The sequence below is a fragment of the Anopheles arabiensis genome, chromosome 3 (assembly GCF_016920715.1).
Source record: "Anopheles arabiensis isolate DONGOLA chromosome 3, AaraD3, whole genome shotgun sequence".
Taxonomy (NCBI): Eukaryota; Metazoa; Arthropoda; class Insecta; order Diptera; family Culicidae; genus Anopheles; species Anopheles arabiensis.
The window spans coordinates 45,225,947-45,296,853 of NC_053518.1; the positions used below are offsets into that span (position 1 = coordinate 45,225,947).

At 39.6% G+C, this 70,907-nt stretch overlaps 2 protein-coding genes across 4 annotated transcripts in view; one reads left to right on the forward strand and one right to left on the reverse strand.

The window, feature by feature from the left end:
- LOC120905117 overlaps positions 1–3,624 on the reverse strand; it is a 5,014-nt gene extending 1,390 nt beyond the window's left edge. The window contains exons 1-6 of one of the 2 annotated variants that reach the window (XM_040315852.1): positions 3,543–3,624; positions 2,827–3,263; positions 2,686–2,722; positions 2,449–2,532; positions 2,212–2,354; positions 1,956–2,129 (exon numbers count right to left, since the gene is read on the reverse strand). In XM_040315852.1, the coding sequence (XP_040171786.1) occupies positions 1,956–2,129; positions 2,212–2,354; positions 2,449–2,532; positions 2,686–2,722; positions 2,827–2,879 (491 nt within the window). In that variant the 5' untranslated portion in view covers positions 2,880–3,263; positions 3,543–3,624. Of the gene's footprint in view, positions 1–1,955; positions 2,130–2,211; positions 2,355–2,448; positions 2,533–2,685; positions 2,723–2,801; positions 3,444–3,542 lie in introns of those variants that run through there. The other variant, XM_040315853.1, reaches the window with a different exon arrangement.
- An 8,978-nt stretch (positions 3,625–12,602) lies between these two features.
- LOC120903063 (lachesin-like) lies at positions 12,603–57,349 on the forward strand. Of its 2 annotated transcripts, none has more exons than XM_040312273.1 (10): positions 12,603–13,461; positions 42,608–42,714; positions 46,496–46,712; positions 50,596–50,754; positions 50,895–51,023; positions 51,162–51,312; positions 51,415–51,557; positions 54,536–54,661; positions 54,742–54,849; positions 54,961–57,349. In XM_040312273.1, exons 1-10 carry the CDS (start codon positions 13,323–13,325, stop codon positions 55,035–55,037), a joined length of 1,356 nt encoding a protein of 451 aa, XP_040168207.1. In that variant the 5' UTR covers positions 12,603–13,322; the 3' UTR covers positions 55,038–57,349. The 2 variants fall into 2 exon arrangements, with proteins under 2 accessions (XP_040168207.1, XP_040168206.1); XM_040312272.1 differs by having other exon boundaries at positions 12,605–13,461; positions 50,892–51,023.
- The last annotated feature ends 13,558 nt before the right edge of the window (positions 57,350–70,907 follow it).

Here is a 70,907-nt window from a genome sequence, read left to right on the forward strand (position 1 = left end):
CGATTGAAAAGAGCTTTATATATTGGTGTTTCTAATAGATTATGTAGCTCATCGCTCAAGCAATCATAAATGCTGATTTTCTAAGACTCATTTTTTTGATCGTAATAACGACTGGTAGGGCTTATGTTTTATTATTCAATATCTGAAATTAAGTAACTTTTTTATTACTATACACAAGTAAACTCTTCTTTTATTTGGCGTAAGTCCTACGCGAACTTGCCGGGCCTATTACAGGCTTTCGAGACTTAATTCATTACCACGCAGCCGGATTTAGTCAGTTCTTGCTACGGGGGAATGGTTTATTCTAGGCTTGAACCCATGACGGGCATTTTATTGAATCGTTGGAATTGACGACGACTGTACCACGAGGACCGCCCCTGATATCAACTAATCTTCTTCTTTGGCACATCAACCGTTGTTGGTCAAAGCCTGCCTGTACCCACTAGTAAATTGAGCTTTGGGCTTTCAGTGACTTAATTGTTACCACCACAGCAGGAGTTAGTCCTAAATATGGGGGCACGGTCTATTCAGGGTTTGAACCCATGACGGGTATGTTGTAAAGTCGTACGAGTTAACGACTGTACCACCAGACCGGCCCCGGGAACCATGGGGATATCGCTAATATAATCGATAAATCTCAATGTTTTAAATCTATGATCGATACTAATGTTATTTTCTGTTTTGTTCTGTTCTGTTCATTGTCTTATGCGATGAATTTTTTCAGCACTGACTGCCCGGAGTTTACGTTATATGTATAAATAGCGTTAATGATAAGATCAAAAGAGAGTTGGGAGAAAGAAGAAGTAGAATGAAAGATAGGATGATAAAATATAGCAGGATTAAGCGGTGTGTTCTTTTTCTTACTACCCGTGACAGAAGACAGAAGACAGAAGAATATTCTAGCATCGTTGGATTAATTTAATCTATGAAAATGAAAATGTTTACCATTATGCGTGAGTAGCAAAGACAAAAAATCGTTGGTTTTCTTTTTCCATTCGAATAACATTAGAGCAATTGATGCAAAAAAGTATCAGAAATGAGTATATATTACTGTATAACTTTACACCTCCAATAATTTAGCACTTTAGCAATAACTGAAGGTTTTTTTTTACATTGCTCCTTTTAACTGAGTGTGTTTGTAAACCACTTATTGCCCTATTTCCAAACTTGTTTGTTCGCGATCCTCATTTCTTGGTAAATAACGATGTTGAGGGTCATTTTGACGTTCCCCTTAACTTATGGGTGAACTTTATATATCGTTTTTATATTTAAAAAAAACATATATCAAACTTGTAAAGCTTTGTATTCTTAAAGCTTAATTTTCGTCTAAAAGAAGGAAACAATAGAAATTTGATAATAGTAGTCAAAATATTAAATTAATTATATTAACCATTACAAATGCATCGTGGGTCACATTGTAAGCCATCAAGAGCCGTAGTTTGGAGAGCCCTGGCCCTGATCATCTACATTACATCAAACATTTACCAATTCACGATTTACCACTTCAAATCAATATCTAAAAGCAAATCCGCCACTGCCAATAGGACATATGAATTAAATACAGCCGGTGGATTGAGCATGCAATTTAACCTATTATTTTAAATTTTAAAATCTCTTACCGGTGAATGAGAACAATCGGTAAACAAACGAAATTAACATATATGGCAATGTATGCTAAAATGTAGGAGGTGCGGTCCCGTGGTATTGTCGGCAACTCGCATTACTAAAACAACATGCCCGTCGCGGTTTGGAGCCTTGTATGGACCGTACACTCGTAGCAAGATAAACAACTGTTTTAACACAATAATTCACAATAAACTCATTGTTTTCGCCCATTGTTTGATCGTAACCATAAGATTTAAAACAATTATTCAAAAAAAAAAAAAACAATCAAACGATGAAGCATCGGGCGTCTCCATCGTTAGATTTTTTCAAAGCAAACATCAATCACATACCACTGACTGTGCTGATAGCCGTAATCGTTTTCCCACTCCAAATCGAGCGAACTGCCAGGAGTGGAGGTTTGGTCCGTTTGCAGATCGTTGTAACCGTTGTTCGTTTTCCGATGACCATCCTTCGACACGAGCAGCAAAGAATGTGCATCGAGGCACTGCAGTTGTATGTCCAATCTGAAATTTTAGGTAAATCGGCGCAAGATATCAGTGGGCTTTCAATTATCAATACGTTTCCGTGCCCGGCACTTTCACTTACCCCGATTTTGGATGCTGATTATGTTTGCTTGTGCTGCCAGCGGTGGCAATGCGCTTGGAAAAATTATTGTTTTTTGCTTTGTTCAGTCTTGCATAGTCTACATTCGTTTTCGTACAGAATTTCTTGAAAAAGTTTGATTTTCTCTACAAAAAAAGAGCGTCGTAAGAGAGGGATATATGAGTAGAAACGATGAAACCACGCAGTGAACGGCAACCCTTGCGGTGCAGGGACACTTACATTTGATTTGATTTTTATTGCTTCTTGCAACTCACCACCCTCATCCGGGTGCCCGTCCGTGGGCTGCATTCCCTCGATCAGGATCTGTTGCAAATGGATTTTTAATTAAATTGTGTTGCTCTTGCTTCATTCGTTCACAGGGTAGTGGGTGGGTGTATTGGGACAAGGGTGGATGCAAGATGTGGCTGTGGAATGTGGTGACGATATTGCGTTCAGCTAGCAATCCATCCACCTTACCTCGTACTGACTATCACTTGCATTCATCCGTGTGCGGCTAGAAAGGGAAAGAAAGGCAGAAAGGATGTTCGGCGTAAATGAAGAGGATAGCATGCTTTTCTTGTAGAGTGACACACATTCAGGTTTGTTGTTTTTTCTCACCTCATCCCCCCGTTGGTGTCGTCGGAAAGGCATCCTTTGAGGCAGTTGCCCATTTCGCATCGGGTGCAAAAAATTCGCACGGGAAAAACGGAACGGATTTGCCCTCCTCCCGTCGCCTGTGCGCCTTGGGTTGCAGCCTGCAATCATGTGACGTGCACTCGCGAACGACGAAATGCTCCACTGGCGGAAGTGATGTTGCGGAAAAACGGGATCCCGTACACTTGACGCTCACAGCATAGAGCAAGAGATATGGTGCGTTTATCTATGCGGAAGCGAACGCAGGTACGGACACTCCTTCAGACTTGTTTCCGCCATTGGTCAAACACCAGTGAGTCATTATGTTTGTTGATACATGGGTGTGTGATATGTGATGTATTGTTTTGCCAGCCTAACTTGACCGTCGTTTTCGTACGCTATCTCCCACAATTGCCTATTCACTATGAAAACAGACGAAAGCCACACTCAATCAATTGGATTCTGATGCTTTCTAATTCTTGCACTTTAATCTGCTGCACAAGGAAATCATTTAACTAAAACAAAGAAAACAATCGTTGCTAAACAGTGCTGGGTAAACGTCAAACAAACTGAATGCGAATGCGGCGGGGACTGCTACGACGATGATCAATAAATTCAACAACTTGTCCTTTCGCATGCTCTGTCTCGCTTGCACTACCGCTGTGGACGATGCAGCACGCAGTAACCCAGACAATATTTACCTCGATTCCGTTCTAGCGTAGCACAAGCGTCTTAGTAATCTGTTTCTTACCCTTTAAATAAGGCCAATGGAAGATTCAAACACAGGTGCTGTGTTAATATAAAAGGCACAGAAAGACAATGAAAATATCACTACCAAATAGCAGAGAAAAAAAAAAACGACAAATTGTGTAGCTTTGAGCGGTGCATGTGTGTGTGTGTTGAGGCACATAAAACCCGCATGACAGTAAACAGCTGATTCTAGTTTACCCCTCGAAACAACAAGGGTGAAATTGGACGAACGCGCACGCGCCCTCGCTTTGTTTACGCTTATGGCGGTAACCGCCGGCCGGTTGAAATATACTATGGTTTCTTTGTTGCTTGCCGGGATTGTCTTGTAAGAAAAGTGGGAAAACGTATTTTCTTGAAATGCGGGAAACTCTGTCAATGGAAATGCAACCAACAGTGGAGCAGGACGATTTTAGAAATGGACAAAATGGTGAGGAAACTTCATTCAAATAACCATTGTGAACAAGTGTTTTTGATGCATTTTTCAGATCCGACGCGTGCTCCAATCCGGAAAACCGATTATCTATCAGATGTTAAATTTAAATAATAAATCTTTGGATATCTTAGTCGCTGGATAAAGTACACAAATACACAAAAAGTGAAATTTTGTGAACTATCCTGAAATGTATCTACCAATCAATGCAAAACATCCATCTTCTAAATGCGTGTGTGTCTTTTTGTCAATGTTACATACAACCCAACTATTTAGGTGCCATGTAATGAGCGACATAATACTGACGAGATACTAAAAGCCGCGAGGTCATGGAGGCCCTGAAATGTTCTCATCGCTCAATTTCTCAGGCATTCACGAGTGATTTTGAGAAAATTTCGGATACCTGAAATATAAGCAATTGTGATTTTAGCTCACCGGTAATTACTTTGGAAAGAGTTTTCAATGTTTTGATTGGAGAGGGTTCTAAAAAATACGATCAAATATGGGGTTCTCGTTCTCGCTCTCTTTTATTGGCCTGCTCACGATGAGGTACGTCAGCGTGACATGACCCGGTCAACAATAATTCTTCAGGATGCCTGGTACCTGACTGCAGCCTCCCATCTATGTAGACTCTCGATCTCCAACTGGTCTTGCTTTACCTGATCGATTTTGCTGTGCTTCTAATGGTGGGCATAACCCCGGCTTTTTTTATAATATGGCATCGTATCCTGGCAGCCTTTGCCAACGTCAGGATACTTAGTTCGCCATACAGCTCAGCAAGCTCGTTGTTCATCTTTCTCCTCCATACTCCATGCTCAAACACACCGCCAATGATGATCCTTAGCTTTTGCATCCTCCGCTCAAATAAACCCATAGGTTTTGCATCCTACGTTCGAATGCTCAAAGTCTCATGTCCATAGAGGTTCATGCGGTCTCGAAGTCCTCTGGATCTCAGCAGATGGTGAAGACCATAGTACGCACGATCCCCATGCACAATCCATCTCCGGATTTGGCTACTGATGTCCTTGTCCAAAGCAACGACCTTTACACGATAGCAGTCGCCCTCAACTAATACACAATCAGTGCTATAAAATGTCACTATCAATGTCATACAAAATTCTGACTGAAACAAAATCCATGTCAGCGTCACGTACTCAATTGTGATAACCAGAGGTGATATTCAAAACGATTGGTGTGATCAATTCATGCTTCGTGACATTTTTGCGATCATCGCTTTATCAGTCACTATGTCATGACTTTTTTTACTGTGATCAGTTCTGCAACATGTCACTGACATAGTCATGACAAATTCTGGCTGAAACAAAATCATGTCAGCGTCAGCACGGTCTCTACTGTGATGATCAGAGGTCGGAGAGACTCAAACAGTTGGTGCGATCATCACATGTTTGGTGAGAATTTGTGCAACCAACTCTTGGTCAGTCACTAGCATCAAAGCAGACAGAGCGAGAAAGCATGCTCATTTTGTTGCTTTAGACTAGGGGTCTCCAAACTTTTTAGTTTGGCTGTTAGATTAGGCCAGTTAGACTGCGACTCCGGCCAGCAGGTACTTCGTATTCGTCGCATTGATTCTCAATCCAATTTTTATTCTAATACAATCAAATTCCAATGCAATCAATTCCCAAAGTCGGTTGTACGCCTCATGGTGGCCTCTAACAGCCGGATCAACTTCCCAGGGAAATGGTACTGCTGCATGATGTTCCCGTGCTCATTCCTGTCTATGGTGCCGTAGGCCCCTTTGAAGTTGATCTGGTGCTCTCGACACTTTTGAAGGATCTATCTAACAAATCCAGATTGGTAAATTTTTTTCTATTATTATTATTATTATTATTTATTAATCTTCAACGGGCCGTATGGCCTAATTAAGATGTAACAGTTCAATAAAAAAAAAATACATAGCAAAAACAAGATTTGCATCGCAATTCACTGCGGCCACGGCAAAAGCCGGAGACGTTCCTTGAAGCACTGAGTTGAGATGTCGAAGTCGAAGCAATCCGAGACAGTGTTGAAGACAGCCGACATGCGGAACATAGGGTCTGACCGACCAGCACTGGAACGGGGTTGAGCGAGCCGTAGAGTTTCTCTAGACCTAAGTGTTCGGGATGGTGCATAGATATCGACTCGATGCAACAATGGCGATGAGTCGATAGAGCCATTTAGCAATCCAGCGATGAAAGAACACTGTGCATTGCGTCTTCTAACCGAAAGAGGTTCAAGGCCTAGAAGACGGCACCGCGCAGCATACGGAGGAAGATTATTGCGATCCTGCCAGGGAAGTAGGCGTAGGGCATATCTCGTGAGCTTACGTTGAATCGCCTCAATTCGAGCAATTGAAGAAGCGGTAGTTGGGCTCCAGACTACGCACGAATATTCCAGAACCGAACGAACGATACAGTTGTACACAGCTTTGATGCACATGGGGTTGCGGAATTCATTAGTTGTCCGGATAACCACGCCAAGTAATTGATTTCCTCTGGCTACAACGTCATCGATATGCTGTTTAAAGTTCAAACTAGAGTCAAGCAGAACGCCCCCCCAGCAGATTGAAAATAAAGCTTAATAAAGCTTGAGTGTGAACTATATCAATAATAAAGGTCTTTATACAAGAACTTGTTTTGAGTTCCTGAGAAGCTTTAGTAAGAGATTGAGTTTTTTTCTCAACTTTCACAAGTTCCGTGGCCTCGTGACTAAACCAATCAAAACAGATTACACAACGTTTCTATAGCTAGTAGATAGTAGCTCAATTAAGCGATACGGCCTTTTTGGACCGTTACATGATCAAGCGAAGAGGATAGGTAGTTTGAATGAAAAGAGTATAAAAAGATTAATGAAGCGGGATAGTTAAGATTGTAACTTGAATTATCACTCATCGAAGAATTGCTTATCGCCGAACCTACTCGTTCTAGCCAATAGCAAATCTCGTGGAATCTCAAAACTTGACGTCGTCTAAGATATTCTTAATAATCTATATAAAAGTTGTATCTCAACTTGCTTTGATGTGATTTGCCTTTAATAGGCCACTGTATTGAAATAAGCAGGCTACCAATCGTTATCAATTCACATGATCAATTGTTACTGTAGACAAATGTGGTTGTATTTTCTTATGCATAACAACCCAATTCAACGACCCTCCGGAAGAATTGTTGAATATTTCGGAATGTTTGTTAGTTTTGTTTTTTTTTTTAATTTGATGTAATGTGACCAATGCTGTTGAATCAATTCATAATTAAAAGTAAATTTCATAATATTATTCTATTTCATGTTCTATGGGGACACACATTTCAAACACAATATCAATGCATTGCTGTAGATGTCATCATCCTCGTCATCAATGTCTGCATACATTAAATAATACTCAGTGATGTACCACCATTCGTGATTTTGAAGTTCTTCTTGATGCAAAACTGTCATTCAATCAACATATTGAGCCTTCCATTAATCGTGCCAATAATGTGTTAGGAAGGATCTATGCTATGGCAAATGATGTGCGTGATCCTATTTGCCTCAAAGTCCTTTTATTGTAGCTTAGTCCGCCCTATTTTAAAATACGCGAGCATTGTATGGTTCTCAGTTAGCTAGTAGCTACAAATTGAGAAGGTTGAAAGCGCTCAACGCAGATCCACCCGAATTGCTGTTAGATGCCTCTTGGGGCAGTCGGGTGCTGCTCTTCCCCCATATGAAGTTCAGTGTCGTAGGCTTGGTTTAATGACACTCAACGATCGTCGCTTTGCTTCGGAAGCTTTACTCATTAGTGGTTTGCTTTGGAAAGAGATTGATTGTCCTTCTTTACTTAACAGAATTCCACTGTACGCGCCCACTTGCTGTCTTCGACGTCGTGAAGAACTACTAATTCCGTCAAGAAGGACGCCATACGGTTCCAACGATCCGTTTATTCAATCCCTCCATCGCTTCAACTGTGCCTCTGGCGTAGTGATGTGCTGTATGGAGCGCACCCACGACTCCGATCCGACTCCGACTATTGTTAGTTCGATTCCGACTTCGGCAAAATGGAACCACTAGATCCGCCCGGAGTCGGAGTCGTTCGAAGTCGTCCGGAGTCGACTCCGGACGACTCCGAACGACTCCGAACGACTCCGAATGACTCCGAACGACTCCGAACGACTCCGAACGACTCCGACTCCGGGCGACTCTGACTACTCCGAACGACTCCGAACGACTCCGAACGACTCCGAACGACTCCGGACGACTCCGACTCCGGGCGACTCCGGACGACTCCGAACGACTCCGAACAACTCCGGATGACTCCGACTCCGGGCAACTCCAGGCGACTCCGGGCGACTCCAGGCGACTCCGGGCTACTCTGTACGGCTCCGGACGATTCCGAACGACTCCGAATATTGCAGCGCGGAGTCGGAGTGGACCTTCCGGAGTCGATTCCGAATTTATCGGAGTCGGATCGGAGTCGACTCCGGATTTTTGCCAACTTTACCCATCACTACTCTGGCGTGTTAGACGTTCATGTCCTCCCTCAATCTCTTATCTTTCTCTTCCTACAGTTCTTTGATTCCCTTTTCGTTAGGTGAGGTTAGATTTAAGACTTTGGTTTGCTGATACTAATTTTAAGTCTTAATTTACAAGTTACACTTTTTGCCGTCTGTGACAGATATATAATCAGCCTCAAATAAAATAAAATAATATAAATAAATAAATAAATAAATAATTGTTACTGATTCCACCCATTCATAAAAATTGAAGTAAATAATTGAAATCTCTTTAATTTGAAGTTGATCAATTTTGAACGAACATGGGATGTTATTAACGCTAAAGTGTGATAGTTCATTTTTCAGGTTGCACTTCATTATCGGTTAATTACCACTTTACTCCTTGTAAACGTGCATCATCCTCGATCATTAACTCAATCAGTACGAGAATAACTTATGAGCTTCATGAATGCGTATGTTTTATTAGTAAAATATTTTTTTTCTATACAATTTACATCGAAAGTGTAGTTATTCACTTTATTCCATAATCTTGTTTTTTTCTTCATGGTAAAAATAGTTAAAATAGTACGTTTACAATAAAAAAAAGTATGTTGAGAGCATTTTGATTTATTCGTAACGTTAAAATTTATGATTCTATTCGTCATGATGAAATATAGTTAGCAAGTTAGTATTATTTTCATTTATCGATTGTATTTGTAATCTTTCCTAAATATAGTCTGTATTGAATAAAAATTTGGTAAAATTTAACATGCCATTGATGCTGATACCATGTAAGTTTGTATCATGAAGAAATTTTCGTGAATTAATAGTGAAATCGGATTCGTTGGTTAATCAAACAGTCATATCAAACTCCACTGATCAAAATTACAATTTATCAAATTACAATCACCATTATTATGTAATTTGAAAGTGGTGCTTGTAGTGAGGTTGGTGGTGCAATGATATATCAAAACATTATAACACTTTTTGCAAATCATCAAATATGCTACAACTTTAATTTATGCATTTCTGGCAGATGGTATTAATCATCAAACACTTCTGTTGATCCTAGAAACAAATAAAAAGATCAATTGTAAAAGTGTATGATTGTAACGTGATACCAGGCTCACACATTTCCTCAATTGATTAACAATCCTTACAGTATCGATTGTTAGATTCTATTGGATCCCCGATTTGTGCTATCTGGTGCATTAATTTGTACTTCCTGTTTGTTTGGCCATCGAGAATGACAGCTTAGTAGGTAGTTTTCCACTGATTTGGAGACACAGAAGCGGTCAAACAGTGATTGGACTATGGAATGGGTTTTGCCATATATCTAGCGATTTTTACAATATTTTTTTTACGTATTACAGGTTATACCCATGTTGATGAATGCTGTCCCATGTAGAGAAATCGTCCTCGTCTTGCTATCATGTACGAAGATTTGTATTTATGGGCGAAAGGCAAATTAGCTCTCTTTACGATTTTTTTTTTGCTATTCCGGGCTTTAATGACTCTCTGCTCATTTTCAAGTCCTTTTGAAAACAACAACATTTGCAGTATTTTACAATGAACTAATTAACAATCGCAAATATGGTTTGACCCGCAAACATGTTATCAATCACGTGAGAAAATGAAGCTTTTAGTGTTGGTACTATTATTTCAGTTCGTAAACTATCATCAAAACTTGATTGACATACAACCTCAATATGTAGTACTGAGTTTTCTACGGAATATAGGGCCCAATTGTAAAAAAATAATTGCTATAAGATTCATTAGCATTATGGACTGGAAATTTTCGACTGTAATCAGCCTAATAATGTTTTTTTTTTTAATTCAGTAGGAAAGGCTTCGGCCGTATTACTAGCTCAATAATGGTTAATAAATAATAAAATTACAATAATAATCCCTGTGATAATGATATGTATATGAATGATGCCCACGATGATAAGCAAGTCGTCTATTTTTCGTTTATAATTTATTTGATTCAATGAGAAAAGAATGATTTAAACATCACCAAATAACTATGACGAATTAAACCAGATAAAGTAAAACACGTTGAAACGAGCTTTCATATGAGAATGTATTTCGACTACGGGAAGTACATTTAAGTAAGAAAAGAAGAAAAACAGACACTCAAAAGGCTTTAAAATTCACTGCCACCTCGTTTGCTACCAAATTAAATAAATAATGCTCTTTTGATTGCGTCCAAAAAGTACAGAAATGCTTGCTTGCAGTCGATTCTAGTCAAGCTGTTGGAAACCCATTCTCCTGTTCAACCAGCAGACAACGGTATACGGTCGTCTGGTGAAACAGCTGTTTCGCATGTAGAATTAAAGTTGATCTCAGCTGTCTCGACCGTTCCCAGCTCATCCGATTGCCGACGTAGATTAACCGGCCCGGAGGGGCATTCATGTGACTCCCAGCCGTGTCCGTTCGATGACGTGCCCGGGAAAGTGCATGCCGTCGAGCACGTCGGCCCTGGGGTCAATGTTACCTTGTGTATCCGCCCCTCAAGCATTACGATAGGATAAAGTGTAATCGGAACGAGGAGGATGGCACTGCACCAGGGCTACATCCATTCCATCTTGTCTTCATAGTCTGGTCGGCAAAATTGACGACACCTTGAACGCTCCACAGAATGGCTGCTTTCTGAAGGAACCGAACAGGATGCTTATTTTTGCGAGGTAAAAGTAAAAAAAAGCATTTTTCCCCAACCAAAGCCGAAGGATGCCCGAACTCATATCGGAATGATCGGAAGCATGTGGTCCCAGGAAAATGAAAAGATAACCAAACGTGGCAGAGCTCTACAGACAGACAGACGTGATGGCATCGCTAGGAGCGGCCAACGATTGGAACAAATCTTGGTCTACAAAATGCGCAGCTTCTTGGGCCAGACATCTTGGTAAAAGGAAAGAAATGTACGAAAGCTTCCATACGAATTCAAACAGTGCTAGAAAAATGAGGAGAAACGGTATTGAATAACAGAAAAATATTTAGAAAGTAAAAGAAGAATGCAATCTATTTGCAAAAAAACGGCCGAAGACAAAAGGTTACGCGGTCTCCAAGCTTGAAAGGGTGTTGGCAGCGAGACAGAGACCAAAGCAGTAAAATTTTCCCAATTTCTCGATAGCGAGACAGAGGGAGACAGAAGGTAAGTTGTACACTGCCAAAGAACTGCGTGAAGACACACAGCTATGGGAAGGATTCCTCCTTCGCTGGTTTCCGGCGCGTGAGAAGATTGGAAGACGACGACGGATTAACGAGTCGCACAGTTAGTGCGATACAAGAGCCACCGGCAGGACGCTAGGGGAAACTCTGGCCCAGCGTGAATCGAATGAATTTGATTGGTTTACGGATGGTGCCGTACGGGTGGGAAAGAAAAGGACGTTTAACGATTGCTATCCTCTTTCTGGGTCGTGTGCTCGAACGCGAGAGCATCAAAACAACCGACAAATGTTTGTACCATCCTGTAAAGGACGAAGCGAGAAGGTATGGATACAGTGTGAAAAACAGGAGAAACTTACTTGCTTTGCGCCGGAAATAGGATACTACCGGCCATCCATCGTCCTCCTCATCTGCCGAAGCCATAGAAAGCGGAGAAAAACTGTATCGAAACATGTTGGTCGGTTTGTTTTTCCCATTTTTATTACTGCACGTGCGCAATAAAACACAATCCACCCGAGAACAACTCCCTCGTTTTCCCCTCGTTAACAACCCGAAGGGTACGTCCTTTGACAGAGAAGGGGAAATCGCGACCGATACGCGTACCATGGGGACTGCTTTGATCGTTCCGGTGAAATGTAAACAAACGATTCTCTATGGGAGAGAGCGAAACTTGACTCGCTTGTCGTGGATGCTGTGGCAGATCTGTCTCTCTTTCTTTCCCTCTCTCTCTCGCTCTCTCTCTGTACATCGGTCTCTCGGGTGAGTTTGACATTTCGAAAAGTAAACACGGAGAGCATCATTAGCCGCGTGTCAAACCACGTTGCCATTGAGATCTTTGATGATGATGATGATGCTGATGATGATGATACTCATGATGTTGGCGATGGGTGGTGATGCCGCTCCGGATACACATGTGCGGTTGTTCAGCGCAGTGCGCTCGGATGGATGCGGCACACGGAATGCGTTTTCAGTGTTGTCTCGGATGCAGCGTCGTGCGGAAGCAAGTTTTCCCGGTGAGCAGTAACGGTGTGTTGTGCTATGGCAGTTGGTGAGCACCGAACCCTGGTAGGGACCGCTGCTTGTACGTAACGCCCGATAGCGATCAAGCAATTGGGAGCAAATCAAATTATCGATAGCATCGGAAAAAACGGAAAACGGAACACGGGTCTGTTCCTGTTTGTGAAGGTTGGTCCTATAAAAAATGGATAAAATAATGATTTAGTGGAAAGGAACGTGAATCATATCCGATATACGGAATGTGTTTTTTTTGTTGTGGCCAATAAAGTCAACGAAACAGTGCAAGAAACGAGACATATTTGAGTGATCGTGCTTTTTGGTGTGTAGTTTGTGATTAAATGGTACAACGGTTAGGATAATTTGACAAATAATTTTAAAACAATCAATACGAGGTTATAATACATCTAATCGCTGTGAGAGTGTAAAATAAATGCTTACCTATTCGTAAAGTTGTAAAAATTGTTCAGTAAAATATATTAATATCCAAAAAAGTTAAAAGCATAATTATTTGCATAACAGTAACCTATCAACAAACGCGATCGTGATCGTGTTAACAGTGATCCTTAGTGGGGATTCACGAGTGTGAGTGATTCAAGAGCCGATTATTTGACAAACCAGTGAATAAGGTTAGCGGGCATTGGTCCAGTCGCACAAGGATGGCCCCCTTTGATAGTGCGGGGGCCTTCCTGATGATGGCCACCTTGTTGCCGGTGAAGTTGCTGCTGGTTGGCCTGTTGGCTCACGGTGTTGTAGGCAGTCCTGGTCCTTCGTCCAATACGGGAATGGTAGCGAATGGTAAGTGACATATTTCGTGCCAAGCGAGATTGATAAGATAAGTGTTAATCTAATACGCTCAGAGAACTTGAAGCAAAAAACCTTAGTTGATGTTTACAAAAAAATGCCCCACACAAGTATAATAAATGTCGACATTTATTACCACCGTAACGTTTGCTATTGAGTCTTCAACCAATTCAACCGTAACAACGAACATCAGAACATCGTTTCTTCTCAGATTTGCGCATTTATACTTGTTTGTTGATACAATTAAACTTATGCTTTAAGGGACGCTCATCCAATAACTGCCAGGCTTGTGCACCGGTGTCTGTGCTTCCGTCGAAAGGCGGCAAAGACACCCTCGAGGGTGTATGCTCTATTGACGACGACCCACAGAGACTGCTGCCAACAAAGCAAAAGCGTCTCCAGAAGAGGCGACTTTAGAAGATCCTTTTATCCTTACGGCGTACATCACCCCGATATAACAATTTACGCGAAGCTGCTGCTGAAGTGGCACCGGAGCGGATACCGAAGGATAAGCTATTTTGTTTGACTTTTTCCCTTCTTGAGCGAGTGAGTGAGTGCTTGTTGGCGCGCCGCTTGTATCCTTTCTTTCCTCTCCGATTTCTCACCGATCCGTATCGTTGTGTGGGCGGAAATTGTACCATTGATAAATGCCCCAGCAGTACCAGAATAGAGCAAAACGGTGGTAGACGCATTACACCTGCCACGCGATTCATAGCCAAAAGATAGGCGGGTGAGAGGCGACCACGCCACATTGTTTTCCCGTGACTTCGTTAGCATTGATGAAATGTTTACTTTTGGGCGGGTACTATTTGAAGAGCCTTTTTCTTACCTGTACCAGGAGATTTTTAGCCTGTAGCCGGCGAGTTGAGTATCTCTTGAGCATAAATTGTGAGATGAAGTAGCAAGATGGATTGGACCGATTTGATAGCGTAGCAAAACTGGATCTGATGGACCGTTTTTACACTCCGGCCGATGCCAAAGGGGCAATAATAAATGATTAGTGTTTAAAAGACGATTAAGGTTGCTTCGGATAGCAACGTTGCCATAGTAGCTGCAGCAACTGCACCGACATCATTTTGGCTGTGACAGTGCAAATTGAATAATGCACAACAACGTCCTGACCTGATTTCGTCCCAAACAAAAGGCCCTCGGTCTCGTTGACCGTAAGAAGTTGCACAAGTGATTGGTGCCAAAATCCCCTACTGTATCCCGTACACTGGGCAGTTTGTTTAGAAGACGTGAGAAATTTTCTTTCTCCTCTAATCAACCAAGTGCCCGAGAGGGTGTGCGTGTTCGTCCCGGCAGTCAGCTTTGAGATAGCTTCCTACCCAGGCATTGAAACGAGAAAGAAAGAGAGAGACATTTTGTATAGCTTATTTCGGGCAGGCCTTTTCTGGGCAGTAGCCATTATCAATAAATTGAAATTCATTAGACTTCAATGACGCCAATTAATTGGCTCGGATTATTTCTTCACCCACAGGGGGTGAAGACCGTGTTTCTACTGGACACAATGACACGGCATACATTTGAAAGGATTGCTCAGAGGACCGGAGGGGCAAGAAGTACCGAGGGCGTAGGGGAATGTTTGTTTGTATCCTTCAGTGTTTGTCGTGTGCGAAGCGCTTCGAGTGAATGCCAAGTAGGGCATTCAAAATCCCATCCAGCCATAACAATCTCCTTGCGTGTGGTACCGTAATCACTGACGTTCACAGTATCTCGTCTTGGGATCGTTATCGTCATCGGCATCATCGTCGTTGTCGTATGTTGCTGCACCGAGGTGCGATCAACATCGTAATCAGCATTAACCTATCACACGGCTACATGGCTCCCTAGCTTCTCTTATCGCTCCGTTCCCTTTCCCCACAGTGGGTGGGTGAATCTTGCAATTGATTTGAGTTTCAATGAGCCTCTTTCGGCACGTACCTGGCGCGTTTGCCTTCGCTAACTTCTCGCTTTCTCGTTTCGCTTCCCCCCGAGGGTTCTCTTCCAAGCGCAAGAAGCAACTTGGCCCACGAGTTTATGTTGATCTTGTTTCGCGTCGTGAAGAATTTAATCGAATCCAACGCTTAACGCAATTGCCAGCAGCTTCGTTCCAGTGCCCGGCCAAGTCACATTAGCCCCCCTTCCAGAGCGGTAGAATGTATTCGGTCATTTAGCATTCATCAGACTCCGTCTCGGCTCGGCGTTTTTCGTGCTCGCAGCAAAGCAAACCAAACGGCACAACAGGAGGGGACAGGGATGGAATCCTACTAAAGTAAATAGAAAGTACAGCCACGGGAAGGAAAAAATTCAGTACAGTGTGTAATAGACAAAACAAAAAGAAATCCCACAGATAACTTCGGGTACACTCGCGTCTCCACCCGCGGGTTGTTACGATAGTAGCGCGATGGCACCGTGCGGCCGACCGGCCGACCGGTAAAACGTACGAAATCCTCAACCCAACAACCAAACCTTACCCACCACACTTTACATAACGACTTTCAGTACATTCTGCAGTACGATAAAAAGCTGATCTGTATGCATTCGCTGGTGCGGCCACCGGCCCGTTGCTGTCCACGTACCACCGGTCCGTAGTACCGGGACGAATGTTTATTTTGCAAATTTAACGTGAAAAGTTAAAGCGTTAATCGCCGAAGGCCAGCAAACGCTGCTTCCACGCGAGAAGCGAGAAAGGTTGAGGTAGCCGGGGCAGCTCGCTTTTTCTTCTCGTGCCCTGCCGGTCTAAGAAAGGCGCCTCACCCGCACACAGGTGGCAGATGCTTGCAGAAAGCAAGTCTTGCACCTTCGGGGCATCGGTCGGCGGGACCGATGGTGGTGATAGTGAAGAACGAGGGAAGGTGCGCGGCGCTTCGACAGACCGGAGACTGACCGGCTGACTGGAATGACCATTAGGGAGTGCCCAGTGCGCCCTGCAGACATCTCGTTTGTGGCCTGTGCAAGTTGTGCCCGGTACACGAGCAATGTTTTAAAATGTACTCTTGCTCGTGCATAACAACAAGGGCATGTTGAAAGGTTTTTTCCACCCTCTTCTATTTACTACACATTTATCGCTCCAAAAAACCTGGAGCTGGAGCTTCGTCCCGTTTCTCGACAGTAATCTCTCATGCTTTTTTCTCGAGAAACGGATGCCAAAGGAATGTCTTTGACTCGTCCTCGTTTCAGTGTTCTTGGAATATTCCACACCTTGCTCTCTGCCTCGTAAAACACTGGTCACCTGCGCCCCTCGGTAGGGAAATTCTTCCCACCCGATGGATACAGGTCGTTGAGTCTCGAACGAAGTGGATAATCTGTAGAGTTCATTAATTCAGATTTCTTCTGGCGAAAGATGTGACAAGAATCGATGTACCACGTACCTTAGGCAGGTGTTGCCCAGGTTGGGAACATGTCCGCATGCTGTGCAGCCTCTAGTTTGGGGGCGAATGTTTGGCTTGGTTTGAAAGGAGATTAATATGTTGCTCACCAATTGCACGTAGTAGGAGCTGTTATGATTTGATTACCTTGGAAAGAACAAAAGGTGTGTTTTGAAGTATGAGTCTATAGATAGACTTTAGACCGATGTTTTGTAAGCTCCATGTTATTGTAAGCCTAGACACTAATACCGTTTTGTTGATTTTCTTATTAAGTTACATGCACATTTTTCCTCAATTTTGCCGATAATTCAGGTCGTTTCTCATGCACTGATTTGCTTGCTTTACTGTACAAGCAGGTACTCCATATTTTATATTTTTTCTACACTAATTCAAATATTTACATGCGCACATTTCACAGGATCCTTTTTATTATCCTTGGATGCAATGGACTATAAGCTATAAAATCCTAAAAAAATGAGGGTTAAAGATTGATTTGTGCCCTTTTTTGCACAAGTCAATGCTGGGCAAAGGGCCATTAACTTTACCATTTAATAGATGTTTTCAAATCGAATGTTTATCTCCAGAGGGACTCTTTTGTAATTCCTTTTCTCTGTCAAAACATCGATGATCGACGTAGTCACGTAAGATTTTGACAGTACCGTGAAGGGTGTGATGATAGCGAAACGACAACAAATTTCTTGGAGCCACTGGAATTAGAAAAGGGAAAAGTCAACATTCTTAAGGGATCGACTATTTTTGCCACCACAAAAAAAAGAAAGGATGGTGCAACATAAAGCACTCGCAACGCGCACCGTACGCGGCAACACCACATTGTGACATCGTGTGTATGCGCCATTAACCAGCCCATGGAATGTGGTTCCCCGGCGGGCCCTCCCGCCGGTTTGCCGATTTCCATCGTTCTATTAACCATTATTAGGTGTGAAGTGAAAAGATTGGAAAATTAAATTGAAATTCGTGAAATTTTCTGCATAATTTAATCGAACGAATAGCCTTTCCTCGCAAGCACTGTCACGCCATCCGATTCCAACGGGCTTCTACGTGTTGCTCTTAAAGCCCTTCTCCCCGGTGGTGACGGTTGGTTGCTGACGGTTCGCCTCCGCCTTCGCTCGTTGCCAACGCAATCCTTTTCCGGTACCCGAGTTAAGTTTATGCATCGCCGGAAAGTCAACCGTTCGTTTGTTTACCGGCGCTGAGAGGCGCACTCGGTTGGCTCAGTTTATTATTCCTTTCATTCCTTCCAACCGGTTCTGTGGCCGGTGTCCCTACTGTGAAAGATTGGTGAAAAATGATATTGCACGAAGTTTGGTGCTGGGCTTTGTGGCGGAATTTTACTGCGTACCGGTGCTCCAATTTTAAGTCTTTAAACACACAAATAAATAGGACACAGCGAGGATGTGTTGGAAAGATCTGCAGAAATTCTCGGGCGGAGTGCGTCCCATGGTTTGGTAAGGTTACAAGTGACTGTTTGTTGTTGTTGTTTTATTCATACAATGGAGTGAAAGTGTGTATGTATGTCTCGGGCGTTGAATTGTTTAATCGTCAAGTTCATCTGAATCTTTTAAATAATTCGGTTGTAGCATTCTTGCTTAAAGGAGTGTCTGCACCTTTTTTGCCTTTCACACGAAATGACAATGTTACGTTGGAATTCTTTCGGAAAAAGTCCTTTATGAATGACATAACATAATGAGCCTTTATCAGTGTCTTAGCTAAATATTGCAAAACAGTTTTCAATTATTCAGATTAATTTTAAGAGTAATAAAATGAGTACCAATTAAATTTTTTATACTAACAAAACAAAATCTAATAATCGCTAGTGATCATCTCCTTACGCAGCAGGTTTATTCATAAACGAAGGAAATAGAAATGAATGAAATGAATTTTTCTTGATAAAAATTACAAACCGAAATTTTGGTCATTTTGTACAAAACTTGCAGTAACTTGCAATTTTAGTTGCGCATTTTATATGTTTCAAAGTAAAAAAAACTAATTAGCACTAAATGTTTACCAAAAACGGATGTTTTTTAGTTGCTAAGCAAATATATGTAATTATTTATAACTGTAAAAAAATCCCGAAACCCCTAATTTGTCTCACTCTTTTCATAGTCTTCAATGATTGTTTATTTCAAGACTTCTATGAAGTAGAAGATATAAAATAATCTGCGTAGAGAATCTTTTATAGTTGATTTTTGTCTTACATATAATTCTCAAAATATTTAGAGTTCTTGGTATATCTTAGTTAGATGTTTTTCTATTGTTGCCTTGCGGAATGATTCCCCGTTAGGTTCTACCGGTGAGATTTTGTAAATAAATTCTTCCAGATTTTTATTACTGGTCTTCAATAATCAATCCTTACAGACTTTTGAATGACTCAAACATTAGAACATCAGAACCTAATTTATTTTTTACATTACTGTGTAAAACTCATCCGAAGATAACCACCATTTGTATCAATATATTTTTCATGCAAAATGATCAAACGCCCGTTACTTAAATCATTATCGCCAGCGGTCACGATGATCACCCATCAGTTAACCGGCAACCATGTAAACTGTCAGCATATTACGTATTGCGATCGAAGGTCGACACGGTATCCACCCACCATCCAGACGGCACCATCTGGGATCGTTTAACACCACCGAAAATTAATAGCTACAAGCCAACATTAAAAACTGCCACCAGCGTGTCGCAGCCGTGAAATGGAAACATTTGCCGCCCATCCACTCATTCCGCTTCCCGGACCACTAATTGTGACTCGGAACAACGATTGAGATGCGAGCGATGTCGTTGTGGTTGTGGTTTTATTAGATGGTTTCACTTCGAGCGCGTAGAAAATGCAACGGACGGAATAAATAATGATCGTTTCAAAAATAGCGTCCACTGGGTGAGAAGTACAGTTCAGCCAACCCGAAACAGTTGGCGTGCAGATACTGGAGATATCATTTTGCCGAACCGGTCCTGCCACCCGCACGTATCCTATCGTATTGCATTATCTCCCGAAATACGCGGACAACGGAGAGATGACCCAAGCAAAAATTCTTACGACTCGTGGTCAGAATTCAGATTTTTCACAATTTCGATTCGTGCGATGTGCGAAAGGCGTACCAAAACGGCGCCTCATTTCCTGTGCACTGTGTCTTCTGTGGTGTGCTATTCCGATTTCGGCAGCATTCCACCAAGATTGTGTGGTGGTTGGGTCGATACCCTGCACACAGCCTTCCCCGGGCAGCACACACATACACGTGCACAGAAGTTATACAAATAAATGTCAATAGTTTTCCAATTTTCAGGAGTGGGAAAAGTCGAAAACCTGTCCTGTCCGGGTGGTGGAATCGTAACGGGCCGTGTCGTGCCGTGCTACTTTTGTTTCGTAAGTGCAGCTTGCATTTTAATTTTGCCTTCCAAATGCATCCGGAGGTTGGCCGTCGTTCTTGATCGAAGTTTTGTCCGCGGTTCGATATGGCAAACAGCGGGTTTGTCCTTTCCCTTGCACCGACAGAAGGCGATTATATTTTGCTTTTGATTGCTACAAAAGTCGAACGGGAGTGACACACAAAAAAAAAGAAAGTAGATTTCCGTTTACGGACATTTTTGGTTCCAACGGAGGGGTTTTAGTACCTTCAAGATGTTGGATCATGTTGGGTAAAAAAGGAAGCACTAGAATTCATCAATAGCCAGTTATTGGATAAATTTTTAATGCCATTCCATTCACGACGCTACGAAACGAGCACGATTTGGCTCCACTTCCTGCTTCTGTCGATGGTTGCATTTGTCGTCGGTTATGTTATTAAAACAGTGATAACATATTGGGCGCCCCAAATGGTTATAGTGCTATGATTGGATCTTTTAGTATTTTTTTATTAAATTTAGCTTCGTTTAAGGTAACAAATAATATTTTTACTGTACGAAGCACTTAAATATGAAACGGGTTGTTTAATTTCTTCGCTGAAGGAATAGATTTTCAAACATCCATGTTAGCTATTAGTGAATGCTTGCAGTATATTAGCATATAAGATTCCACATTACATCGTTTCGTCAAAATACCACTACTGGGTCAGTCCTACGTATGGGGGCACGGTCCATTCGGGACTTAGACCCATGAAGGGCATGTTTTATACATATACGATATGCGAATAGCCGGATACAATATTTTTTAAAAATAAAAATCATTTACTACAGTTTTTATTCCATCATTCACTAAAATACAACCTACTTTATCTTTTAGACTAATTTTAGTATCTGCTTCAAACCATGTTTATCTATATGTGGGTGGATTTCATTTTAAATTATTCCTATCATGTAACTGCTGAATAGCTGTTTAGTTGTTAGTTGTTTTCCCTTGTTGTTATTTATTCTAAAGTCTTGTTTTATCAATCAATCAAACGGCAATACTCTAATTTTGAGCTCTTGAGCTGTTTCACTGAATAGTTCCCAGTTCCTCTTTCTCTCTCGACATTCTTTTAGTTTGTGTTCAATGTTTTCAACACAGCCACATTTTTCACAATTAGGACTGTTAGCTAAATTATATTTACATTTTAATTCCTGAGTGTATACTCTTTCATTGCCCAACAAGTACATATAGCTTTTTTGTTCCGAGTTCAGTTGTTTACCATTTATATTGAGCCATACGTTATCCCATGATAAGGTTTCCCATGGTAAGAAAATTATTTTTTAAGTTTTTTTTATATACATTTTTGGCTATTTGTTTAATGACGAATGAGAATCTTTCAAACTAATAATTTAATCTAATTTTAAAATCTATCATTCATCTTTGCAAACCATTTGTGGCAACCGATAGCATTAAGTTTACTGTGACTACCTCGGACCGGCTTGTCTCAGTAAACTTAACGCTTTTCGTTTATTTTATATATGCTTTATAAAGGCTAGTAACACGGAGAAGATATGACAGTCTTGGGAAAGCATATCCGCTAGTTCTTCATGAAAAACAAAACTTGAAATGATGCAGTAAGCTGAACATTACTATTTTTTTTAAATATCTTAGTGAAGTAAGTTTGATTATGGATACGGTCGTAATGCAGTATCTTTGAACTTGCGCTGGCCATGGTGACTTTCAAACATCTTTAAGGATGATAATCGTTATGGCGAAATAGGCAGAACTGAGTTGGATCATAAAAACCTTTAAGAGGTTTTCCCTTACCCTTACTGGAAACGTTAGAGTTTAGAGGTCTTTCCTTGGATAGGAGAACAAAATTAAAATCTTTGAACGAGAAGTCAAAAGATTTATCAAGGGTATAGTCCTATCTTGACAGTCCGAACAAATCTGACCTGCCCTAGTGGGGTTGGTATTATTTATACTCAAAAGATGTTTTTGTCCTAATTATATGTTACTAGTTAATTTCGCCCGGTTACAGGGTTATGTTATGCAAGATAATTTCTGCGATATGTAATAACCTGTGCGCAACGGATTTCTTAAAAGACAACACAAATTCCATGTGGTTTTTAATTCCAAGTTTATGGCAATTTAAGTTTTATGTTAAATTTCATTAAGAGCCAAATGATTTATAATTAATGCTTATTCATACTGAAATTTTATATAACTTATTCTTGTGCTGGAACTGATTTCATTCCCGCATAGATGTTATAATTAGTTATGAACCTGATCCTGGAACTGATCCTAACCCCTTACTGGTCCTTTAATATATCCTGATACCATACCGGTTGTGAAGTTGATCCCATTCCCATACCGGATCTGAAATATATCTTGACCCTATAGGGTAAACGTACTTATAGCGGTGATAGTACCTACAGTGGTGGTATTGCACTAAAATACGCTCCATACAATAATTTAAGAGCAATTAAGTTATTTATGATTAAGTTATTTTGTTTTTAAATGTTCTCTGGTCTTTTAAAAATGCTATAAAAGTTAAAATGGGCCATTCCATTACAGTGACAGAAAAATTCCATATTTTGTGAAATGTGTCAACATTCACCCAAAATCATTAGGATTTCATAACGAAAGTCATATTTTTGTTAACGCATTAATTGACAACATAATAACGCAAATATTATTGTTTTGACATAGCTTTCATGAAATGTTATTGATTTACAAAAAATCATTGCCTTTGACCATTTTTCTCATTTTTATGTATTTTTTTACAATATTGCCATTACAGGTACACAAAACAGGCATGTTACTATAGTGGTCATAGTTATAAAATTAGTAAAAATAGGACATTTTAGATTTTTTTCGGGATATTGTTAACATTTCGTATTGTTTTAAAAACAAAAAAGCAACAGAAATGAGTTTCCTGTAAGTAATTTACTCAAAAAGGCCAAAATTTGCATATCCAACTGAGTGAAAAATCGACTTCGAATCAAGCACGCTTTTCCCAGCTTGGGTACTACAGTCGTTATACTGTTTTTAGTTAATATTTTTATCGCTCAAATTTATACAGCTTTTACGGTCAAATTATGTAAGAAATCAATATTATGGATGTATTTTTTCATATTGAAAACAACACCATTCATATAAAAACAGCTTGAAAACTAAGTTCCATGTATATTATACACAGTTTTTCAGATATATTTATTTACCAACACTATAGTAACACAATACGACGACTATATGAACCATACCACCATTAGAGGTACAACGAAGTCGTCATAAAAATATACTTTTTTTCGTAAATTTGTTGTGTTTGATGGTAAAAATGGTTGTGATTGCGAAGATAAAACATATTCCAATTGCTATGTGGCTAAATATTCATAAATTTACCTTCCTGACAATTTAAATCTACTAAATCACATCTGTACACCTACAAATTGCACCGCTATTGGTACATTTTCGCTACCGGTACTGAAATTGTATATATACCGGTATAACGGCTCCAAAACCCGTACCGCCCTTGGAATGGATCCCGAATCCACACACTGAACCCATATCGGTCCTGGTACTGATTCTGACCCCATGCAGATCCTGTAACATATACCTTTCGGTACTGGAACTGAACCCCATACTGATCCTTGAATTGCTTAAGATTCCATATCAATCCAGTTTTTCTATTTTTTTTTTCTTGTTGCATCGAGGAGTCCCGCGGTACTATCATCAACTCGGACGTCTTAACAACATGGCCATTACATGGACCGTCGCCCTAAGCAAGGATTAACTATCCGGCTAAGTGGTACTAACTATCGGAAGCCTGTATATGCCGACATGACCCGTTACTCCTAAAAGAAGGTTATTTGTTTCAGTTATTTTTTCGTAGGAATGTTTTCTCTACCTTTTCTTACATTCGCATTTATAGTGACGGCCACCTAAAGTAAGCCACCAATCTTCAGATTTTGAGGCTTGCTGAACAGTTATTTGGGCTACTTATTGGAAAACTTTAGTTACACGTCGTAGAAGACCACGGCAAAACGTTCAATTATTAAATTCTGACTGTAATTTGTATCATTCTTCTCCATACCTTTCAAAAGACTAAAAACTAAGTCGGCGTTGCGTTTTCTATAGTCGATGTGGTTGCCATTGTATGGATGCAAAAAACATCCAAGCTACCGCTGGAAAGTAATGCTGATCAGCCTTTACTAGAATTTTATAATAGAGATTGTTATCAGCTTGTTATAAGCTGTTAATTTATAAACTGAATTGATGTGAAGTGTCTGTTGATATGTACCTACACTGCTTATTTAATGTTTTGGGAAAGAAGGTTTCAACTGTTGTTGCGAAAGAACGCATGTTTTCGTCGATCTTTATATAAGTTGCGCTTTTAAGGTAATGCGTTCTCGGTTTGCTGCAGGAACGCCTGATTTGCTTATTTGCCTTGTTTCGGGTGTTTTCAATAAGTGTGTTTTTACAATTGTTTTTGTATGAACGGTGTGGCCCGAACACTTTCAGGTGTGTTACTATGGTATGATCTGATTTGCTGAGTGTGTTATAATGAATGTGTTGCATTGGTGTGATTTGGATTTCCGAAGTGTGTTACAATGTGTCTATAGTTGACCGCGTGTATTATAATAAATTCGGTATTATTCGGTATTAAGCAGATATGCTACATTAGGTCAGCTATTTGAGATGAATGAATATTTGCTTGAAGTTTTTAAAAAAATAGTGTGCCTTTGAGTTTGCCTAGAAGAATGATAACGTTCAGATCAGATAATGTTTCTCATTTTTCTTACATTATTGGCTAACATAAGTTTACATGCTTGTTTTGCTGGTGCTGATGATATAGAGTATAACAATGATTTATAAAATTAGATCAAATTGATTCTAAAAACATGATTCATAAAGTCAGCAAAGATACATTGCTAGTCCGTTTCTTTCGAAATGTTTACACTATTCAACATTCAGATGCACAAACAGCAAATCAACAAAGTTAGGCAGCCAATCAGCGTCATATCAAATGGAACAAACAGGATCACCTACTGCAGCAACAACAGCAGCAACAACAGCAGCAGCAAGCAGTTGTATTGGTAATTGGTTAGGGGCAAAACGTCATCTTACTGTGCGGCCCACCCGCACCGCAGGAAGTGAAGCCCTGCAAGGCGTTCAAAAAGCGCGATTTTGGCACAACGTCCCTCCGATACATAATACATTAGGGTAACAATGGCGTAATTTCGTTTTGCCAAAAACCATCTGCTTTATTTTGACTTTTTTTCATTGCTCTCCTCGTGCCGTTGTCGTTGTTATCGTCGTGCTGCTGCTGCTGTTGTAGTCGTCGCCGTTTCATGTGTACAAATTCAGCTCACAGTTGGTAGCAACCCCGTACAGTTTTGCTTGCGGCATGTTTCATCTTTTCCGGCCGAGAATAAGGGTTCCCTGGGGCAGGACACTCATGTACGTATAGGTGCGAATGTTAAATACGAGGGTGCAAATGTAGGCAAGATGAAAGTGCAGATTTCGAACGAGGTCTCGCTTTGTTTTGTTTGTCCACTAATAATGTATGTGGGTGTAAAGTGGATTGGCCGCATTATGCCATTTGTACGGTGCGGTGTAAACATGCAAAAAGGAAGGGCGTTGGGTGTGTGGGAATAAATTACATAAAATACATAAGAAAAAACATGTATTAGGTGCTTTGTAATAATCTAAATTTGTTTGTTTGAAAAACGTAATCAAATTTGCTACCTATTTTACTAATTATAATAATAAAATAATAATAATATAAATAATATGATAATAATACGCGTGACAAATGTTTCAATATGGATGATTCTTAAGAAAAGTTTGAAGCAGTTCGAATCTTAGTTCTTATAGTTAACTAAAGAGAGATTCATTTATGGATTAAAATCGTTATCGTCCTTAAACTGTTTTTCTGTATGGTTTACTCTAACTCTCTATCTCTAACTCGAGTTCAACATTGCCATTCGAGAGAAAATAATTTCTAAAGCCGTTAGTTGTTTTTTTACAATATATAAGAAACATTCAATATTTAATATTGTACATGAAATATTTTCATTTGTACGAGTCTTCCTATCTAACCGTGATAAAATCGTTACGAACAACTTCAAAGACGTATTTCACATTCTTGTACGACGGGTTCTGAATTATCTGGCATCGTCACGGCTCTAAAAGCACAAGGAATTATCACTCTTTACGCTCCCCAGAATTTATCAAAAACAATACGATGCAATTTAGATAATGATCAACACGCGAGCTCACCATACACCACACGACGAAAACAACTATTCCTACCTCACACTCTCCAACCAGTGCAAGAAGAAACCCCGCGGCTGTGATCGAATTTAAATTTAGCTAATTTACAAATCTTCCCTCCTATACCAGCGCGGTGCGGTCGGTTAGTGGCATCACATAACCACGATCCCATGTTTAGGTGATCAGCGCTCACGTCGTGTCGCCGTCACCGTTGCCTTACACAATGTCTCGTGGCAGCAACGTACACGCCTGTGTGTACGATCCCGACAGATAGATGACAAACCACCGCTAAAAGGTTCAACCAACTGGTCGGGGACGGATCGCATCACTTCACGATCCAGATGCATGCGGCGTGCCATCCAACATTGCAACGATTCCGAGGGTGACAAAGCGGATGATGCCTAACGATGAGGCCGAAAGTGAAGCGGCCCTCAGGGTTAGTTCCGTATGAGCGGGACCGTGACCGGAGCCTTGGTGGGTATACCGGAGTTCATTAAAATCATAATGTTTGAACGCATAAAGCTGGCATCGTATTCCCTGTATCGTCGCGTTTTTACGTTTGCGGCTTTTCAGTTGGGCTTGCATCGGGGTAAGAGATTCCATACTTGAGTTTTCGGTGGTTCCGCACACAAACACCACACATACGGCAGAGAATGTTGTTCGAGTAGAACCCTCGAGCAGACGGGAAAATGAGAAATAAAACACGATACTCGTTTGGCTAAACGGTGGTAAAAATAGCGCACTGTTATTTATGCATTAAAAAGCCAACATGGGATGACATTAGCTAAGCGTGGAGAATGAAGGGAGCTACAGATTGGAACGAAACCCCTCGATGGATGCCCTCGAATGTTGCCAGACATCATGGCAACGGCAGCGACTGGCCCGGTTTGTGGTTGGATTTTTCATACTGCATTGCACTTTTCACCACGCTCTGGGGTGCAGAGCTGCAGCATGGGCCGAGTGTATGCGTGTCACTTAGTGCCCAACTTGCTAACACGTTTCATACTTATTTAGTTGCACTTCTGTTTGACCGGTTCAATGCGTATTTTATCACTCTGAAGGTGTTACATCGTAGGGTTTATGCGGAAATTGGGTTGTTGATGTAAAGGTTGCGTTATTGATGATATTTATTCCTTACTGGCTGTCAGTAGGTCGCGTTGTGTACGTGAGCAGGCTTTGCTGGAAATTATGTGGATTTAGGTGAATTTCATCTTGCATTTTCTTGCCCCCTCCTCTAAGCCCCCACTGCAGGCAGCCAAAAGCAATCGATAAAATATGCCACACGACTTGATACTGACGATGAATTTGAATCTCAAGCTTCAAGGCTTCTCCGCGTTGGGTCTGCTCTTCGTAGTAAAGTGAGATTTTTCTTATGCTGCAAACCAACATACCATAAACACATAGAAAAACACACGCAAACAATGCGGCCACGTGCCGGTTCTAAAGAAATCCGCTAGAGCAATGGGAAAGGATTACGTTTACAAAACTCTCCAGATGTTTCCAAACCCCAAGCGATTCTGGTGACTTTCGGAGAAGGTTGAAAAATGACTGCAGTGATAACATGGTGAGCTCGGACTGTAGCCGGCGCTATACTTCCTGCTTGAGTTTAACACAGCTTGAATGCTTTTTTTTTGTTGCTTCGGGCCAACGGTATGGATATATGTGGAAATACAGCAGACAGATACCGGCCCAAATGGTACATAGGTGTGAATATGCGTGGGAAGGATGTAGACAAGATTTGCTGTGATAAGTTGTTCTTTCGTGCTCTGGTTAAGACGCGTCAGTCACGGGAATTTTTCGTTACAGATTGTAAAACTTTTTCTTTGAGGTCACCACTGAGGGGAAAAATACGAAAGAAAATGTGCAATACTCGAAGGCGGCATGTTTACAAAAAAAAACTATTCAAATTTATACAGTGTTGCAGATTTGTTTGAGAAATTTGTTTGTCTAATCATGGTACAATGTATTTTGTTTTGTTATCTAAAATATAAACTTTTCTGAGTAATTTTAGTATTTTCTTTTACAAGTTTTTATTGCTTTTTTCAGACAAAGTTTTTGCCTTATGCATTTTTGACTATTATTGAAACAATTTTACAGATGTCGTTTGTTTTCTTTTCTTTTGATTATTATTGGTTTTAATTAATATATTTTCCTTTTAATGACGTTAGCTCCTTTTCTTTTTTGTCATAACTACCTATTTACATTTTGTGTGTTTTTTTAAATTAAATATTAATCTACTCCTCTTAGGTACTTTTTTACTTGATTTCCTATAAAATTATGACATAATTAAATAATTCCAATTGTTCTTTCGTTTAAACAAATCATTGATTAGAATTTCATCATATTCGCGCTTATGTTTTGTTACACTAACAGATATAATGCTGACTTTATTTTGAAGGGTTGTTTTTGTTGTCGTTGTAGTTGTCGTTACATACGCTATAATGTCTTTCAACACATAAGTTGTTAATCGTATTTGTTGTTGCGCATCAAAGAGGCATTTTATTGAAGATCACTTGCATTGCACCTTTAAATGATTGATGGTAGCTATATGAACACTCAGTTCTAGGAAATACAAAAGGATCAACATGGAGCAAAGCCATAGGAAGTGTGTTTCTGCAGTGAAATAGTTTCCTCAGGTCAAATGAGGCCCCGTCGACGGACGGATGATTGAAACTTCTCCGGTTACCACAACGCCTTACGTCTTCAGTATTTCAATTTTCTTGCTCTCAATAGAGAACTTGACTTTGCCCTAGTTTGATTGCTCTTACCTGCCTCGTTGTAATGGTAATGCTTCATGCAAATCAAAAGTCTGATGAATAAACTACCAGCTCCAGCCGGGCACGTATGGCGATTAGTAGCAAGACGTACGCTTCTTTGCTGAAGTACGGCACCAGCAGGCATACTGCCAGAAAAAAACTGGCATAGGTCGAATAGAGAGGTAAACAATTGTAGTGAGTGTGGTATAGGTAGCTCGTATTTACAGCACTATGGGAGATTTTTTTCCTCTTCCATTGTATAAATGCTGATCGATTACAGACAAATGAACACTAGCGAACTATTGTTCGGTACTACCATTCGAATGCTATAGAAAGATATTGTATACTACACACAGAAAAATGGCAGAAAAGTACAAAAAAACAGTCACGTTTGCATATTTGTATAACATTTCATTCCCTTCTCGAGAATCACAAACATAATTGCCCCCAGTAAATTGCACGTTCAATGTGAAAAATAGCTGATTACGCGAAACCTTCAAAAAGGGGCTAGCTAAATGTTCCAGAACATTGTGTACGCGCTTGTCATATGCACTGGTCACTTTTTCACGTTTTGCTTAACATTTTTGGCAACCTGCTCATTTTCCACGACATTTCCTTTCGTTCAATCTAACCCATTCATTGGCAAGGCGGAAGAGCATCGGTCCGGCGATATTGACATTTAAAAAGTTATTTTCATGCGCTTATTAATAAAATCCAGACGCCTGTGCTATATTCCGCAGCCTGCTGCGCTGATCACAGCCACTAAATGCACACGTTAACTTTGACATTCTTGCACCAACTGTCAAGCATTCGTCATATATTAATTTACACCCCAGCACGACGACGACATTCACCGGTTGATAGCAAATTAAATGAGAAATGAAGAAATGAATGCTGTTCCATTCGTATTGCACCCATCAGGCACAAACAGGTTTCATTCGATGTTTAATAGAGCTACGAAGAAAAAAAAGTTGTCAAAAGCACTTTAAATTATTATGTGTTGTTTTTTTTCCTTCACTGCCCCGAAATGACGCATTTGCCCGAACGTGAAAGGGCGAATAAAAACGAACCTCAGTAGAGGAGAGAGAAAAACATGCTCGTGGCGACGTGCATGGTTGCTTACGAAATTCGATGCAATCAGATCCAATCTACCGGTCATAAATCTGAAAAGCAAGGGTTGTGCGCTATATTCGTGAGCATATTAATGTCTGGCAGTAGCTATGACGGGAGAAAGGACGGTCAGGGTCAAATGTGCGGAAACATTCCGGAGGAGAAGCGGATATTGGAGTCGATCCGATGACAAACATAATGTAGCAACAAGTTCTCCACATCCCGTTCAACTGGGGTCGGTACTGTGTTGCCTATCGTTATGGCCGCACCTACGCACACACACACGTGTCACGTGGATACAAATATCAGGATATCATTTAACAATTTTCATAATTTCCATAAATTACCCCTTGCGTCTCAAACGTTGCCTCTCGCTCCACTTGCGAAAGGGTTTTTCGTCGGTAACGATTAGCACACCGTTTTCGGTTAAAGGTTGCCGTGTGAAAAGTGTTTCCCACTTCAACAACGAAGTGGCGAAGCACGCAAAGTGTGGAGCGTGGAAAAACAAGCACAACAACACAATAAGCGTGCTCCCCTCTACAAAAAAAAAACACGGAGGCTCCCGTTTGTTCGAGGTTAAAAAGGGGAAAACTCTTTTATGCTCCATCCCCACCATCGCATTGGCTACAAACTGTATCTTTCTCGTTCCCGTTGGTGTACCGCCCCGGGTGGGTTCAAAGGAAGTGGGCGACAGCGTGAGCCTCGGGGTCGAAAGGGGTTTTCGTCTAAATGGTCGGAAAATACCGCTGGAAGCGGAAAACCCGAAACGCCCGATTGGAGGAGGTGGATCAGAATGTTTACACATTCATGAGTACGTCTCGTCTGTGACTGTGCGTACGAAGTGTGGACGGGATTCTGACGCGCCGCGTCCGTTGTGAGTGTTTCGGTGCTTCGGTATGCGATCTACCCACACGCTTTTGGCCCGTCAGCGTCAGTTCCGGCAGGGGAAGAAGGCATAATAAATAATAGAAACATCGCCATCAGCGTCGAACAAATACGACAACGCGGCTCGATTCATTTCGATTGGAACGATCCATGGGTGGAAAAGGAATTTTCCTTCTTGTTTTGTTTCTGTGCGTAAGCATGTGTGTGTGTGTTGGGGTAGGGGGGTAGGATTGCGTTTAATTCAATCGTCTTGTCGTATTGATGCCGGGGAACAGGCGTTGGTAAACAAGAGATGTTGGCCATTCGGAAAGGTACGGAAGAATGCTGCGTTGATGTAAGCGTGTTGCCCAATGTTTGTTCTATCAATTATAGGTATTCATTCTTAAAGGGTATTATGCGCCGTGTTGAAAGAATTTGACGGCCAAATTTGTGGGCGAAAAAAATGAAAATTTAACCCATTATGGGGGTTATCACATATCACTACATTTGGACCATTATAATTGACTTTAAATACTATAAATCGTCTTAATGATTATTGGTTCTGGTTATAAGAACAATTAGAAGTATTGAATTCGCGTCTACAACAAAAAATCGAATTATTTGCTATATTCTCTATACCGCTCGAGTTGAGAACGGGACAAACGATCTCAGAAATGTATTTGTCAACATGAACTTTTTAAATTCGAACGATGAAAATATCACACGACAACACATATAATCACATATAAAAGATCAGACTGACATAACATATTTTTTTATGAAATAATGATAGATTTGGCAGAATAAATCGTTGTTTTTTGACAATACAGCCTTTATGGACCGTTCCTCCTGAATGAAAAGCAGTTGAATTTGTTTCATCAATAAGCTTAACATCTTAATATTCTCCGAAGCTCAACCAGAACTAATCCTTTCTATTAACCCGAACGTGATTGGCTACATATGGCACACAAGAAAAGCCACATTCTGTAGAAGAAAGAGGAAAAATCCTCCGCTTAGTCGAATTTAAAACAAAGAAAAACGTAAATAAAAATGCCAGTTGTAAACTATCATCGCCATTCACCGGTGAAAAGCAAACCCGGTGGGATGCCTTTTGCCGCACCGTAAACAAGTGTGTGCGCGAAGTAAACATTTTAGGGTGCGCGAGAAGGATTGTTTTCTTCTGACGACGAAAGGGCACGTGATCGATTGCATATTGTGGCAGATGCAAGTATCGAAGCTTGTGCCGGGTGCGATGAAGACGGTAGACACAAATGAGGAAAACTGCGTGTGTCTTAAGCTGGAGGGATGGAAAAAAGACTCCGCGTCCCCGTGCGCTCGGTATCGGCTGGCCCACTGTGAGCGGATGTTTTCATTTCGGCTAATGATATCATCAGTCGTTTAGAGCGTGGTTTCATTGTTTATTGTTACAATCGACAGTCTAATGCTGTGACCATTTACGTCAGGGGTTGGATAGATCCGTAGCGTAGCGCATCGGTTGCGAACGGGCGCGTACAAACCCATCGGCGTCTGTGTGATATGCTTACAAAAATAAATCATTAACCCTTAAACGGTCGTTGTTTTATGATGGGAATACGTTGACAGCAGTACAATGGGTGTAACATATCAGCTCAAATGCTAGTCGGTATTATTTGTTTATTATGTTAAATAAACAGAGTAATTCGCCCCATGGTTGAAGCTACCATATTGAAAGTACAATTTTGGTAACATTTGTTAAAATTTAAAGACATATTTATAATATTAAGAAGTTATATAGGCTTTTTCTATTCTGAACTCGATTCGATTGAAGTGGAGAAAATGAACTCCAAAGTGATCTTTCCCATACAAAAAAAAACACTCACAAAATTCATCAACTCGGCGTCGAAACTACTCGATTATATGAATAGAATACGCCTGATAATTTATTTTAAGCAAAACGTTAAACCGCAGACGGTCAATTTTAGATAATAAATAATAGAAGTGAGCTGAATACAATATCTGGATTTGATGTTAACTTCAACTGTTTTAATTATACTGCTAAATTTAGAATGTTAACAAAATTTTCTACTTCTTCTTCTATTTGGCGTAACGTCCTACGCGGACATGCACAGGCTATCGAGACTTAATTCATTACCACGCAGCCGGATAGTCAATCCTTGCTACGGAGGGACAGTCCATTCTGGGCTTGAACCCATGGCGGGCATGTTATTGAGTGGTTCGAGTTGACGACTGTACCATGGGACTGTCCCCAACAAAAACAAAATTTTCTATATTATTTATTCTGCTATTGGTAACAAATATTACAAAATCATAATTCAAAATTTATTTAATTAAAAGTTGGATAATTTTATGCTTTAATGATTGGGCAAGAAACTTCAAAACGTCATGTACATTATCAAAACTGTAAAAGTTAGGAGGTTGTTTACTCAACATTGCCAAAAAAAACGTGTTGTTTGATTTTAAATATTATTAAACGACTTCCTCTAATATTAATGTTAAGGATTATGTTCATATTCTATAATAACTATATTCTGACATCGTATGACTAAGCAAAAATACTAAAACAAAAATTACAAATTGAATATTCTGGAATAAAGTGTACAGCGAAAACGGAATAAACCTCAGGACACATTACTCATCCCTTGAATCCCAGTTGGGTTCATGCGTATACTAATTATTGAATTCCGAGCCTAATGACAGTCTAGGCCTAGGTCTAGTTGTGTCACTAACGAATACAAACTCATCCATATCATTGTTGTTTTCTCCGATTGAAACAACGCAAAGCAATAAATATCAACTCTCGTTTATCGCGTATGTTATCCTGATGAAATTGCATCGATCTCATTTATTTCAACCCTCGCATTAGAAAAGGAAAGTTATTATTAATGATTTCTACAGCTGCTTCTAGCATTGCAGTACAAACTCCAGCTAAACACAGTTTAGCAATGCGGCATCCTACATACTGTTGAATGCTAATGGCGATTACAAAACTTGTAAGAGCTCGGTGCATCGATTTATCCAGCGGTGTAGTCCGTCTGAGCCGTTTAAGCATGAAGAAGGGAATCCGTTACCAGCGGAGAAAGTCTTACCACGTCCTAGGACAACAACTGGCGCCAACGACGACACGGTACGGCAGGCACAGTCTTCTGACGAAGGAAAAGACAATAAAAACAAAAACACCAAAATGAGCGTCACTATCAATTTATTACATTTTAACGCAACATGTGCTGCGGGATTAATTTTGATTCCGACCGCAACGAATGGCGGAACGAAAGGAACAACCATCGATGCGTTGTCCGTCCGCTCGATAGAACTTCTTATCTTTGCCAACACACGTGCGGACAGTAGGGGTGCAGCCAGGAACTCGAGACGTAAAATCCTGTGACAGCATGCTCGAGAGCGCTATATCGAAACGTCGATATCGGGTTCGATCGGAAATCTCAAGCTGTTATCCGACCAAATTGAGCCCTAGCTTTCCGTGATCGTGTGCCAACATAATTCACGCAAGTGCTTTCGTCTGTCCTTTGCTGTCCCCTTTGTCGATTGCCAGTTGGCGGAATGTCTGATTTTCAGCCTGTTGTTCCGACGTATTCTGGCGCATTATTACGCCTTAAACCTTTTGCACTAGAACGACACGAGGAGAAGGAGCAGGACACCAGATGGGACGGCAGATAGTGATCGGGTCACATAAGGAAAATGAGTTTCCTGCCCTTCATCTTGCCGAATGTCTCGTAAGCGAAAGTAGGCTCTATAGTACGTATGGTAGAGATGTGTAACGCGTTCTTTCGCATTTGCACAACGGAAAACCAAACAAAAACGTTAACGTTGTGAGGAGGAAATTGTCGATTTGAATTTAGAAAAATTTTTTGACTGTCGTTAGGGGGTCACGGGGATGCTTCGCATGTTTTTGTGGCAAATGCACCGTAACTGGGATGTGTGGTAGACGCTGCTGGCAGTAAAAATTCGTAACCAAACCACTGCAAACTGTGTCGTCGACGTCTGCAGTTGTAGCGGTTTTGCGGATACTGGGGAACCCCTGGTGAAACAGTGAAGCAAATCAAGTGGCATTGGGCCATTAGGGTGAACAATGTTGACTTGCCTCAAAAGCTGGGTGAGCTCGGTGTATGGAAAACGTTCTACGTTTTGTGGGAAGCAATCCAAAAGTAAACCCTCCGCGTGTTGCGGAAATCTTTCTTCCAGTTACGTTTGCTTTGCGTTTCCATTCATGTTTCATGGTCGGGCGCTCGCGCCGGCAGTAATACAATGGAACATGCTAAATCCACCTAGGAGAGTGTAGAGAGAACATACAATTTTACATGTTTAAGGCGAAAACGTACGGATGAAACGATACGTTGAATTTGATGCACATAATATTATTTTACATAAAATACATGTATCATATTGAATCTTCAATTATATGGTTAAACATTTTGCTACAAATGCTATATTTTCTACCCATTCAAAGAATCGTACCATTGACAACAATCCAATACTGGAGCGCCAAATGGACTGGAAAAAAATCCTACATGAATTACACGCACGAAGGCACCATTAACAATTCAAAAGGTGGTTTGATTTATTTAGCACAAATCTGAAACAAAGCCAGTCAACGTTTACAACAAGGGAATTTCATTGCGAAGAAAAAGTGACCCGACATAGCTAAAACCAACACTGGTAAGAATGAAGTAGGGTTGTTCTTCCTGCACAACGTTTACACGGGAAAATTAAGAGGAACAGGAATTAGAATATAATTGTATGTACGGTAAGCAGTGATTTTTTCGACTTGAGACACTTTTGTGTGTTTCGTAGTAGTTGCGTAAGGATTCAAAGAAACACGTGCTACGGAGCGCAAACATTGATGATGAAAATATGACTGATGAAGACGAATCTTTTCCCTATGCATCGTCGACTTTCATTCACCCTTAACCAAAGATGTGTGCGGTAAGGAAAGTGGTTATTAAATCTGATTTTATAGACTCATAATCTTGCCATAAATTTGGATGACTTCTCTCCGTCTCGCGATGATTAGCCGTTCGTAGTCGCTACGACGTCAGTGCGCTGTTGGAACATCGATATGTATGTATTGCGCAATAAGCAGGTCGAACTCTGCCACGTGTTTACCCGTTGCGAGAATATGATGACGGATTTCAGGATGGAAAATGTTCTGTGCGTGGCTTGGGTGACACTGGCGCCAGTTTCAATCGTTTAACATTTGCTGCTAGTGGCTCAGTCGCAGTCCACTGACGAAGATGCTGAAAAGGTCTTTCCGTCTTGGAATGTGCGTAATGAAGTACAGTGTGCGTGTGTGTGTGTGTTCTGCTCATTTGAAAATGTGTCCGAGTTTCACCCACAAGATATACCACCTTAGTTTTTTTTTAAATATGTGTTAGTTAGTGGTAAAAGAACATTTCCACAGGGCAGAAAACTAATCACCGGTGACAAGTGACAACATTTTCGTGTGCGACCTTTCCCCGTTTTGGGAGCATTGAAGAATGTGAGAAATGTGTTTGTCAGTAGAAATAGCTCGTTGGTAAAAGGGGTATGATCATTACATGTTACAAAAACAAAAAAAAAACATTCAGTTTGCTTATGTTTGTGCGGTAAGACACATTTCTATGGGTGCTTCTTAAAATAATACTGGTCGATATAGAGATTTCTAGAATGCAGACGTTATAGAATACGAACATTAGTATCTGTTCAAAATGAGTGTAAAATTTTCAATTGATATTCAACAAGATATCATTTTTTTCTAAAAGTCATTGATAAATTACGGATAAGTATCGATAAAATAACTTTTGTTCCATTTTAAAATGTTGCAGCGTGCAACATGGTTTTTTATAAGTCAATTAATATTCTTCATTTTATTGTGTTTGATTGTGTTTTAAAAACAACATCGTCTATATTGTTCTTAAAATTGAAAACAAGTAACATGATTATAAATTTAGAGTAGTTTTTTATTGGATTTGAGTGGTTTAAATGAGCTGAAATATCAATCAAGTCAATAAACATTTGATGTAAATTATACTGTTTTTTTAATTGATAGTAATTAAATAACTGGCATAAACATTACATCGCTATCTTTCTAGAATGCGATAATATATAATATATTGTCATAGTACTTATTTCTGTAGTCTTTTCCTTATGAAAAAATAGATTCAAAACAACTATTACAAAACATTTCTTGAAATTATATGATAATTTTAAAAATTGTTCGGTGCATGGCAACTGTGGCAACAATTTCCCGAACACAATAGAATGTATCTTTTTCTCTAAATATATTTTATCGGCCACCCGAAGATATGACTTAATTTTTGCTAATTAATTAACATAATTACCAAGAAATGCTATATTATAGTCTGAATCATATGTGCAAATTTTGCAGTGTGGAAAAAACCACAAAATTCTTGTTATTTGTGCCTAGAATACATCATTATTGTTTCAAAAATAGTATGTATATTTTATTTAAGTGTTAAAAATTACGGTGAATGGCAAGAAATACTGATTTTCAAACCTATTAAAAAATTCTATTATTGCGCACTTACAAAAACTCCAAATTTGATTATTGCACTCTTCATGGCCAATTATTGAACACTTTCCAATTAATGAACAATTTATACGCAGTGTGCAATAATTGAGTTGTGTGCAACAATTCGAAAATTACCCTAGATGTAATGTAATAAAATTAATATTATTTTCTTCATATTCACCTTGTTAACAATATAACCATGTTTGCTTAAAAAATCTGGTTTGTTAATAACATTCAACTGCACAATACCATAAACAGCTCAGTTCTATTCGCAGCCAAATTGTTAACCAACCATCAATCAAATTACTGCTAGTAGCTATTGAATAGATTTACTCTTTCTGCCAGTGCTACGCTCACAACAATTCCTCTTATAAGATAACTCCTGTGAATCTGTGCTTTGTACATCACCGCGAAAGATCCTTTTAACAAAATCAATCAATATCTCTTATGCCATTGCCTTTATATTTCGTCGACGGTGACATTGTACCTCGGCTGGCCCTCGATTGTTGTGGCTCTTTTGGTGGAGAACAGCCGTTATGCTTTTTTAGCCCTTCCAGGCCTCCATTGTCACATATGTGCACCGGCGCTTATGCTTGTTGGCGGAAACATACTTTTGACATCGTTTGACAGCAGGAAATCGAAATATGGAAATGGCGAGTACGTAAAAATCATAATGCATAGAGCAGTTGGGACCTACCTCCACCGGCTGTTGTTAGTGCCGTCTTTCTCTCTCTCTCTTTCTCTTTCTCTCTCTTTCTCCCTATCACTCCAGCTGTTCCTCACATCCTTTGGTCAAAGTTTTCTCTTCACTTTCCACTGGAACGAACGCAAAACAACAAAAAAATGGGTTATGTTTCCCGAGTGCTCCCGAGTGTCTATTTGATTTTGTGAAGCAACGTTTTTCCCCCCAACGCGTGAACCATTTGTGTTTGGTTTTGGCTTTTTGGGGAAGGATTTTTCAATCTACTTGCCAACTTACTCGCTTTCCGCTTGCGGTGGCACGAACGTCTGCATAAATCTTTGCCCGCCTTTGCCCGTGATTTCCTTGGTACAGTACCGTTTCGACCCCCATCGTGTGTACCGGTGGATGGGTGTATGTGTGAGTTTGTGTGCATGTGTGTGTGGGATGTGAGAATTCGGAAGGACAAGCACACCTTTGCAAAATATGACCCAACTGAAAGGTAGTGTTCGGTTCCAGCGTTTTAACGTATGAGACTTTAGGGCATATCCCTTTTCTTTGGTCGGCTTGCCATTTATTCTATACCGTAAAAAGGGAAGCAAATAAGCGGAAAATGAATAAATGTAAATATTCACTGAATGGACATTTGTGTTTTAAAAAGGTAATAATTCAGAAAGCGTGAGGATTTTGAAGGTGCAGTGTGAAGAGTTCAAGAAGGCTGATACGTTTTTTTATCCTGCAAATGATTTGTTGCTAATCGTTTGTTGCACTTCATGTGAGAAATGTTTGAAATATTTAAACAATTAAATTAAAAATGTTTGTGTTTTTTTGGAAAAAAAATTGCAATGAAAGCGAAATTGGTGAAAACAACAACATTTGAACCAATAAAATAATATAAATAAAAATAACAACAATAACAATAATAAAAAAATAACACAATAAGTAATTTCCTCCAAGCAATCGTAGTGATATAATCTTATCAAACGATTGCATCTCGAACGACTTACACTCGTTTCTTAAGCAATTGCAAGCTTTACACGGCAAGCCAAATCCCCACAATTGACGCCCAATTCTTTTCCCCTCGCACTGGGATGGTTTGAATGTTGCCATTTCTTTCTAGGTTACAAATGCACAAGCTAAGGTACAAGGCTGCCAACAAACAACAAGCGACGACAAACTCACAAACAGTCACACACTCCTCCTGAATTGTGGGATTTTTATCCAACCCTTTTACAATTGTAGCTTCGTTGCTTGGAGCAAATCCTGGGATGAACCGTTTGCTAGTCTGATCTGTGAGGATGATCCTTTAGAAGATGGTTGCAAGAAAGCAGAAAAAACACAGCTGAATGAAGAGTAAAAGATAAAAGTGTGTGTGTGTGTACAGGGACAGTGTACTAAAAGTGCAAACTTTTTGCCCCACATGAGGACCTCTCGCACGCTCTTTTCTATCCCTTATACAGGTTACGTATATTTTTTTCTTTCTTTTGTCGTAAATGTGGTTACCGGGAGTTGTTTTTTGCGCACGTATGTCCTTTGTGGGATGGTACAAGTGAACAAAAAGTTTATGTTTATTGAAAAAGCTTCGAGTAAATCGTGTTCGAGAGAGGATCGTGTTGAAAGAGACAGACCATAGGAGACACCGTTGAAAAAGAATGGGAAAAGTATTTCATGCGTGCTTAATTTAAAAAAATATGCTTTCCTGTCCTGGCATTCTGCACCCATTGCAAACCCCCTTTGCATAACCTGTACTGTTTCGGCTCTCTTCGGCTTGCGAAACCGGATGTTTTCGAACATGTTTTGGAAGCTCGTGTCGTTCTTCACCATATGTGGGCTTTCCTATTGCTGTTGGTAAGGGTTTGTTTGAAACATTGCAACTGCAAACAGAAAAACATGGTCTCAAATTGCTCAGGATACATTTGTTGTAATTTATAAGCCCACTTGTTTGAAAATGATATGAATCGATAAAGTGTGCAAAAGATAAGTATAGACCTAAATATTTTTAGATGCAATTTATTTCGAAGCAACTTTTATTTTCATTCATCCTTAAAACTAAAAATCTAAAAACGTTTCTTTAAAAAGTTTAAGACACAATCCAAAATCAATTTCCGTTCCAATTGCGTCCCACAAAAATCAGCCATTCGAGATAAAAATTTTAATCACAGCCCCTACAACAGCCCCGTTCTTTAGAGCAAAATCTTCCGCTACGCCATGGCACTGCGATAGGGCACGAAAAGTTTCCGAATAGGTCGGTTCTACGGTTGAATTCAATGCTCGTTAAAACAATCTTGAACTCATCGACTTCATTAGACTCCTTCACCCGAGACCCAAGACTCCTTCCCCAGCCCGAAGGATGTCCGTCGGATGAGCGGAACGGATAAAGATAAAGGTTTGTCTCGGTGCCTGTGATCCGTGCGAATTCGTACGACAGAGTTGGATGGCCGCAATGGAATTGAACGCGACAGCAACCCAGTGCACAAGGAGTGTAGCCTTTAATTTTATTTACTTCGGCTGTCGACATTTCCGGAATATTAAAAGAATATACGTAGCCTATCCCGCCCACAAGCGTAGGGATCCCCGTAGCTACTGGACGTCGTCGGTGGTTCTACGGTAGAGCAGTAGATAAATACAATCCTCGAAGCCGTTGTTCTGCCCTTGCAAGCAGTTAGAAGGATGCACCTCAACTAAAAGGATCCATTCCGTATGTTGCGGATGTGTGTATGTAACTTTCAGCTTTCTCTTTTCCCCATCATCCCATTGAGAACCCTCCCTTTTTTGGGTAGGGACCGCCGTTCGTTGTGCTTCTAAAAAGCAGAGAAGAAACGAAATTAGGTTGAATCACCATTTCAGTATCAACCTTAATTGAATTACAATTGTATCCTTTCATTCGCCATCGCCATCCATACGATTACGTGCCACGGATTTTGTCCTGATCGCCGATCTGTCGAGACTGCGGGTACTATCCCGACTAGGAAACAACTGTGACTGTTTTCAACCAGTAAGCAAGCAAGCAAGCAAGCAGCAATGTTCTCCTGCGTCCAGCAGTGGTCGTACGAAACGAGCGACATTATCGGTTACGATTGAAAGTGAACTTTTGTGAAGCAATCGTTGCCACCAGTCTAGAATCGTTGCGGAAAATTGCCATTCGGTGGTAAATTGGAAGCGAGACGATAGGTGGAAATTTTTGCTGAATTTTTATAAGAACTGATTTGATCGATTAGTATTCGTAGGTGGTAGTAGAAACTCGCCAAAGGAACCATTAAAGCACATTGGAGCGGGTGAATCACTTATCCTCCAAAGATTGTGTCGTGTGTTTGATTGTTTTAAATGAAAATTAATATTATGGCCTTCACGAGTAAAGAAACTCTAGCTAAAGTTATTTTGTGCAATACCTTAACGTCTGTAAGAAACATACTAATATTAATCCACTTTAATTCCACTAAATGTGGTATATTACCCGCATCAATTTATGAGAAAACGCTATCCTTTTCCATATTAAACTTTTATGTCTAATGAATCAATCCCCTAAGGATTGTGGGCTGCAAGCAAATAACGTGACACGAATTAACAAACTCCTGTACTTGCATCGCTTAGGAATAGGGGAAAGTTTCTGTTTTTAATTCGGCTTTCCCACATCTTACATGACCTAAACCTTAACCCTTCAATGTAATACGAATTAGGGAGCAGGCGGAACAGGAGAATGTAATTTGATGCAACCTGAAAAGGACGAGTTTTATGAGTTTGAAACGAATGCCTTTAGTTCCATTAGATTGTTCCAAAGGATCCTGAACTCGACATGTATTCCCGTAAAGTTTTTTGTGAATATACTATGCGTTTCTAGTACATTTCATAATTATTTAATTTTTTTCCTTCAATACTTATCAAACACGTTAGGACGCTTGCTTCATTCAGTGAAATTTAAGCTACCACTATAATTAGTCCTTGCAACCATAAGTTATTTGAACACATAATAACTCAATCCTGCTGCTTTCAATGAATACCCCATAGTATCAACGTTCGCTCTTGCTCGCTGTGGCTAAACTTTTACTTCCGGAACCTCATTCTCCAGACAGTTTGGTTGCAGCGTTTGACATACATCAGCACCAAACATGTCAAAATGATCAACTTTCATGAACGGGCTCATTTATGTTCTCTGAGTTATGTTGTGAGCCGTAGCTATATGGAAAGTAGAGCGCTAAATGATCAATTCTGTTTTTCCTGTGTTTTTTCTAGCGGTGTTGGAAGATCCGGAGTTTACAGATGTTATAGAAAACATAACCGTGCCAGCAGGACGGAACGTAAAATTGGCTTGTTCGGTGAAAAATCTGGGATCCTACAAGGTATGTAAGATACAATGTTAGAATTTAAAATTGACCTTTATCTACACTTTCCCTTATCCTAGCAGAAATATTTAATACGCAGTGTTAATCTGTTCAGATCTGTTTAGTTTGTTTGTGTTTGTGTTTCTTTTATTTTCAAATTAATTTGTTTGGGCCTTGTTATTTACCATACAAAAGTAATTATAGCCTAATTTTTCCTTCGTCCCTCGATCGATGCATAACTGTCCTGACCTCAATTCTGTTGGCGAGATAACGTCTTTCCATTCTTCTATCGCCAGGTGAATCTCTGTTGTGACCTCCATTTCGACTTGCTCTTGCTTTTACCAGCGAAATGGAGATATCGCTCTCGTTTTTTCATTTATCCTGTTCAAAGCTTCGTTGCCAGCTTCAGTGCGATTCCAAACACAGTTGAAATCGGTGTTGGTGTTGGTTGTCCTGATTTCCGCGTTCCCGAACAAACTCCTCCCGCTCCTCGAAGTAGTACCTCCTCCATCAGCAGACGAGACGATTTATAGGTTTGTTTACGAAATTTTTGCTGCACACTTTTCGGCTAGACTGATGTAATGGATTTTCACAGATTCCTCCAGGACCGAGACTGGACGCATGACTGTAGACTAAAAATGAGCAAAACGAACGAAACGGTATTGGGAGCGCTTCAAATAGCTGAACTTGTTTCAAAAACCACACCAAGCAGGACGCTGAGTTTAACTTGTTTGGCCAGTTTGATTTTACTTTTGCTGAATGGGGAAGTTCTCTGCCACATTCGAAATGCACAAAACAATCGAGACGGCGTACGCCCGTGGCCGTATACGTGTCGCCACTGTTTCGGGAAGATTAGTAGATAAGGAAGTTTTGCGAGGCGCGATGGTTTTGCCGGTCGGGTAAAGGAGAAGAACGGCGTACGGTTCAGGGGATAGGAATTTTCACACAATCACGGCTCGATCGACCTCTTCAAGGGCTCAATTCGTTTTGCCCTTCGATCTGGGCCGTGTTACACGACGGGCCAGTATGGTGTGGAGAACACTCGACATAAATAATGTATGGTCAGCGTAGGAAACGATTCAGAACTGTTAGGAAATAGTTTTGCTGTTAATGTAGATATCGTTGTGTGCGCTCTTGTGTCAAGATAGATTAAATATTGTTGGTTGTTTTGGATTGGTTTAGGCATCGTTATATTGATTGCATTTTCGTATTCATATTTTTCGCCCAGTTTTTCTTCATTATGCACGCAAGCCAACATGAAATGACAAATTATTAATATGACATATTATTATATTTTAATTATTATTCAGTTGCAACGACTTACCAATTATATCTTAACGCTAACAGGTAATTCTAAACACTAAACAAGACTATAACAAACATTAAATAATAATCTTAATTGTGCTCTCATCTTAATGATGTCTGTGAAGTGAAACATACAGTTTGTTATACAAGAGTTATTATTGACAACAAATCTATTTTTGTTGCTGTCGTTATTGATGTTTTAGTATAATGAATTGAAAATATTTTTCTATTTATTTATGAGAATCATTTTTGTACTATTTATATCTGTCACGACTATTTCTGCTATTGTAATTGATTTCGAAGTTTTAAAATCACGACTAAACACAATTCACATACTTTACGAGTAAAAGCAGCTCACCTTTCATAGCTAACTAAAACCAAACTTGAAAGAATAGAATAGCGAAAAAACCGTGATGAAATTACGTGAAACTGAGTACTGATTAAATGATAAGGCATGTTTCTCATACTCATGCAATGCCTGTATTCGAACATTGGACTGTTGGTGTTTCCTTTTTCACTGCACCAGAAAAGCCTCAAATTGGTCGACAAGGAAGGATTTAAAGCATTTTTGTGTTATTTTAAACAACCTAAGCAATGAATTCAATATGTTTAAAAATTACTCATAATAAATATTTCTATCACATCGTTTAACGTACGTTAACAACACAAATTTTCACTTTTTCCAAAATTTTGAATGGTTTTCCCACTGTCCACGGGATGGCATTCTCTCCCTCGGGTGTCACATTCACTTGGCACCATGCCCCTCGTTAAACGCTTCTTGCAGCAGGGAAACAATCACGATTAGAAAGGAGAGTCAGAGAGGAGTACAAAAAACGAGGACGAAAAACTGAGGGTAGCTGCTCTGGCAAAGGTTCATGTTTTACCGTTTTCAAAAACCGACCATCATGCTTGTCGATGGTTTTGGGGGCGACCATAAAAGAAGCTTAGCACATCGGAAGCCATTCGGCCTCCATCATCTGCCACCACAGACGGCGACCGCACCCCAGCCCGAGTTTTGGCACTACCGATGTAAACAATAAAGGTCGACACAATAGCGATAATGGGAAGAAAATGACGATGGCTGTTTTGTTGACTCAGTTTGAAATTAGTTTAATTTTAAAGCTCTCCCCGTATATTAATTATGGAGGCGTGAAAAGCTATCTCACCCCTCTTTGCCTGTTCTGCTTTCTACCGTTTACTGAAACGGTTACAGTGAACGGAGTGACATTTTTAAAACCAGTAAATTCATTTGATCGTTAAACGAGGTTCGTGTGCTTAAGAGTAGCACGATTATCACCGTCGTCAGGATCGTACGGAGCATTGTTGTGCATAATTTTTATGTGCCGTTGGCTGGACACTTGTATGCACGAGCACGGATTTTTTACGAATTAGGAATATGCCGTAAACTTCCCACCAAACATGTTTAGTTTATGGTGTAGAGTTGGATGAGAAAACAAACATTCTTTTTAAATATTTGTCTAGAAAAATGGTAAAATAGACTTTTGCTTTTATATGTTTGAAATGTTTTGTTTATTTTTGTGCGCCAAAGCAATGTTATTTTTTTGTGGGAAAACTACTGTACATACTTTTTGTCAACTACGTTTTGTGACAAGTCATGTGGGAAGTTAGTTGGCTCGAGCCCAATCCGAAAAGTGCACCGGTAATGTTTGTTTTATTTAAATTACACCCATTTTAGGCCTTCCTTTCGAGGCCGACGTTGAAATGCAGCTATCCGGTGTATGTGATCATGGGCCAAGTCTAGCATATGTTGAGCCATCCCCAGAGCAGTGTCACATTCTTCGATGTTCCAAGCCAGCTCCAGAAACACAGGTCCAGCGTATTCAATTAAAAGAACATTTTCCCACTCTGCTTATGGGCGCTTTCAATGAGCTAATTTTGCCATAACGACAATCCCGCTGCAGTGATCTTTTATCGCCAAATGAGGCTAGTGACTAGTGTGTGCTAGCACCAGTGCTGGCTAACTACGGGTAATCTGGCACTGTCCAACTGGCCATAAAACATGGACGGTTCTTCGCTAGCAGCGAAGGAATCCACCATTTTCGTCCGCATGAAAACCGTTTTACACTTGATCATTTTGGGTTGGTGAGCCTCAAACAGGATAAAACGTAGCAAGAGTTTTGTCGACGGCTGTATCTTTGGTGACCCAGCAGCTCCGCATCGAGCATCGACCTTTTGCCGTCTCCCTTCTTTCCAGTAGAGTTAGATGGGCTGCTAAAGAGAAGGAAAATTTATGTTTGCTACGTCCATTGTTTACGATAAACATTAGCCAATATACGCAATGTTCCGGGGGAGAAAAGGATCCATTTACACAATGCGCTTCCGGTCATTAATTTACGTGTCCTCTAGGAAAAGTGTCCCACAAAATCACTCCAATTTATTATCAATTATAGGCACACCGTCTCGGTTCACGTTTAAAACACAATAATAAAATTAAAATCGTTGTCCCCTTTTTCCTTTTTGTTTCATTTTACAGGTAGCATGGATGCACTTCGAACAGTCGGCCATACTAACGGTGCATAATCACGTCATCACGCGAAATCCGCGCATCAGCGTTACCCACGACAAGCACGACAAGCACAAAACGTGGTTCCTGCACATCACCAACGTGCAGGAGGAAGACAAGGGCCGATACATGTGTCAAATCAATACGGTGACGGCAAAAACGCAGTTCGGCTATCTTCATGTTGTGGGTAAGGTGTCAACTTTTTTGTGTTTACAGTTTTAATGACATTTTGATTGAAAATGGGTTTTTTTTCTCAAACGGTTGTACCATATGATGTTCATTTGGTTGTAATTATTTTTTTCCAACATCCTTTCGATAAATTCGTCGATATCAAGATTGACCGATGGAATGTGTTCAATATGGGGAGATATTTTTTACTTCTCTACAGTTCTTTTTAGTTGAAAAAATGGTGAAATGATACAAATCGTTTGCTTGTGCCATTGAAAAATAATTCAATTACTTCTGGATAAATTCCCATTAAGTTAGGGTACCATTTTGATGCCTAAAATTCAAATGCTATACCTATTAATTACATCATTTCTTGTTAGCCACACAAAAAGCCGCCTCTAGTTTTGGAAACTTTTGCCTCGATGGCGAATGGGAAACATGCGACTGCCACCATTTAACCACAGTTTTACCCAACATCACCCACATGAACACTGCCGGAAAAGGCATAATTACAACGACTGTGACTTGTTGCATACAAATCGATCACACTGGACTGCATCCGAGACTCATGGATGGCCGATGGATGTGTTGCTTTCGGGCCGACTTAATTGCCTTCGAGCGACACATCGTCTATTCATCACGCGTTATATTTACGCACCCATCGCCTGTTGTAGCCTGTTGCATAGATCGGTCGGTCTGTTTTTCTCCTCATTTGGTCTGGGGTCTAGCCTGAACGCGGAATGAGAGGGGGGGAGTGGAGGGGGACAATTGCATAACGTATAGGCCCCCTTCCTGTCATTAGTAGTCAAAAGAGTGGTTGATCGAAATATTGCGATAGCCGGGTGGATGGGAACATATTCCGTAACGATAGTGACGGAAAGATGATTTAATAGTCGACGCCTGGCATAATGTAATATTGTGTTCGCCACGCGTGCTACATGGTGCTACCACACGAGCGAATGGGTTGAGAGACTGAAGCGGTACCTATCATATTCGTCATTTACTGTCGATTTATCAGTACGTTAATTCAATTACAATACGGGAAGGCCGTCTCGACGAGTCAATCGTGAAACGACAGTGATTAAGCTGACGTGCGATGCTACTCAATCCGTAATAATATTTCACTTCGTATGAATGCTTTTCAAATTTGAGCTGAAAGTAGATGCAAAATGTCAAATGTTCCAATCCGACCGTGTTTAGTGTGTTATTTCCCTTGTGCGGAAATAGTTTTAGCTTGGTGAATTTTCCAATGTCACAGAGACTTTCATTAAAAAGAGGAAATAATGATCACTAAGTTTTATGTCAGTTTATTCTCATAAAACCAATGATTGGTTAAGTAAGTTTTGTATACTGTTTTACATGTATTGATGACATTTTTTATGTAAATAACTATGAAATTGTACAGATTGTGCAAATTATGCCGTGTGTTTTTAGCATACGATATCCGAATAACAGGCAAAAATCCTAAAAAGTTCCACACCTTTAATTTCGTGCTTTAAGAAGTTGTGCCCTTTATTTCTCGCTCAAGCATTAATTCCACAGCGAAAAGATGCTGCAAACAATTCCTTGCATATTGCAGAAGCTGTATTTCATCTCACTATCATCCTCATTGCTTTTCTTTCGCTTCCTGTCCTCCCTTCTGGTAGCCCGTTTCTTGACAAATGTTCATTGCGTGGACTAGAGATCCTACAAACCTACGTTTCTGTTTGGGGCCCAGGAGGTTGGACTAGGTTTTAATCAATAATTGCCACGTTTGGAGCGAACAAATATTTCCCTCCAGCACCATTGCATTTCATTGTCGGCAATGTTTCAGATTTTGCAAGTTTTTTTTGTGTGGTATGAACTAATTTTATTATCATTTCCTTAGATTAAAAACGAACACGGAATAAGAAAGTTGTTCGGACTTTCGATGCGACTTGATATAGGCTAAATGTATAAATAGTGGTATTAGTTTACTGAAATACATTCAGTACAAAAATAAAATCAATTAAGTTGTTTGTGTCAATATGGAGATCACTGGTATACAGTCGTTGTGCAGTGCCATATTCAATATTATTATCTATCAAAATTATACATGTTTGCCAATTTAATAATTCAAAAATTCTATATTATAACAACAAATTTCAAAGCATCCTTTAAATGTTTTAATTATTTGTCTTGTATTCGATTCCCAGACCGTATTAGCATTTCTGTTCACTTGTAAGTGGTTGAGCTGTAATGTGGTCGCTAGGTTTGATTAGGATAATTAATTAGAAGACTTTCGTTAAGCCTAATTGTTGGACAAATTTTAATTTCAAATATACAAATATACAAATTATTAAGGATGCAGCAACGCATTCAGAAAAATATATTTAAAAAATCATGTTTTTTTTCATGGAATAACTGGTTGTGTTTGGGAATATTTCAATTATTCTTTGCTTAAATATTCAAATTGTTTATCTTCTTAACACTTCAAATATATTGAAATATATCTTTAGCACCGGTATCGTAGTACAGTCGTCAACTCGTACGGCTTAATAACATGCCCGTCATGGGTTAAAGCCTCAAATAGACCGTGCCGCCATACGTAGGACTGTGACTATCCTGCTATGGGAGGATAATCCAAGGTTCATTGAAAGCTAACACCACAAGTGGTACAGGCAGGCAAGCCTTGGCTGACAACGGTTGTTGAGCCGAAAGAAGAAGAAGAATCTGTAGCACCATAATTTACACTACTATTAGTACATTAACCATGGCATATGCTAGGTCTGGAATGTACCGTTTAGTTTTTATGGATTTATAGTCCACAAAATCAATTAATTTGCTTTAGTTTTATATACTGACATAACAATGGCCCATTTTTTGCTAATATGATGTTGGATTAGAAGGAAAATTAAAATAGCTGTACGATAGATATCCTACAAAGTCACGCTGCTAATTTCAAAGTTCATGATCAAAAATAGAGGTACGAAATGTGTGTTGCCACTTCCCTCAGTCACAGTACAGCTGCAAAATAGGATGTTGTAAAAAAACTGTAAAAAATAACGCCAAAAGTTTTCGCCTCACTTTTACTGAAGTGAAAAATTGACGACTTTTTTGCCTTAAATTAAATGTCATATCCACAGAAATCAAACCCACAATTTGAATAACCATAATGCACTCGCCGGTCGAATAGTAGGGGAAACGCAAAAAAAAGTCAGAAGTAAAAAAAAATGTCCCACCCCGCCCAAGCACTGCATGTTTTCTACTTTCTTGTGCAAAACTTTCAATTTCCCTTCCCGAAATTGTTCCCCGCCGATTCCTCCAAAGCGTGGTGCGTACTTTATGGTTCCGACCGACCAAATTTTCCGATTATCATCGGCTTCCTCTCTTTAAACTTCTGCGGTGGATGTTTAGTCCGGTCGCAATCACGAGGAAAAAAGTGATTTGAGATCATTTGCATTATTTATGAGATCGATATTGCCGGCGACATGGTTCATATGATTTTTACTCCGTTCGTACGATAGATAGCATGAGCAAGTAGAAAGGGCAACGCATAGCTAGCGGAGTAGGAAGAAATCTGAAAGATAATTTCCTTTTTTGATAACTTCACACCTCAGTTAGTGTTTGGTGTACGGTACGGCATGGTTTGCCCCGACCGGAAAGTTCACAGAATGAAAAGGCTTTGGGGAAGTAATTGAACGATTTAAGAGATTTCACGTCTGTCAGAAAATCTAACCCCGAATGCTCTTCGATGTTGGTGGATAGATTCTGCTGGAAGTAAGCATGACTGATGCGCTCAGCTCGCTTGGAAAGTTTTTAATTTGAAAACCACACGTTTTCGATTTTTGACCACTTATATCTGCAAGGAACTTTTACCCGTAGCCAACACTTCGTCGTACTTGAACTGATGTTTGTTTTGTTTGCTTGGTTTTCACCTGCAGTGCCTCCAAATATCGATGACTCGGTTTCGTCCAGTGACGTGATCGTGCGTGAAGGTGCCAACGTTACGTTACGCTGCAAAGCAACCGGAAGTCCACCGCCATCAATAAAGTGGAAGCGTGATGACAACACCAAAATTGCCATCACACGGAATAACAGTGGTAAGCTTAGCTGCGAAAACTTTCGTTTGGCTGTCTGTTCTCATACCTGAAAACATTGTATTTAACTTATAAACTTTTTGTTTATCCTTTCTCCTTGTTCTAATGGTATCGTGGCCGCGAATGTCCACCTATTCCAGTAGTTCTCGAATGGGAAGGAGATGTACTTACGCTGTCCCGTGTGTCACGGTACGATATGGGAGCGTACCTCTGCATAGCAACGAATGGTGTCCCGCCAAGCGTTTCGAAGCGTATTAAAGTCAGTGTTGATTGTGAGTATATGGTACAGCAATGTTAAACTCCACCGTGGAGTATGCTAAGAGTAGACGGTTCCATTTTAAATGGAAATGTATCTAAAATTTAACAGTAGTGTAGTTAATAAGTTTGACAATTTCTCCATTTTTCTCTAGTTCCACCAATGCTCTGGATACCTCATCAACTGGTTGGCATCCCGGTTGGATACAACGTGACATTAGAATGTAATATAGAAGCCCATCCTACCTCACTTAATTACTGGACGCGAGAAAACGATCAAATGATACACGACTCACAGAAGTACAAGTAAGTGATAATGATAAACTATTGAAATCATGGGATTCCATGCTATGTATCCACTGAGCTGTATTATAAAATTTTTGATTACATTTTGCATGACACTTACAGAACTGAAACTATTCCTGGCAATCCTTCATATAAATCGGTGATGCGATTACACATAGGGGAAGTGCAGCACAGTGACTATGGCATCTATAAATGTATCGCCAAAAACCCTCGTGGAGAAACGGATGGCAGCATCAGATTGTACTGTAAGTACGAACGAATTTGCATGCTTATTTAGATTTAGAACTACATATTTGTTAACCGCAGATACGGATAGAACTGCAAAAAAGCATTTCCTTTCATTTGAAAACTATACATGATTCTAATTGTCAGTAACCTCTCAGTTACAATTACAATGCAACCTGTTGCACATTTCTCAAACTTAGCTGTAACCAAGGTACATTGTGTACAGCAAGGACTGCCTAACTCTCCTGTTGGTTCGCTTGAGTGTTATTGTCCACAGCACAACACGTTGTGAGTGAGTGTGTGTGTGTATACATTTCGAGTGTGTAATTTGCCACTTGCTTCATCTGGCCACCGTCGGTGTAGTCAGCTTCTAGCAGTTTTCACAGAAACTTCTACAATACAATGAAGAGCTCAACGCCAACAAGCCAAGGATTGTTGACGTGAGGACGACAGTCGATTCCGTTGTCGCCTGGACAGGATTATGCGCAATATTGTGGTCGTTGATGGGGTGAGGGGGACTGGGGAGGGAGAGCACAAAGAAGCTGGAAACATGTTTGAGTAAGGGAACTGCTTTCTATCTGTTCTAGATTTCATTTGCACGTCTTGTCGTCGCTTCGGTTCGCACTGGTTGACAGAGTTGGCAGAACTTCGCTTTGAAACGTGCTCGTTGATGACGATCTGTTTGCTATCCGTGACGAAGCTTTAGCGTTAGAATGGTGTGTGTGTGTATTTTTAACAAACAGTTCCTGCTGGTGCAGTGATGTGACCTTGGTAGCCTTTTTTATCGCTCATGCGTTGATCCTGTTTGAAGCAAATTTTATTCTTTTTTTTTTCAAAATTTATTATACTTGATCTAGATATGAAATTATTCTTATTACAAAAAATCTTACAAATTGATATTTTTGGCGAGTGTTTAATTAACACAAATGTGCTGAACTGTTGAACAGTAGTACATATTTATCTTTTATTATTTATCTATTCAATAAATTCATCCAGATTTCTAAGGCTTAAATAACAATAGTAGTATATCACATTTAACCTTTATATATCAAGACCGCTTGCAAAAAGAATGGTACATGACTTAAAATCGCGACTTTGAGATTTAAAAAATACATCACATGTGCTACCATCAAACAAGACTAGGTTTTTTGATACAAATGTTTTGATCATATTTGAACTGGAACTGAAATCAAAATTATTTCCTAATGCACAATAAACATTAACCATTTTAACCAAAGAATCATTACTTCAAAAAGGTGTTGATCTGAAGTCCGTACTCAAAAGAGCCCTAGGTCTTAAAACCCTACCAGGTGACTTGTGTAAAAATAAGCACTGTGCCGCCATTCTCCTAAGTTGGAGAAGTTCAAGTTCAAACAATAGGCACCTAGCACGGTAGGGAAACACGTGACCACGGAAGACGATGGAACATAAAACGAGTAACCTTACGCTTTTTTTATTCAATTCTGTCAATTATGTATCGTTGAGATGGATTCCAAATTATACAAGCAAACTGTAATACTGGTCGAACAATTGCGCAATACACGTACAATACAAGGCCTTCACAATAAACAGATCTTTGAAATAATTTTCAACAAGTAACATAAAACCCTGCATGCGATTTGCTTTTGATATCATATGCTCAAAATTTTCCCTAAATGTAAGCTTGCAGTCAATTTAAACTAAAATATTATAACTGAGATAGTGTAAGCCATGTTAAACCTTTAATTTTACATCAGTTCTACTCTAATGTCTCTCTCTGCTAGAGGATTTTTCTGCATAAACACGAGTATCACGCAATAAACAAACATCATACGTTATATGATATCAATCACCTTGTAAACTAAAGTCAACTCACAAGTCGCATCAAACGATACCAATCGATATAATCTTAAGGCGCGTAGTAATACAACCAACCGACAATTTCCTAGTTGAGCTATTTATGAGTCTTAAACAAGTTGGAGTGAAATCCTTGATATCGGTCAACGCATCATTGACAGGATTAGAGCGATGGGGCAATAATACTATGGTTCAGTTTTTATTTTTATTAGCTCAGAACGCAGATAGGATCAAATGCCGCAAGGATTGCTCTATTGCTGGTTTTAACATTGGTTCATAATTTATCTTGAGGGATTGAAGTGAACTAACACTACTGATATATAAAAAAAATTATATACCAATCGATTTGGATTATAAGTATACTTAATTGCCAGAAAAGCAAATATCACGTCTTTACTGTACTGTACTCTGCTGCGTGTATCTTATCGTTCTTTTTTCCATTTTTTGAGAATCGTCTTTGGCCGTATTGCTTTAGTATATTATCATAATGGCTACCAATTAAATAAAATGAAACCATAACAAGTGTAAAGATGTATCAACTCAATAATTACAATTCCTACATTCAAAACTGTGTACAAAATTCGATCATAGTAAAAAATAATGAAAGGATTAGTTTTGAACCAAAAGAACTGAGATTATTTTTTCCTCTAAGTCACCAATTTTCACCACTAAGGCACCAATTGTTGACAGCGTGTCACAATATTTGTTTTACGTTTAAAAAAAATGTAAGCAGTTTGTTTCCAAACTAGTCACATTACTAGTGTTTTATTGAATATAACTTTTAAAAATTACCCTTGTCATTAAGATTTTGAATGTTTCTTATTTGCTTATTTGATACGTATTCAATGGTATACATTATGGTGTAAACATTGATAGAATTCCTTTTTTTTTCATTAAAAACCATGGAAATATTTGTTTCTTTTATTGTTATTGTGATGCAGCACATAATTTTTCATTAATCTGCTCAAGTACCTCGTGAATTAATTAATGTATACATGAATTTGTATGAATTACAAATAAAAATAAGCTAGTTTTACATTAAAATTAATAAACACTATCAAAAATTTATATCTTAGAGGTAAAATTTAACGGCAATGACAAAAACTTACTTGAGTAACATAACATTAACCCGTTATGTATGTCTTGTCTTTTGTCAAAACAGCATCCAGCCCACCAACTACGATACCACCATCAACGACAGAAAGTATCACGACCACCGTTCCATCAACTCGTGTTTACGAATCACCGTACGGTTTGTCTACGATGTCGGTCAACCACTTTGACAAAGGTAAGTTTGCGCATCCTTTTGTAGAAGAAATGGTTAATTAAAAAATTATCTTGCTCGTGCATCTTCTCGTAATCGTATAGGCATCCGCTACCAATCGGACTACAATCAGGTGGATCGCTCGGAGCACAAATCCAGCGACACGAGTCCCAACCGTGACAGGTCGGTGGATGAATCGAATGAAATAAACGGTAAGTGATGGACGTTTATTGCAAAATTTGTGATTTTTTTTTCTTTAATCTTCTACCATGATTTTGATTTTATATTCGTATTTTTCTATTACTACTGCATTGCGCTTGAAGGAGCCACCAAATCATTCATCCGATGGACAACCGTTTTTGCGCTAATGTTGCACATATTTCTCCCGTTAAACCAGTGACGGTGACTTTCATCATACAGTTCTGTTGAACGTTCTGTGCAGTGAGAACACTTTGTTAAGATGTTGTTTACGTTGCGTCCTGCAAAGGAGTGGAGAGGGTTTTTTTATCATTGTCTCATGTATTACGTGCAATATGCCATTTAGAAGCAACACTGCAAAATATATTCCAGAGCAGTTTGCATAAGATTGATGCACTTTTTGTTTTAAAATGGTCTCAATTCGTTTCCCCCACCCAAGTTACTACCGTAGTTAAGTTTAAAAACGATTGCTAAAACGCATTCGTGGTTGTGTTGTATCCTTACACGCGTGAGTTTGTATTCAAATACGAGTGAGCTGTCGTAGTCAAAGTAAAACAGGAGTGCAAAATGAGCTTTTTAAGCTCGTACGTAGCAAACATTTGAATTGGTGCTACATTAGAACGCTTCGGAAAGGTAGAAGCAAGTGCAGTTTGAAAGAAGCAAAAATCAACCAACCACACAAACATAAATACACACAAATGCAGGCACAAATCGTTGGATAGTATGTACATTAAATATGCCTTAATCTAGAAAAGGGAATAGAGAATTTGCAGCAGGTACTGGAGGTTTATTCTACTGAAGCAACACACACACACACAATGGCAGCACCGAACAATCTGTATGTAATGTAAATCTGTAACAAGCATAAGCATTCGCAGCACAATATAAACTGTAACCTTTTTCTTCTGCTGTAAGTGAGTTGTTTCTTGACAGGAGTTGTTTATTTCGTAGCCGATACCACATTACTGCGCTACACTTTTGTCTTGCCATACGTTACTGCACTTTTATTAAGTCTCAGGGGAGCGCCTCTGGGCAAAGGCAGCAAATTTAACAGTCGTCAAATGAAATTGTCTTTTTATCATATGATCAATCGCCCCATTTCTCAGCTGTTTTGTTTGGTGAGGGCTGTAGCACCCTAGGGCAGGAAGGGTGGGAATAAATTCCCATCATTGTACAACGATCGAATTTATGCGGTACGCGTGGAGCTGTACTGGCATACCCATTCACCGGTTTTGTTTTACGAGTACCATCGGTGACTCGAGAAACTTTGGCAGGCAAAGAGTTGAAGTTGTTTGCCTCAACTGTTACGGAAGATGTGGCTTTTTCGTTGGTAGTATTATTGCATTCTTTCGTTGATATTGATGTTAACCAAGTGAGTATTATTAACAAAAACCACTGATAAAATGCAGGTAATGAAAGCTGTTCGCTAGTAGAGGTCGGATGAAATTTAAACACATCAATTACGATACGTGGTTTCGGGGGGAGGTTGGATGTAGTCGTAAATCAATCAAACTAATATTAAGCTACTCATTACAGCATTTCAGTTGAAACTGTATTGAATGCAGCATGTAATAAGCAAGTAGCATACATACATACATACATTCAAAAGCCTTGTGCCGATGATGCCGATGAATGAATGTTAATCAAAGACAAAGTGTATTGTTGTATAATATTGGAAAACAAAATCTAAATGCTTATCCACTAACGTACTACGCAGGAGAATAAAGAAGGAGAACATGAAGGAAGCGTTGCGCAGATTTTCATGGAAAACGAACACGGAAACAAAATAGCAAAATTGTAAATGCAGCCGTATCTAAGTAAATCTTTGTCCCGCGGTTCGAATAAAAGTGAAAAAACAGTGAATATAATTAAGCAAACTAGTTCAAATCGTTTGAATATGAAAACAATGCATGCAAAATCAAACAATAAATCAAACTTTTCCAAAGAAACAACTCATCACCGCAGCGAGCTAACTAACCAACGAACGAAGTTAAGAACAAAACCAACACAGCAAAAGAAGAAATTCCAAAATTCCGGTGTATGGTTACCGACTTACATTGTAGGCTAAACGATTAGTTTCTTATTAGTACCATTCAGAAGAGCTCCCTTCCCCTCCCGTAAATCATAGAATGAAATAAAACGAATGAATGACGCAGCGCACATATACTAAAGCGAAAGCGAATACAAAAATTTACTCGTATTAACTCCGTAGTTGCATCGTGTGTATGCAATAAGTTAAGCAACATGAAACAAAATCAAATTCACACTTGAAAACTAACCGTGCTAGCAGGCATCAACACTAGAACATTGCAAAGTATTGTTTCATAGCTAGATGAAAATTGTGTGCAGTAAAAACAAAAACGGAAACACGACAAAATCGTTATCAGAGAATGAAATTTCAAACGCTCACTGGGCAACGGTGAAAGCTAGAACAACGGAGGGTCGGAATGATGCTGGTCAGTAAAATGTAACAGAACTGAAATATATATTTTTTGCTTTACAACAGCGGCAAAAGTTGTTTGGCTCATGGATTGTCTTTCTTCTGCGAATACGGCTGGTCCACATACTGGTAAGTAAAAAAATAATAATTAATTTTAAATTAAATATCATACTTCAACTGCCATATCAGTGTCACCATATTAAATATTTGGTGTGGCATGAATTTGGTAGAACAACCGTATTCAATCAGTGGCCTGCCTGTGCCACTAATGGGCCAGGGTATCAAGGATTTATACTTACTGTAGGATAGTCAGTGCCAAGTATGATAGGTAAGGTCCATACGGGAATTTAAGCCAAGACGGGTGTGTTATTAGGTTACGCGTTTTGAAATTTGTACTTGGGGCTTCAATTTTCCATCTATGTTTTTGAAAATTTAGTCAACTAGGTAATATTTTACTCATCCAATTGACAGTGTTCTTCCTCTTCCTCTATTTGGCATAACAACCGTTGTCGGTCAAGGCCTGCCCATACTACCAGTTTGGCTGTCAGTGACTTATTGATTACCCATAGCAGGATAATTAGTCCTACGTATACGAGTCAGTCCATTCTACGTCATACGAGTTGACGACTATACCACGAGACCGGCCAGTATTCTACCATGTTGAAATTCAAGGCTTGATCTTAACACTTTGACCGCCGGCCTGACGTCACAGTTTGCGAGTGAGCACGTAGCGCATGACAAGAGAGCGATGAGAGCGACAATTGTTCGTGCGACTATTATCACTCTTTTGTTTCATTTCGATAAGCGGCGTAGCACATGTCGTTCTCGTTCTCTCTTTCCTACCTCATTCGTTATCAAGAGAATTGGTGAGCGTCAGATACAGAGCTGAGCGGTTAACAAAGCCGTCATGCGATTTCATATGACGCGGCGCTTAAAGTGTTAAACTACATATAGGGTTGCTCTGGGCTAACGCATGATGTTGCATGCTTCATGCCGAATACGGTAAGTCCCTATTTAACATATGAGTCCCTATTTTACATTCTTAAGTTTATGTGAAATGTAGTCCAATCAACCAATGATGTACAATTCGAGTTATAAATGCAAGTTGTCACACGCTAATAATGCGGACCTTGTAGAAACCGCGTTTCTCGAATTTCCACGCATTTTATATCTCACGGGTTTCAGCTATGCTTCTTGTAATTTTGTTTTGTTTTTCTGCATTTTAAAAAAGATGTGTAAATTAATACAAATTGCTCAAATAACAATTTAATAAATTAAACTGCGTATCTTCGAATCCGCACATAAGAGGTTCTGCGTATTTCTGAAACTACCTGTAATTTTTGTTGTATTACTTGTGGTGGTAAGTTGCAATAAAAAATCCCGTAAAATTTTCTTATCCCAAAATCGTTTTATACGTCGTCTATTTGCTATTTTAAATAGTTATGATGGTATTGGCTACAAAGATACAAATATAACAACATATATGATAAGATTTACAACAGATATGACAACACAAATGCAACTCCTATAAATAGGGCTTAAATAAACCTTGTTTCATTTTAGGTCAAAGTTGGATATACATAGGATGAGATTGTAAAAAAAAACATGTACATTGTGCATTGATTTTCTTTTTGCATTTAAACAAGAAAATACATCCTCGTTAAAAATTTGCGCAACACTCATTTCCTTGCAGAACACGGCTGTTGAAAGTCGACATAATCTCATTCACTTCTATAAAGACACTCCAAAGGCACCACTTCATTACACGATTTTACGGGGCCTGGCGAATGAAAAAAAGCTATCCCTTCACCACACTCACATTCACCAGCCAGCATGTCGATTCGACACAGGGACACGGATCGAAATGGAAAGCGGTTCCCCATTTTGTGTATTGCAGGTGCGCCCTTGTCGTTCACCCGTCCCCTGCCCCTGTTTTACACACAGTTCAATGTGGCAATTCAATGAAATGTTGCATATGAAAAACATTCTCACCATTGCCTAGCACAGTAGGTGAATTAAACGTGACTCCCGAGCGACTTCGTGCAGCTCGTGACAACTCTCACCGACGGACGGACGGACGGACGGACGGACGCACCGAAGAGTTCAAGTTGAATGTAGCAACACAGCAGTTGGTGAAAGGAAGGTACATGATGGAAAAAGTACTCCTTACCGAATGGAGCGTGGACCGGGGACACGTTACTGACTGACGTCGTACTATTCTGCATTACTGGCGGTTGGGTTTATTTGAAAAACTCGCCACTCTTCAGCCGCCACTGTCGAGTGAGGTGCACGGGCAGGTGGGTCGGTGATGAATGAAGGTTTTTCCTAATTAATTTTCATCATAATGCAACGATGCCACCGCTGAACTGTGGCATTACGGATGTGTCTACAGGAATGAGTGAATTACCAGGGTGCTAAACCATCAATGGGGTTGGCTGTTGGCGGGAATAGGGACAAGTGCGGAACCGTGCAAGTTGTAGCAAAATGAAAGCAAAAGAACTTTTTTATTGTCAATGCTTATGGGTGATGTGGCAAACCTCAATGGGTTGCGTACTTCAGAATAATTATAAAATCCACTGATTACTCGTAATGAAAGGAAAGTTAAGAGTTTTTTATAAAGCCTTACACACATGGCATCAAATGTAGCAGCAAATGTAGATATTAGTTTTAAACTATTGTATTTTTATTTTTTTGGCTTTTTAATCAATAAACATTAAGTAAAACTTTTGAAAACCTTTTTTCGAAATAGAACACTTACTCACAAGTGTTTAGTGTCGAACAACGGCTTTCAACGCTATTTTGATTATTTTTTCAATTCTATCTTCACTTTGAAATGAAACAAATTTCAATATTAAAAAAGGATCCAGTTACCCAGTCACCAAAGCAACCACCCAATAAGTACAAATTTAGGACTAACGATAGGTTGACTTTTACCCTCAAACCATGCGCATCGCCACTCGTTTTCGAGCCGAGTCCAGTGCAAAATTTGATACTTCAATTTGAATCAATGTCACAGATTATCGATTACACTCGGTAGCACCGGAAGCGCGAAATCCGTTTGCAGATCTTACCCACGGTCCCAACACGGTCCGAACCGTTTTGTATGGCTTTTGGGGAAATTTTATTCTACCCTTCGCCAGCCAACCACTCGATCTCGCTCGACGGTCCTCGTCCTAAATGATAAAACACGAGCCGGCCCCGCAATAGATCATTCTTCTCCCACAAGTCCTTTAATTCCCTGAATTCAACAAAAAACCCCAACAAATACATTCCGCCCACAATTGATAAAACAGCAATAACGCAAACAGCGAACGGCAACACACACACACAAAAAAATGGAGTCCAATCCATTCCAGATGGTTGTGCGTTTCCAGTCCAGACCGTCCATTGGGCGTACGTTTCCCTGGGTGCAATACGCTCGTGAGAAACCCGAGAGCTTTCCGCTGACATTTTGCAAACGTCCAGCAGTGCTGGCCCAAACGGAAAGGCTAGCCAGCGCCGAGCCTGGGCCGGTGCTAATGATTGTGCTCTAAAATTCATACACTTCCGCCTTCCGCACACGGTCTTTGGCCGTTGGAGCGATGGGCGTTGCATAATGAATGGAGAACAAAACGGTGAAACGGATACGAAAATTTGGAACCCGATACTGTGGGGCTGTTTCTGTAGCGGCCGTAGTGGAAAACCGGGCGTCCAACTGGGGAAGATATGATGCAGTACAATTCCATCTGTTTGAACTCAGATTAATGTTGCTGGTTGGATGTAAAGTGCGTTTTAAAGGTTAAGCGATCCGATTTGGTTTTCTGCTTTTGGAATTCATTCGGAAGTCCTTCAAAAAAGCAAACAAGCACGGACACGGACACGGATTTTTTCATCATACTCATTTCACATCAATAACGTTGTACGTCCTTCTAATTTTACAATCAATGTTTTTCCAGGCAGCAAATTTTTAAAATGTCTCCCTCCTTGCTCGGTGCTACATAACCTAGCCTAAGCATTTTCTCTACAATGAGCAATGTCCCGTACTGTGCACGTGCAAAATGTGAAACACTAAAGCACCCGTTTATTTTCAACAAAGCTCTATTTCATAAATTGTCGACCATCGTATCTGGTGCTGGCGGAATAGAATGAACTTCAAAAAATGTGAATGCACCCATTCGAATGCAGCGCACGTACACATACTCCTCCTCGTTTTTTCGCTGTCATAAAAGAAACGATTTGAATCTAAACTAGCGCAAATACCGGCTCATCTCACCTGACCACGCGACACTATCAGAGACAGCCGGTGCGGAATTAACCACCGGGGACAACGGACTCGACGCGGGTTTCGGGGCTTTGAATGGGTAGGTTCACTTTCACCATTTCTAAGATCGTGCTTGAAATATGCATGCGGCTTCGATTGTGGGAGAATAGAAGAATCTGCAGCTATAGACAAACAGAGCGACAAACTGCCAGCCAGACAGAACGTGGTGTCAGTAAGATAGATAGACAGACGGACCGACCGACAGACAAGCAGACAGATAGAAGGTAAACTAAGTTAATTGACGGCGTGCAACCCGGAAACTCGTATTGTTGGTTACCTGTATTCGATCACTTTACGCGCCTTACCGTGGAACAGCCAATCCAGCAGACTTAGTGGTGGTGTTTTGTTTCGCTGGTTCAACCAGTGTAGCCACCTCTAAACTGTAGTGCACCGATATATAACTAGTTAAAGGTTTTTTTTTAATTTCATGATTTTCATTATATTTTTTATTGTTTAAATTTGTGATACATTTTTACAGTACATTTTGTTTATCATACAACATAAATATTTGTTTTTATTCGTTAGCGAGATTGATTGTAACGAATATACTTCATGTATGTCATCATATTAAACACTGATAGCATATAAATTTCTGAAACAAGATCATTGTGTCGAAACCATTCTTGAAAATGACTTGAATATTATTAATAGGGCCAGGCCGTGACAAAACTATAACATACAAAAATATTAACCAAAATTACTAACAAATAATTGTATCTTCCTATTCATTCAAGTTTTCGATGTATAGTCGTTCGATAAACTTGAATAGTGTTGACCTCTTCAATGTTTACGGCTTACCATGACATTGTTTTATTTCGTTAAAAAATAACTAGTTTGAATTTGGCATCCCTTTTGAAATATTTGGAGCATTCGTATGGATAGTTAAGATAGTTTCAAAACTGTTTAGGTTAAATAGTAAAAATGATTTTGTTTTTTTTCGGTCACTGTATTTAACCACATTTCACAAGTCTGCACTGCCTCCGCAATCGCAATTTCTATCTTCTCTCATTCATTGCTCCTATTGCACGGTGTCAATCGTTAGTCTATTGTCCCAGGCACTATAATCCAAGTCATCTTCCGACTGATTAGATGGAACAGATGCTTTAAACATTCGCATGATCTATTGCCAGTATTAGGTTAGGTTGGATTTACAAGGTTTGTTGATCCTATCGAGAGCCGGTCTCGTAGTACAGTCGTCAACTCGTACGACTTAACAACATGCCCGTCATGGGTTCAATCCCCAAATAGACCGCGCCGCCATACGTAGGACTGACTATCCTGCTATGGGGGGGAATCAATTAGTCACTGAAAGCCAAGGCCACTAGTGGGTACAGGCAGGCCTTGACCGACATCGGTTGTTGAGCCAAAGAAGAAGAAGTTGATCCTATCGATCCTATTGCTTCTATATCGTCATCGAATAGTTGTGAGATCCGTGTTGTGTTTATTTAGCGTTAACGGGCAGAAGAAACCCCCTTTTTTATAGAATTCATGTGTATCTTATCATCTTATCATTACATTTGTAGAAATTACAAATGGAGATGCCCAGTTGTTCATATAAGTACATTATGATAGAGACAAAGATGCACTGAATATTGTTTTATGATTTAGTATTGAAATAAAACCTTAAAATTCCCTATAACTGATTACATTGTACGGACTGAAAATACAGGGTGAATGGACTGATTATACGATTTTGCACGGCTGGAGCTGATGCAAGCATTAAGTGAAAACATAAATTGTTGCTAGCGCGCTTTAATCGGCTTCGCCAGCGCGCAACAGGAAATGTTTGTAGATTGAAAACATTCGTGAATTGTTACAACAATACAGTTAAAATATAGAAGTTTGGACATTAGTATTAGTAAAAGATATGAGTTTTTATGATGGTATAATAAGTATTTTCCAAAGTGATTCCTTCAATAGTTTACGCTTAAACTGGCTTCAATGTAAATAAATTAATATTATTGTTGTACCATATTTGATTTCGACATTTGTTTGCAAACTTTTAGAATTGCAACACATTTATTGCAATGTAAGTTTATTTTTCCACCTAATATCACATTTTTTTTACGTTTCTTGACAAAATACTTGTGTTTCAGAAAAAAAAAATCAAGCATGAAAAAGATGGTCAGGCAAGCAATAAACAAGCGTTTTTTTACATTTTTAAGCTCAAGTAATCTAGACTGAAATCCTAAGACTATATGGACGCCTTGTTGTGAAAAAACCCACAAATGTTATTGTATATTTTGCTTACATACAATTGTTTTAGAGAAAGACACTGACTGAAAAGCATTGTTTTTTTATTTTGTTATGTGGAGTTTTAGGTTCTTTTTAATTTTTTACTAATTCCTCTCTCTGTCAAACATTCGTTCTAAAACGCATTTAAGTCCCCAACGCACACTGTACGCAGAGAAACTTGGTAAGCAGTGCGAAGATTTGCCCGAGACAGAAGCATCGCAAGAGATCGCAAACGAAGGCGACTGCATTTATAATTCATTTTAAATCTAATAACAATCATAATACCTTCAAGGTGTAGACCACCACTAACACAACGATGGGCGAGATTGTTCGACTGCATCGCAACGTGTTGTTGTTGATGTTGATGTTGTGATTGTGATACTCCTACCTAAGCAAGTGTTCTTATGTGTCTGCTGATGAAGAGCAACTTATAGCTAGTAGCGGTGTTGAGAACTTAATTTGATTTGAACTTAATTGAAATATGCAACCTTGCTGGGTGTAGTCTTGCTTAATGAATATTCATTTGGTTCGATATCGATAGGTCTTGTTTTTCTCGCAAACCATACATGGCCCGAGCTGATGTATGTGTCTACAGCACAATAGAGATACATCAACTCTAGATCGATGCGATGAATGCATGCAATACGGCGGATACAGCCTGCCGTAAGTTTCAAACATCTTGCGGCCAGCTCTCGTCACACGATGAGTGCAGAAGCAGGGGAGGCGTAGATCCAGGGGTTAGTTGCCTCGCCAGCTTTTCATGCCCATCATCTTTACCAAATCAGGCCTAGGACGAGGATTATCAAGCCGAGTCGACCTATACACCTGATAGCTGGTGTTTATGGCAGTCTTATGTCTAGTTTACATTAAAGACAACCGGATGAACCTTGCAACAATGGCCTACCCATCGGACAAACGATTGCTTGCAAATGCAACGAGTGCATGAGTTATTAATACGGAGTTTGCCCGTGGCGCTGATAATGTTTACACGATTTCTCTCTTCTCGGGCCTGTTATGTGATACCGTACTCCGTCATAAAGAAAACACAGAACGAATGCATGTCTAGAAAGTTTGGTAACTGGTTAAAACAACTTCAAACATTTTCCAAAAAACTGCAGTTAATGATTGTTTTGAAAATTCAAACCAAAGTATGTTACAAGATTTTCAAAACATAATTTTAAATAGCCATGAGAGCCTTATCAATTTAGTAAATAACGGCTCAAAACTGATGCGATCAAACAAATGCGACGCAAAAAACTCAACAGCGATTTTTTAGCAGAATCCAAATGATTGCTATTCTTACATACATAGTGAAGAATTGTAATCATAACCTGATGTTTTTTGCTCCCACTACCCACTTCACCATCGATGTTCTCGTAGATCGATACAAAGGCGCCCGACATGCATATTTTTTTACACTAATCCTTTTGCTATGATCAATGGTTGGACCCAATATTTTTAAACGTTTGCTGATCCATATATGCTTTGATATTTCTAATGATATACTGATTAACTACAGTTCGAGCTCTCTACTCTTTTCAAATCCGTCCACCCTTATTAAAGACTAACTAATAAATACAGGAAGAATCGATACTGCAGGTTTTGTAAGAGGTTCAGGTGCAGGTTCTACAATATATACAATTGTAATTAAAATGTTTTTTTTTTATTTAATCCAGAAGTATTTAGTAAACAAGTAGATAAGTGTTTTGAAAATAAATAACACGTGTATACAGTGGCAGATTTAACGGTACGCGGACTGAGCGGCCGCGGTGAGCCCCGTCAATTTAGGGGCCCCGTGGATGGTAATTCCAGCATATACAACAATGTGTACAGAAGTCTCATCGAGAACTTCTGTGCTCAATAGGGGCCCCATGGACGAAGAGACTCATACTTGGTGTTTGATACTTGGTGTCTAAAAATGATATCGAGCTAGCCCTTGTTTTTTTATTATATTGTTTCATAGACTTAAAAAAAACGATCAAGGATAATTCGTAATTCGTTGTTAGGCAGTGTGTTAGATCGTCGTCAAGAAGTTTATGATCTAGGCGTTACATTGGACTCTAGTTTAAATTTCCGTTTACACGTTGACAACACTGTTAATAAGGCACAAGATGCTAGGTTTTATCTTTCGACAATTCCGATAATGTAGTCATGTCTTAAGTCTTATGTCGTTGTTTATTTGTCTTGTGCGCTCGTGGGTAAAGTAGTGCTCAGTACTTTGGTTCCCGAATTGCACTACGATGATTAACACAATAGAGGCAATACAACGGAAGTTTACAAGACTTGCTTTAAAATGAGACCAATTCAGAGGACTCACAACCATGCCAAGTTATCGCTCACGTTACCTTCTGCTTGGCCTACAGACACTCGAGCACCGTTTTAAGGTAAACAAATGTTTTTTGTTGCTAAAATAAAAAAAAAAACGAATTATAGGTTGTCTATTAGACAATAACAAGACAATTAAATACATGGTCTAATCACTTTGATTTTAATTTATTAACGAATCAACGAATTAACGCTTTTAAAGAGAATATTTTATTAAATTCCAATTTTGGTGACACCGGATTAAGGCAGATGTCGATCTCGAGAATCCCCCCCCTCCCCGTCGCCGGCAAACCATTACAGTGATTCAAAGCCAATTGTAATACCTCCCCCCCCCCCTCGCTCGACACCAACAGGGGGCCTCAACTTCTTTTACCGCTTAGGGCCCCCGACACTATAAATCCGCCTGCGTGTGTAAAACAATAAAATCATAGGAACAACTAGAAACATAAAATAAATTAAATTAAATCATTAAGTAAATACAAAAAAACAAATCACAAGTTTTTGAATAAATACATTTCTTCTATACACTAGTTGATTAGGCTCGCTTGCAGGGCAGCGTAACGAAATTTAAAGGGTCTCCTTGAATCGTGTGACTGTTTTTGTTGGTCGCTAAACAATAGCTGGGAATGTATATGCAACGTACAAATAGCGCAGGAATTAGCGTAGGAATTTTAGTAGAATTTGTATTGTTATTATGATGATGTAATAATTTAAACTATTATATATATGGATAAATACATATTTTTTTAGTTCTTTTTAATATATTTTTTTGTGCTTTTTAGATTCAGCTATATTTCATTGAACCTTAATGCTTTTTATTAATATATTTAATTTAAGTAAGTACAGAACTGGCTGTATGTAGAAAGCCTGTAGAAGAGAAAACAATCTCTAATTCACTCACTAACATTCAAAATTCAAAAGAATTTATAGTTGTTTTTCTCTTACAAGGACGGCGCACTACCACTATATCAAAATTATAACAAAATTTACTCCACCGAGTTTTATTACAATTCCTTTACAGGGCTTTCCAAGTCGATTTCAAATGTGCACATCATTATTAACCACCTCTAAGATGTTTTCCAACAGCTGTCAAATGGTGTATTTGCATCATCATACGATATCAGTTCTTACACATGATTTTCAACACACCACAAAGTACTGTTAAACTCAATCCAGTTTGAAACGTGTTGAAAATCATGTGGAAGAACTTAAACATTATTGTGATGCAAATACACCATTTGGCAGCTGAAAAAAATCTCGCAATCCATGAAAAGAGTTGTAGAGATTGAAAATTGACGCGAAAACCCCTGTAATTCTGATTTTTCATTAAATCTTTAATTTTTAACCTGGATTATAAATGATTTAATCCTTAAAAAAATACTATCATGTTTTGTATTGCAACGCTACTCGTCTGAGCTAAGAAGGACAGACAAAGATTAACATTTAATGCTGTAAATGAAATATCTCGTAAAATTACATACAAACCTTTTATGCAATTCTGTCAAAAAATGTACATATTGTATGTAATATAATTTTCAGTAAATTTGTATCATACCGCAAACTCAACGCTTTGCTGCGGCGAATCTTTGCTGTGGCATTAGATAAGTCCTACCATTTATTCGCCCATTTGACTGGCTGTACTACTGTTTGTTAAAGCCTTCTGTGGTATTGGTTTCGGATGGCTTACGGAACATTGTTCTGTAGTTGAACCGTTTGATTCCCACTTTACGCCTCATTGCACATTTTGTTATGATGTAAACGTATTTGCATTGCAGCCCCAAAACACCCATCCTTGCGTGTGAAGCAAGGATGAACAGGATCAAGGATTTCAGCTTTTAACATCATCATGACCACATTGCCGTCACCATTGCCTCGGCACCTTTCTCCGCCGGTCGGTCGGCCGGCCTGTCAACGGCCCATTTGTCAGTAGCGCTACTTCGATGCACGCAACTCATCCCGCTGCAGCAAACGAACAGGCGCATGCACGGGTTGAGCCGCGATCTAAGAAGAGTCGGTGCATGATGCGGAACAGAATGTTGGTTTTTGTGTGCATCGTTGAATTGCAAACACACCAAATTACCCCAAACCAAGTCCAAAAAACTGACCAACCGATCCACCCCATCCCTCGACCAGACTCGACCAACGTCAATGAAGCAAACGAACGAAATCATTGAGAGTTGAAACAATAGACGAGGCGGGTAGTGTTTCCGGACCGGCACACTGGGCAACAATGGGCAACAGTATCTGTCACGGGCAGGTTTTTGTGGTCAGAAGAGATTGTGGCATTTGGTGTGATGGGTGAATGCGGGGTGGTGCGTGTTATGAAGAACCGGAGCCTTACACACACGTTAGTTATGCAGGTACACCTTTACAGTCGGTTGACAACACATGGTTCATGCAGCAACATGTTAGATAAATGTTATGTTTATCTTTTTCATTACTTTGAAATATTCATAATTAGTTTTAACTATGTTAATAAAATAATTATTTGACCTTTTAATCTTTTTATGATGCATATTGATTTGTGTTTTTTTTTTCAATTTGCAAAGCACACGGTATATAACCTGTTCAATTAGAATATGCTTGTGCAGAAAACGATGTGTGTTGCCGTCAACTTTAATACCGGCCTTACCTTATTTATCATATGCACGATAATTTGCAACGCGACGGTACAATGTTAGTGCACAATTTAAATTGCAAAAATGGCAAGTTGCTTAAAATTCGAACGAAACAACAAATGCTGGATGAAGCGGGAACCACGCCGAAAAGATAACAGGCAATAATGACAACAATGCTGACGCTATGAAACCAATGAAATCATTTAAACAGCATAATTACTCATCTTACTCTACGTCCCGGTCATTTGTTTGGATTCGTGCATTGCCTGACATCGACGGGGCGTGATCAAGCGAAGGTTTTGGTAGGGCGAAGAGTTTAACTGATAATGGGCTTACATATTTAAACTTCACCCAAACCAAATCTCCTTAATCAGTGTATTGCGTGGGTTTAAAGTTCAGATACCGGGTAGGATGACCAGGCAATAGTGACATTAAGAAATCATTCAGCGAAAGTTATAATGATTCAAGGTAGGAGGTTACTATTAACAAAACGTATAACAGTAAAAATAATTTCATTTTTTATTATGTTCAGAAATGGAAGACGTCTCTTAGACATTTTATTACATTCAACATTGAACAGGAAAGTTTGATAATTTTAAAATACTCGATATAAAATATGAACTAAACAATTGTAAACAACATTATAGTTTACTTTCATCACCAAAATCTATTAGTAGATCTAATAATAAAGTAGTTATTAACATCATTGTTGTTTTTAAATGATAACTGCGTAGCGTATTAATGCATGCCATTAAGTATTATGATTTTATTGCTGTCCAGGCTCGGGAGCCCTTTATTCCCATGTTTCAAGAAATACTCAGCTTAGAAGCACAGCACAAGAACAATTATTTTATGTATTCTTGTAGCTTCTGTTAGCCAAATCAAACTCTTTTCGACTACAAACAGTAGAAAAACTGTAAAATGTTTAAAAATATATATATATTCTGAGCAGAAGGGAGTGGTGTTCTGTCTCCGCACCAACAAATAACTACGTTTCGAAATCACGTTCGTCCCTGTTTAGGCGCTACCAATTATTGAAAAAAGTAGAATCTTAAAATGATGTTGTTAGCATGCTTGTACTGAAATCATTACTGAATTTGCATTTTAAATATTAACTGTAAAATTTTACCTAATGCCTGCGAACATTATACTGAGGGGTAGTATTAGATTATAATTCCCGTTGCTTGTTTTAATACAATAAAATTCCGTTGATCGTAAATTTTTCCCATATTCCTCGGAGGTTATCCCTCCTAAACCAACACCATTTATGTACCAATCGCACTCTATACTTACGACCACTAAGAGACCCACTTCTGTGCTGATCGTTGCATACAACAACCACTCACTCGACACCGCCTAGAACTTGTCCTGGATCGTGCTTCCTTTGTAGGGGATCCCCTTTTTGGCGAACGTATCATCCAAAACGTGTGCGCACAACAGGACCGCACTGACGACGTCGATGGCTATGACGCTGGGCCTTTGTTTTGTTATCTTTTGATAATGGAAATGGAGTTTAATCGATGTAAAATAAACGTTCATTATTTCACGACTCGATAAGCACGATGCAATTACCGCTTTGTCCGGATGCTCGGCAGAGAAACGTCGGAAAACACCGATTTCCACGCGTATCACTGCGTAGATCAACCGTGGGGAGGGGGCCGCATCCCATACCATGCGCCATTTTCCGTGTGCAAGCAATATATTTCCGCATTTTCGGAGTAATTTGTGCGTGTTTCACGGAACGTACCCATACGTCCATACAGTTCGCATTTCGGCGGTATCCCTGTTGGGCTTGTGGATCTCGTTAAAATAATTAGTATGAACTGTTAATGCAATTTCCACGTTAGCAGCGCGTCAAATAATGAGCACATGTTGTTGGAAAACGATGCTCCGGATATCATTAGACGAAGCATTGCGTGTACAGTGAGTTACTTTTAAAACACAGTTGAATACAGTAAGGAACTACATTTTTTTGTTTCAAGTTGTTACCACGTGCAAAAGCACACTGTACAATTATTGCTGGAATGATTATTATTGCCAAAGTGGTATTTTGAAATAAATTTAAGAAGTCTAAAACACGCCATTTAGATCGTTTTGTGAAGTTTTTTTTTATACTCTGCACTCGCACTGTACATTTTCAATAAATACCTGCAC

Bases quoted from the DNA above. Each gene is read 5' to 3' on its own strand.
- LOC120903063 (XM_040312272.1), top strand. From the start codon at position 13,323: ATGGCCCCCTTTGATAGTGCGGGGGCCTTCCTGATGATGGCCACCTTG. The intron at 46,713-50,595 runs GTAAGGTGTCAA...TTTCACCTGCAG, and splicing joins CGGCTATCTTCATGTTGTGG to TGCCTCCAAATATCGATGAC. The intron at 51,558-54,535 runs GTAAGTACGAAC...TTGTCAAAACAG, and splicing joins TGGCAGCATCAGATTGTACT to CATCCAGCCCACCAACTACG.